General features: G+C 38.9%; 3 protein-coding genes across 5 annotated transcripts; 2 read left to right on the forward strand and 1 right to left on the reverse strand.

Annotated features, from left to right (window-relative positions):
- The first annotated feature begins 2,543 nt into the window (after nucleotides 1–2,543).
- On the forward strand, nucleotides 2,544–23,212 carry PYROXD1 (pyridine nucleotide-disulphide oxidoreductase domain 1). 2 transcript variants are annotated; one of them, XM_031597790.2, is made up of 12 exons: nucleotides 2,544–3,015; nucleotides 5,466–5,546; nucleotides 8,356–8,475; nucleotides 10,420–10,548; nucleotides 11,586–11,659; nucleotides 12,677–12,837; nucleotides 13,480–13,580; nucleotides 14,944–15,073; nucleotides 15,732–15,844; nucleotides 16,553–16,675; nucleotides 16,925–17,062; nucleotides 17,509–23,212. In XM_031597790.2, exons 1-12 carry the CDS (start codon nucleotides 2,935–2,937, stop codon nucleotides 17,755–17,757), a joined length of 1,500 nt encoding a protein of 499 aa, XP_031453650.1. In that variant the 5' UTR covers nucleotides 2,544–2,934; the 3' UTR covers nucleotides 17,758–23,212. The 2 variants fall into 2 exon arrangements, with proteins under 2 accessions (XP_031453650.1, XP_090002234.1); XM_090146108.1 differs by lacking the exon at nucleotides 2,544–3,015 and adding an exon at nucleotides 3,090–4,041.
- RECQL (RecQ like helicase) lies at nucleotides 23,193–42,367 on the reverse strand. Of its 2 annotated transcripts, none has more exons than XM_031597787.2 (15): nucleotides 42,126–42,367; nucleotides 38,845–38,917; nucleotides 36,666–36,863; nucleotides 34,526–34,705; nucleotides 33,302–33,408; nucleotides 32,127–32,325; nucleotides 31,185–31,351; nucleotides 30,574–30,655; nucleotides 28,696–28,844; nucleotides 28,493–28,610; nucleotides 26,645–26,783; nucleotides 26,174–26,265; nucleotides 25,024–25,243; nucleotides 24,049–24,178; nucleotides 23,193–23,901 (listed from the first exon to the last, which is right to left on the reverse strand). In XM_031597787.2, the coding sequence occupies exons 2-15, from the start codon at nucleotides 38,858–38,860 to the stop codon at nucleotides 23,713–23,715; spliced, it is 1,986 nt and encodes a 661-aa protein (XP_031453647.2). In that variant the 5' UTR covers nucleotides 38,861–38,917; nucleotides 42,126–42,367; the 3' UTR covers nucleotides 23,193–23,712. The 2 variants fall into 2 exon arrangements, with proteins under 2 accessions (XP_031453647.2, XP_031453646.2); XM_031597786.2 differs by having other exon boundaries at nucleotides 42,116–42,367.
- A 134-nt stretch (nucleotides 42,368–42,501) lies between these two features.
- GOLT1B (golgi transport 1B) lies at nucleotides 42,502–55,838 on the forward strand. Its single transcript, XM_031597791.2, has 5 exons — nucleotides 42,502–42,691; nucleotides 46,533–46,624; nucleotides 48,306–48,484; nucleotides 50,975–51,056; nucleotides 52,433–55,838. Exons 1-5 carry the CDS (start codon nucleotides 42,667–42,669, stop codon nucleotides 52,469–52,471), a joined length of 417 nt encoding a protein of 138 aa, XP_031453651.1. The 5' UTR covers nucleotides 42,502–42,666; the 3' UTR covers nucleotides 52,472–55,838.
- Nucleotides 55,839–57,898: the final 2,060 nt, after the last annotated feature.

The raw sequence follows: 57,898 nt of genomic DNA on the forward strand, positions 1-57,898 counted from the left end.
ATGCAAAGTATTGCCAGCAGATTGAGGGAAGTAATCCTTCCCCTTCAGCACTGGTGAAACTGTATCTGGAGTCTTGCATCCAGTTTTGGGCACCCCAGCACAACAAAGACATGAACACTCTGGGAAGAGTCCGACAAAGGGCAATGAAGATGATTAAGGGGTGCATCTCATCCATAAAGGAAGGCTGAGAGATCTGGAACTTCAGCCAAAATAAGAGATGGCTCAGGGGAGATATCATGGATGTGTTAAATACCTGAAGGGAGAGCACAAGCTGGAATGCAGAAGATTGGCTTTGAACACCAGGAAACACTTCTGTGCTATGTGGGTGATGGAGCACTGGCGTAAGTTGTTCAGAGAGGCTGTGGAGTCATATCATTTGAGACCTTTAGAACCTGTCTGGACATGGTTCTGAACAACCTGCTCTCGGTTTCTGCTTTCTTGAGCAGCAGTTTGGATCAGATGGACACAGAGGTTCTTTCCAAGTGCAGCCACTCTTTGTGAAGACTTATGCAGTGACATGGGCACGTAATGGGTGCACAGTGACTCCTCAGAATATTAGGAGTCCTATTTTGATAAATAATGACACCTGCTTAATAGCAGTCATCTACTTGCATGGTCTTACATCCTCTGCTACTCCTCTTACACATATGCACTAAGAAGCTTGGCAAGAAGTCGCATGAATGCATTTGCAATATGCTACTGATACTAAAGACAAATTCATTGTATTCCCTATATAAATTCAATACTAACACATCTCAAAAAGTTTTCTGCGTTTAACTTACATGTTCTATCAGTTAGAAACTAAGGACTTGTTCACTAATTGTAAACAAATCTTTTCAGTCCTAATTTGCCTCATTGTCTGAAAATGGCTTTTTACATTTTTTCATGAACAGAAGCAATAACTTTTCTTAGTTTGCTCAAGCAAATGCTCTAAGTAAAATGAGTTATCTTGTCATTTATCGAAACTGGAAATGAAATCCTTGGAGGGTATTCTTTTACTTGGTGACGCAAGTCTGTCCAATTTTTTTTCTGCACTGTTTGGGTCAGGTCATTTATTCAAGTAATTCATAGTGGAATGGGATGTATTCAGAGAACAAAATCTAGTCTGTGACCAAAATGGTCAGCAATTGTCTGGGCTATGAAATTACCTCCAGTGCCACGTAAAAGTGTCTTTTTTAAAAAGACAAAATGAAAGTATTTGTAACTAACTACCATCAGGAAGTCACTGTTTGGAGGACTGATTGACATCCCGATAGAAACAGAATGCCTGAAAAGGCAGCAGCTTTGAAACAGTGTCACTTCTGTGGTGTACACAATTAGTAGTCTCGTCTTTTCTTCCAAGAGGGAAAAAAATAAGTATTGCAAACTTGTATTAAAATGAAAAACAGACTTATATGCTGAAAAGTCCAAGATAAACTGGATTGTATAAGCTTGAATTCATTCTAAGTAAATTATATACAACAATTGGCATTGCTGGCAGTTTACCTGACCAAAAATAAAAATAAAAAAAAAAATAGCAAAGAAAACCAAAGTCAACTGCTCTGATCTCCAGAGAGCAAACTGCAAGTTTACTCCCACCAGCCCCCTTCTAGCTGTCTCCTTTCTGAGCAGCAGTGGATGCCTGCAGAGGAAGCACCATATACTGCAGCACTGCTGCATGTTTGGACTGGTTGGCCTTCATCTGAGAGTCCTATATGGGGACATAAGTGTCTCAAAAATGTTAAATAGCTCTCTAACTGCTTGTTATGCTTTCTTTCCTATCCCTTAGAAATACATAGAATCAAAGAATCGCAGAATATTCTGAGTTGGAAGGGGCCCATAAGGATCATTGAGTCAACTCTGGCCTCCACAGGGGACCATTCAAAAGTCAGACCACGTGTCTGAGAGCACTGAGGTAATGTCCTGCTTTTGATATGCTACTGGAGGTAACCTACAAGAGAAAGAATCATAGAATCATAGAATTGCTCAGGTTGGAAAAGATCTTAAAGATCATCAAGTCCAACCACGATCTAGCCATAGCACCCTAACTCCAACAACCCTCTGCTAAATCATGTCCCTGAGCACCACATCCAAATGGTTTTTAAACACATCCAGGAATGGTGACTCAACCACCGCCCTGGGGAGCCTATTCCAGTGTTTCACAACCCTTTCTGTAAAGAAGTTTTCCCTGATATCCGAACTAAACTTACCCTGGCTCAACTTGAGGCCATTTCCCCTCGTCCTGTCACCTGTCACCAGTGAGAAGAGACCAACCCCGCTCTCGCTGTAAGCACCTCTGAGATATTGGAAGAGAGCAACAAGGTGTCCCCTCAGCCTCCTTTTCCCCAGACTGCACAGCCCCAGTTCCTTCAACCGGACTTCAGAAGCCCCACAGAATAGATTCAATTAATAAATATGACCTGTATTCACTCAAAGTCAGTACTGTGTTTCAATCAAGCCTATTTTAATAGCACAGTTCTTTCTAGCAGTTATAAGCTAATCAAGCAGTTCAGAAAGGCTTTAGAATGCCCTCTGAATTCCTTACTACACAACCACAAAACTCTTCCTAAATTAATGACTTTATCCCATTCAACCTCTCTCTGACAGTTACCAACAAAAATGTGAGACTTTGAAAAGAAATTCTCACACTTTCATCTTCCTGCTTTCTGGTTAAGAAATGAAGAGAGGCTTGGGTGTTTGTTCGTTTGTTTTGTTTTTTACTCTTTGTCTTAATTGCCCTCTACTCTCTATGATCCGCTGACAAAGTCCTTCAGAACCCGGACAAAAGCGGAAGCCAGAGCCGAGCTGCGCCACCTGAGGAAGTTTGGGTGCCATCGCACACCGTAGGCAGAGCGCCGCCGCCGCCGCCGCCGCCGCCGCCGCTGCCTTCCGTGTCTGGGCGAGGAAGCGGCAGAGCTTTTCCCCCTCCCTGGCGCTCTCGGGAGAGGCGGGAAAATGGCGGCAGCCTCCGGTGTCGCGCGGAGCCGCTTTGTGGTGGTGGGCGGAGGCATCGCCGGAGTTACCTGCGCCGAGAAGGTACGGGCTGTGAGGCCGCTGCCCGCCGGGCGCATGCGCGCCCCCCGCCGGCTGGCGGGCCGTGCGTTCCTTGCGGTCAGCGCCGAGAGGGGATTTGAGTCCGTGTTATATTCCAGGAGACTATCTGCCTGAAATAGAACTATATGTAGCTGCTATGGCCCCGTTTCACAATTAACGTTTATGATCTTTAAGATTGCTTTAAAAGAGATCAAAATTTCCTGATATTTTCTTCCACATCTCACAGCGAGTGCCTCTTTTTCATTGATACGTGTTTCCCGATCAGGTTCTTACACACTGACTGAGACTCGCTGCTTTTTCTCATTCTTCCCGCAGCAAGGAGATGGAACTTGATGATCTTTGAGGTCCTTTCCAACACAAACCGTTCTGTGATTCTATTTCCCAGCAGCACCGGAAACACAGTTGGAATGAGTATTAGCAGTCCAATAGCATGTGTTTTAATTCACGGAATCACGGAGTTGCAGGGGTTGGAAGGGATCTCTAGAGATCATCAGGTGCAACCCTGTGCTAAAACTCATCTCCACAGCAGGTTGCACAGGTAGGCACCCAGACAGGTGTTGAATATCTCCAGAGAAGGACACTCCACGGCCTCTCTGGGCAGCCTGTACTCCATCCCTCTGACAGTGAAGAAGCTACAACCCTGATGCTTTCTCATACAGACTTTTAGGACAATGTCCTCCTTCCAGGCAGTATTGCAAGGGTTAAGATTTAGTGCAAGTTTTCACTGAGTGCCACGTGTAATTCCATCCTCATGTACAGTGTTTTGTGTACATGTCTGGAAAGGGTCTTTTCAGAGAGCAGCACCTTCATAGCCATATTAGTGTATTCATTAACCCCATCAAAAACAGCCTTGTGTTCTGGAGGAGTTTCTGTGCTGTGCTCTACATGTGTAGCTGCTGGCATGCATGAAATAATAAATCAGGAACATTGAATACAGTCTTTCTCGGTCTTGAGACTAAGGGTAGAATTCCCTGGAATAAACACCTTGTCCACCATACTGCATTTTGGGTATGTACTTTGGGCTTCTCAAGCTGCTCTCCGAGAGCAACCATTGCTTCAGCTCTAACTTAAAAAAAATGCACAGTCAGGTAATTTTCAAGTACATTTAAAACAACCTGACTGAATACCTTTTTTCTTTTTTCTTTTTTAAGGTTAAATTTATTTTCTATGTCATGAAATGTTTCATGTTTCAACCTAATTTCAACCTTCCCTATTTAGTTGCAATGTTTCTTTCAGGTTTGTCATTTTCAGGTTTGTGTTTTTCTTTACACCCATGTCCATATGTTTGGATGAACTTAATATCTTATGTGGCAGATTTCTAGTACTTAAAAAGATAAAGGAGTGGAACAACCTCAAGAGGACTGAACGAACATTTCAAACCATTCAGTCTTAATAAAAAGAGAGGAATAAACATTAGAGTGTGTGTAAGTGGTACAAAGTATGTGATGTTGGTGTAAAAAAGTCTTAAATACATCTGATGGTTATTACCTGATCCCATGCTTTCTATGGCATTCTGTAGTTTTTGGAGACTTTATAAGGTACACCTGGGAGCAGCTGCAGGGGCACACTGTGCTGCTCTGTTGCATGAACATGTCAACCATTCTTCTCTTCTGTCAACATAAAGCATACAGCTACAATGGGTATGACATACATATTAGGGAGTCATGCTATAAAGTGTGTATTACATGACATTTTTCATATATTCTCATTAAATGCATTTGTACTTTATGCCACAAGTGTGGCTATGTGGATCTCCCTTAAACCAGCAACAAAGTCTTGGTACTTTGACCTTCAGGTTCTTCCCATCTGAAGTACCATCATAAATGCTCAGTTGCTCATGTATAAGACAGAACATGCTTCCTGGTGGTTTTTACAACCATCTTGTTCATCTGTAGGTTACTGCTGATAAGGAACCTGGGTTCTACTGTGGCTGAGCAATGCAGCACTTAAGGTGGAAATTCTTCAGTTGCTTGCAGCCTGTAAGAATCTTGTACTGCTTAACAGCATTCGGAAGATGATTCACTTATCAGTTTACTAAATTACATTTAAATTAACCAATAGGAATCAGTATTTCCTCTGTCAAAATGAAGTCTGTTAAAAATTGTAACAAAAATGCAGGGAATCTCCATAAATTGTGTGATCAGAGTCTTCCAACAGCCAGCCTTTAGAATACTGTGAAGATGTTCTTTTGAGTAGTCTTTCTTACAGTGGCTGCAGTTGTTAAATTTGTATGACATAAGTCTTGGCTTTCCCAATTTGATTAATTTCAGTTATTTCCTGTATTATTCTTCTATAGCCTTGAAAGAGTCTTTACCTGATCCAGATTTATGTAATATAGTAACATATGTTACTTTACTCCAGTAATTTTATAGTGTTTAATTCAAATTCTGTTGGTGACTACTTGCTCATCATATTTTCTCTTTCTTTACAAGCTGGCCATGGACTTCCCGTCAGAAGACATTTTTTTAGTGACAGCTTCTCCAGTTATAAAAGCTGTAACAAATTTCAAACAGGTAGGAAAGCTTTAATTTATGTTACATTAAGACATCTTCAGAAGTCTGTATTTGTACAGATAACTTTAGAGTCTAATCTTGAAAGTGATTATGACTGTGTGTTATTTTGTAGTGATTCATAAATGATTCATAATCATTACTAAGTACTCAATGAATATACTCACAATATTAGTAAATGACCAAAGATTAAATTGGGTATTTACATGATTTAAGCGTTTAATACATTTCTAGTGAAGCATCATTTCACTACTTTGCTAATGGGAATGCTCCATCTTAAACTCCAAAATGATATCTTTGGAATAAATTATTTAAGAAATTTAGTCTTGCTAGTGGATCTCAGATTCCCCACCGTTTTTATAGTAGTAGTATGTTAGAATCTCAGGCAGAATCAGGCTTCTGACATGTAACAGAAAAGGAATATCCTTCTGTGAAACAGTGCTCAATTTCATCTTCCAGTAACTGGTGATTCTTTGCTGCTACTTTTAAAAATAAAATAATTCCATACTCGAGTTCAGATTTCTGGCTTGTAGGTTCATTAGCCAGAGGTACTCAGACCTTACAAGGCACAGCTCCTTTTCCTGCCATTTGGGAATAGATTTTACAGTCAGTCATGGGAAGAGTTGTGCTTGGATTGCCCAGAATTCAGGATGCAAAGCTGCAAGCCACTTCAACTAGTCCATAGGAAGTTGGGTTTTACTACTCGGGGAAAGTTACCAGCCTTCTGCTTGTATTTGTGTTCATCACTGTTTTTCTGAGAAACGGTACATAATACAAATGTATCATAGCACAGGTATATCTTAGGACTAGTAAAAAAAAGGTTTTAATCCTTTTAGGTCTGCAGGTCTCAGAATCAGATCAAAATCATCATTTTCCTGATGTATTAATGTTTATATTCAAATTTCTGAAGGTGGAAAATAAGGCACAGAGATTTAAACAAAAGTTTTTGCTTTTAGTAGCTGTAACTTGCTGCCAGCATCTGAGGGCTCTTTGTGAGAATGCAAGGTAACACCCAACTAATGAATCTCAAACACAGATACAGATTGGGCAGAGAATGGCTTAAGAGCAGCCCTGGGGCGAAGGATGTGGGAGTGTCAGTTGATGAAAGATTCAACATGAATGTGTGCTTGCAGCCCAGAAGGCCAACCTTATCCTGGGTTGCATCAAAAGAAGAGTGATCTGCTGCTTGAGGGAGGGGATTCTGCCCGTCTACTCTGCTCTCATGAGACCCCACCTGAAGTACTGTGTCCAGTTCTGGGACCTCCAACACAAAAAGAACATAAAGCTGTCAGAGCGGGTTTAGAGGAGGGCTGTGAGGATGATCAGAGGGCTGGAGTACTTCCCTTATAAGGACAGGCTGAGAGAGCTGGGGCTTTTCAGCCTGGAAAAGAGAAGGCTCTGAGACACTTTATAGCAGCCTTTCATTACATGAAGGGGGCCTATAGAAAGCTGGGGAGGGACCTTTTATAAGGGCATGTAGCAACAGGATGAGGGAAAATGACTTTAAAATGGAAGAGAGTAGATTTAGATTAGATATTAGGAAAAAATTATTTACTATGAAGGTGGAGAGACTGGAACAAGTTACACACTGTGGTTGTGAATGCCCTCTCCCAGGAAATGTTAAAGGCCTGGCTGGATGGGGCTTTGAGCAACCTGGTCTAGAGGGAAGTGTCCCTGCCTATAGCAGGGGATTGGAACCAGATGATCTTAAAGGTTCCTTCCAACCCAAACCATTCTATGATTCTGAGTTTCAGAATGCTGACCCTGGTGGTCGTGGGTATCCAGGACAGACATTTACATATTGCAGAGAAGTGAAGTCTGTAATGCATATCAGCAGAAGTTTTGGCAAGTGAAGAGTAAGGGAATAACTAAACAGTGTTTGAAGGCAGCAGCATCTAAGTTTTGGACATGTATACCTTAAGTTCTCTTTGAATTGCAGAGGTGTCCAGTTCCTAGCTGTGCACCAGACTGTTTGAATACCCTACAAAGTAGAAGGCCTGAAGGTTCCTATGCAGCTGTTTCCTTCTGGAACAAACCTCAGTTCAACGTAACTTACTTGGGTGTTTTCCAAGTTGTTTGTTTGTTTGTTTTTTCACTAGTCTCTGAAATATCTGATAGTGACTACATATGTGCTGCTGAATAAATGTTCTGAGGAGATCTTGAATCTGTTTTGCATAAACATTCACCTTACACACCTTGCTTTTTGTTGGACAAAAGTAAGCACTTTTCCTGACATAAGGACCAAGTACCTGCAACATGAGGTTGAACTGCTAAATGTTAGAAGAAAATGTCACTGGGTACTTATTTTTTAAGAGGGGAAAAGCATAGATGGCCTTTTGTCTAGAATGAATGATTCTCTGTGCTATTTTGAACAAAGCATTCTTCATCCAGGGTACTTAAGAAAGATGCTTGTATGGGGGACCATGTAACATCACTGAGTTACTATGTGAGAGTTTTACCAAACAGGTCAACAGGGTCTTAGAAACACATCCAGTAGATTAAAAATGCAATGTTGCTAAGTCTAGTATTATATATATAGGAAATAAAACATTATAGCAGTTAATCAGGGTAAATAGCTTTAGAAATACAATTTGCTGTATTACTTTGATCTTTTACCAAGGACATGCACAAAAGCTTTTCATACATAAAAACATACTTTTGGCAGTGACACAGTAACATGATTCAAGACAATATGGGCTTTATATTGTGACTTCTTTATTAGAAATTTACTTAATACTTTTTTTTTTTTTTAATTCAGAAATTAAAATGGATAGATTATTCATATTTTTAAATCTCTTTCTGCTTCTTCCAGGTCTCAAAAACACTTGAGGAATTTGATGTAGAAGAGCAACCAAGTTCTCTATTAGAACAACGATATCCCAATATTAAAGTTATCCACTCTGCTGTAAAACAGTTGAAAAGTGATGAGCATGTAAGATAATGTTTTCTCTTTTTAACTTACACATGTTTTTGGAGGTAAAAAAAAAAACAAAAATCTGAGAAACCGTTGAATAATTTTGGCATGAAATTCTGTTCAGCAACATTCTGGTTATTAAAACATAATTTACTAAAAATTACAAAAGAACATCTCTGTAGTAGAAATGTAAAGTCACAGCCTGAACCCGTGTTTGAGCACCTGGTGGGAAGGCAGGGCCAACCCAGGGGAGCTCAGGTATATGCAGTGCACCTGAGTGACTGGAAGAGGTGGAGCCAGGATCCATCCCTTCCCAGACCTCATTTAAGGGTTGGAAGTGAAAGTAAGGGTCTCTTACTGGAGATCCCTGCCTGCTTGAGGCATCCCAAAGATAAGCAGCTTTTTTCCTTTGTTTTTGTGTCTACAATTGCTGCATTTGAGTTTGTCCTCATTTGCTGCAGCTGAAGACTGTCAGCCTGCTATTATCACTGTACTTTTCATCGCATTATAAACTCTTTCACTTAATCAGTTATTTATAGTGGTGTTCTAGTAGACTGTGGCTGCTTGTTAAAGGATTATAGATCAAAATTTAGTTGTTAATCAACAAACTATGCCCTTTTGATTTATATTTTCGATACCTTGGATTTGTGGCATTGAATACCTGGTTGGAACAGGAGGGAAAACAGTCAATTAAATCTATGTAGTTTATCAGTGTAGGTGTCAGAAAAGTTCTGTAACCCGTAACTGTGTGTCTTTGTGATTCCTGAATTACAACTTGTTGCTACAAAGGCCAAAATTTTAACAACTTTATGATGTATAAAAAACTAATTCTCAAAAGAAGCAGCATTTCTACCTTTCCTTTGTTCTTTTTAACAAAAGAAATGTTGCAAGCAGGAGCAATGTACAGTACATACATATCCTCTTTACTGTCCAAGTCAGCTTGATGTGCTTGCTTTATTATAACTCAATGATTATCAGAAATTCATGTGCTCATTTTAAGTTGCAGAGCTGTGACTTCAATTAGATTATAAGGCTGCTTATATTTCGACCCAAACTGTTGACTTGTAGCTTCACCACTACATGGTTTTAGTTTAGTCTAAGTGGATTCCAGTAGCTCATGTATATGGATTTTGAAGGATCTTTTTCCTCTGTTATCTGAAAATCTTTAAAACCTCCCTTTGTGTGAAACCACTGTAAACTATTTGGCTTCTAGTTTGGAAAGCATCAAACAGTACTTTAAATTTAATGTGGCTTTGTTGCAGAGTGATGTAGCTTGTTTAGCACCTACCCTTTGTCTTCAGCAAAGAACTAAATTTGCAATCTTTCTAAACTTTATTCTGGGTAGCACCTAGTTAATACAAGTCTGCAGTTACTGAAGGTAGGAGAAATCAAAGAGTTTAGTGTCAGTCTCCAATTGTGTGTGTAATTATTCATCTATTAAAAATCATAAAAGACCCAAACATGTGTTGGTGTCATAAAGCCATACTTATTGTTTCCTAATAAAAGGTCTGGATTGAACAGTGTTTTGCTCTTACCTTACTACTATCTAGAAGTGTTATGAATGGGATTCTTAATTGCTAATATAGAGTAGTGCACAGGTCTACATCTGTTGTTGGGGTGGGGGGACACTAACAGATAGAAAACTGATTCTTTCAACACAGATGGTAAGTACAGGGTGCCACCAAGAGGTAATATTTAGATTTCATCTGTTTTAAGTGTAAGTGTTCCATTTCATCAGTTATACCATATCACATATTTAGACCTGTAAATCTATGGTGAGCATAGCACAAATGAAATACCTCCTAATGAGAAAGGGAAAGCTTGCTTGTTTTTAAGAAGCCAGTGCAACCTTTTAATACCTGCAAAATACTGTGACATCAAGAGAAAAAGAATCCAGTGTTGTTTTATATGTCTCCATATTAGTTAATAAGTTATTTCTTTTTTCCTCTTAATTTTTAACAGAAAATTTTCACTGAAGATGGGAGAGAATATACGTATGAGAAACTTTGCCTGTGTGCTGGAGCAAAACCTAAATTAATTTTTGAAGGAAACCCATATGTATTAGGAATTCGGGATACTGACAGCGCACAGGTAAATGCACTTTGGACTTGTATGTGTGTAATATAATCATCTTTCTGATGGGAGTTGCTAAAAATGGTTGCAGGGTGAAATAGAGGAACATCAAATGCTGTTTATTATTTTATGTCCTCAAATACAATGTTTTCAGTAGCAGAAAAAGCCTTCAGAAACATTAAATAATTAGTGACTAAATCTGTTAAGATTATAAATGGTTCATACATTGTGTTTGTAACATAAGAGTCCAGAAAGAAAGGTGTTCTTTTGCCCTCTGGGCAGAAGCCAACCAGGCAGCCAGGAAGTAGGAACTTTCCTGAAAAGGTGCATCCAGTACATTGTGTGAAGGGCTGCTTCATACTGAGAAGCAACAGTGGGTGGACTTCTTTTGGTTGTACAGAAAAGAATTACTATTGTAATCCAGGATGTGGACTACAAGATGTTTTTGTGTGTTGCTATTTGTTTTGGATATTAAAACTTTACCTGAGGTTACAAAATGAAGAAGAGAACTAAAAATAGAAGTTGTATTGGCTTGTATTTCTTTTATTTCTCTCACCACTAAGATTGGATTTGGAGACTTATTTCTTTCTAAAGATTTATGGGAGCAAATAAAAATCGTTTCTCAGATTTTCTACAGATCGTTTATTTTGTTCCTGAATTCTAATCAGGAATTGTTACTTTCCTAAATGTCTGTATCTTTGCTCTCTTAATGTTGCAAAGATTACCTCGAAAATTATACAGACTGTGATAAAATTTGATTAAGAGATAATACAATGCTAATGGTCTCTGGGACATTAAGTTTTTGTGGATTCTATTATGGGTTCGGTTTGGCTTAAATGTAATTACTTTCTCCTTGCTCAGCTTGAGACTTATAATGCTGCAGAAATAATTTCATCCCTTAATGTGATAGAACTTCATGGGTTTCATTGGCTTCTTTAACAGTTTCTTAGCATAAGTTTATCAGTAGTTTGAGAAAATGAAACTAAAACCACTGAAAGTATCGGAAAGGATATATTTTATCAGTATTCCTTCAATTGTTTTCTTTTCTGACACAGGCTTTTCAGAAGAATTTGGCTCGAGCTGAGAGAATAGTAGTGGTTGGTAATGGTGGGATTGCACTTGAATTAGTGTAAGTCAACAACTAAGTTATAAATTTACATATGCAGATAAAATCTTTAATAGTTTGATGCTACAATCTTGTGTGCGTTAGTTTGTAAGAAGGTTGACTTATAAAATTATAGCTCTTAATTGGTTTTTCTACTAAATGCCTTAAGAATTGTTTTTCACCACATAGTGAAGGGTATTGTCAAACAAAATTCAGAAAATATGAGAAGCTTTGACTTTGTTTTATATGAAGAATATACAGCATTTTTCTAATTTGGCACCAACAGGTTTCTGTTTATGCTATTAACAGTGATAATTATGTTACAAAACTTCTCTACCTTCTAGAGATAGGAGACATAACAATGGAACAGCTGTTATTGCAGCCAGCGTGATTTAAGTTAGTAGAGCTTCTGAACTGTCTGATATGGCTTTTGTTATAAGGAAGATACTGAGCTGTGTGGTCATACAGTCTGATAGACTGTGAAACCATTTGTATTATACAATTATGTAGTCTTCCTTTGCATTGTAGGGAACTGGTTTTGGACAGAGACAAACTTGATGCTGGTTGGACTTGATGATCTTGAAGGTTTTCCAACCTACATGATGCTATGGTTCTGTAAATTGTCCTCTGCATTCCAGTCTGTGTTCCATCTGATAGCATCTTTGATGGACAGGAACAGTTCCAAATACCAGTTGTCAGCAGTGGGCAGTTTGGACAAAATGACTGCTTTTTTTTCATTGCGAGAAACAGGAAATACTAAGCATTATTACTACAAACTTGATCTACCTTTTTTACTCCTGCCATAACAACAGTTGAGCTTGTAGTCATGAGAAAGTAAAAGAAGAAAGGTGTGTCTTCTTTCTTTTGTGGCTTCCTCATGTAAATATATAAAAGCTGTAGTGAATTTGATAGGTTTAGAAGTCTTGTTCCTTATTTCTAGCTTCTGGAATAGAACTTTGCAGACTTCTTGTTGAGTTACTGAGAGTTATAGATCCTTTTTTGAGTACTCTCTGATTTTATCCATTGTTTAAATGCCCACAGGTATGAAATTGAAGGCTGTGAAGTAATCTGGGCTATCAAAGACAAAGCCATTGGAAACACTTTTTTTGATGCAGGAGCAGCTGAATTTCTTATTCCAAAACTGACTGCTGAAAAACAAGAGACTCCAATTGAATGTAAAAGAACCAAATATGCAATGGAAGGTATTGTGTTTCAGTCCCCTAGCACTTCAGCAGCATTTAATATTAAAAATAGCCCTGAAAATAGTTAATTTATCAGGCTATAAGTATGGTGTACTATTATAAGCTATTGCAGTCTGTCTAGCTCTTAAGAGCCCATGCTGATGCCTAGCAGTGGCATGGTTGTTTCAGAGGCAAGTGCAGTAATAAAAGGCATAACACTGAAAGTTGATAAATACTTGTTTGGTTGTGATTTAGGTATTATTTAGATATTGGGAGGAAGTTTTTCACACAGAGGGTGGTGACGCAGTGGAACAGGTTGCCCAAGGAGGCTGTGGATGCCCCATCCCTGGAGGCATTCAAGGCCAGGCTGGATGTGGCTCTGGGCAGCCTGGTCTGGTGGTTGGTGACCCTGCACATAGCAGGGGGTTGAAACAAGATGATCATTGTGGTCCTTTTCAACACAGGCCATTCTATGGTTCTATGATTTGTCTGCAAATTAATGATGTTTGGGACTTTGCCTTACCTTACCTTGTTTGTTACATGTTTCTCCCCCTCTTTTTGTAACCAGATCATATTTCTCTTGATTCATAAACGTTGGTCTGAATTCTGCAGGCAGTGTAGTATGTGTGCTAAATCTGATATTCTCCATCTCTCTGTCATCAGAAAGCGAGAAGAAAGAAAGGGCCACAGGAGCATCTGACAAACTGGGCAGTGCTTTGGGCCCTGACTGGCATGAAGGCCTACAGCTGAGAGGAACCAAAGAGGTATGTTTGTGTTTTTGTTTGCATTTGTTTAATTGTTGTTTTATGGTGATAGCATTACAGAACTTATGGTGATGAAATGTAACTTTTGGGATTATTAGGATGAGAAAAATGAAATGTGTTTGAACTGGTTCACTTATCAGAATTACAGAGAAAAATGTGTTAACAGAAATCAAATTGTTTTCTTTTACAAGAAGAAGGTGGCAAATCAGATCCACTGACATGGTTTCATCAATTTCCTATTCAGATTGAAATATAAATGATGGTTTGCACATCTCTCCAGGACTGGTATCAATCCTAGCATTAAACAGAAGCAGTAATACCTCCACTTTCTTACTTCTAGCTGCTTTAGATATATTTTCCTATGTGAAAAATAGGACAGTATAACTTGTACAGAGGTATAGGGTTATTATCTTTATCATAAATTATGATAGAAAGTGGAAGGACTTAAAATTCTGCAAGACAGTGTAAGGTAACTGTTATGTCATAGTCTGAACCACTGGTTGATCACCTGGAGAAAGGACTGGGTCAGCCCTGGGAGCACAGGTGAAAGCAATTCACCTGTGTGACTGGAAGGGGTGGAGCCTGGCTGCACCTCTCTGAGACCCCATGTAAGGGCTGACTGGGGGAGGATCTCTTCTTAAAGATTCCTCCCTTGTGGAGTTTTCCCTGTGATCCTAGATCTTCAGAGATAGGTGAGCACCTTTCCTTTTCTTTGTAACACCATTCCATTTACACCAGTCCCTTTGTTACGACACTCCTATATCGCCCTTCCACTGTGACCTTTTGATTGTAACAGAGAATTTTCTTTCTGTTTTATTAAGTTTTGTATTTCCCTCTTGTAATGCAAAAGCACCAGTACTTCTGTGTAAGGCTTTCTGATCCTGAATAAAGTATGCAGAGGCAAGCTAATATTCATCTATTTAATAGAGGTACTGACATCAATGGGGGACGGCTGGCCGATAGAGTGTCTGCCCTGGAGTTACTCCAGCAGATAACATCTCACCAGCAGGCTGCTACTGGTCACTTAACTCCCTTAGTACTGTGGCCATATATATAATAGCAGGAGACAATAAAGCACTGTGTATCAGAATGAACAGAAGGCAAGGAGACCTTTACAGCTGCACAGCAGTTTCTCACAAACACATTTCTTCTAGCTACATGCAGAAGGTAGAGGCAGATTACTTGCATTCCCAAGGTAACAGATTAGTCACCTGTTCAGGCTGTGGTCTGGCTGGCTAATATGCCATGTGATGGGATGGGATATATGGTGATTATTTTTTTGTTTAGTAACACCTTTGAATGAAAGTCTATTATTTGCTATAATATTGCTAATTAATTAAAAATTTTGACAATCTTTCCTTAGTTTTCTCATAAAATACATATTGAAATACTATGTGAAGTGAAGAAAATACACTCACAGCAAGAATTTATACAACTGCAACAGATTTCCTTGGCTTTTCCTAAGAAGGAGAAGAATGTAGAACCAGAGGAAGGTAGGTGTGACCAAGAAAAAAAAGTGGTGCCAGTGCTGATTAGGAAAGCATGTTGGAGCATGTTTGAGCTTGAATGCTTTGTTCTAAAGAAAATGCAGATTTGAAAGAACAGAGCTTTATTTCTCTAAATTGAATGGTGTTCTAGCAGTTTTCGTAGAACCATAGAATGGTTTGGGTTGGAAGGGACCTTTAAGATCACCTTGTTCTAACCCCCTGCTATAGTCAGGGACACCTCCCTCTAGACCAGGTTGCTCAAAGCCTCATCCAGCCTGGCCTTGAGTGCCCCATTTGTAGGAGTTGAGGTTTATTGGGCTATATTTACATTACAAAATGCTATGAAACAGACTTATTTTTCAACAGAGTCACCTAAATATTGTGTGTAAAATATTTGTTCCTGTGGTTTGATAAAGGATTTGATTCAGGAGAATTCAGAGAAAGCTGCTAGTGTGACTGGCTCAGCTCCAGATCTCATTTTTTTTGGTCCCAAATGAAATGAAAAGGTTTTATAGGTAATCTATATATTTGGAAAATATTTTTTCCTATCTAATCAACCAGATATCTCAAATTATTTTCTTTTCATTTCACATCCTATAATAAGACATTATTAAAATATCTTCTGTTGGTTATATTCTCAGGGCAAATTTTTCCCCTTTTTCAGTTCTGTGGCCTGTATATGTGGAATTAACTAATGGAAAAATTTATGGATGCAATTTCATTGTCAGTGCAACTGGAGTTGTGCCAAATGTGAAACCATTTCTTGATAGCAATAATGTAAGTATTTACCGATTTACTTCAAAGTTTGAGCTGTTTGGTTTTGGTGGGTTTTTTTCCTCCTTTATTTGTACAGGAAGATGAGTTCTTTCAAATGCTTTATGCTTCTCTTGATGTGAAATATTGATGTACAGCATTTCAAAATAAGGCCAGTATGCTGAATTCTGAAATGCAGTACTGATCTGTTCTTAAACATAGTGAGAAGAAAGCGTGGGTTGCTAAGAAATTCTACTTTTGCTAACTTTGTTATTGCTCATTTGAAGGGTTTGACAAGATTCAAGATAAGTTCAGCAGGGGGTTGGGTTGCATTATAATATGGCATGGTAATTTTGTATGTGTAAGTGATTGCAAAAAGTATTTTGTTCTGACACTCTTCAGGGAAATCTGTTTTATTCCCTTAAAAACAAAGTTGCCTTAAGATTGGGATGTTTGAATGTGTTTCTGCCTTTTAATCATTCTCTAATTGAGTGATGAGAGTGAATAGCCATAAGTTGTTTACACTGAATTAGCTTTTCTCTGTTGTTAAATGGAGTCCAGAATAGCATCTTGATGAGTATTAATCGCTGTCTTCAAATGATTAAGCAGAAATTTTAAAGGAGAGTCTGCCATGAAAAAGTAGCAAATGAGGTGGCCACCTAAGATGGATAAAAGAAATTACTCTGTTCAAATTACTGTTATTCTTCTGTGCTGATCTATGCAAATCCTTAGTTTGCTATAGGTGAAGATGGAGGCCTTAAAGTAGATAAACACATGCACACATCCCTGCCAGATATCTATGCAGCTGGGGATATCTGCACGGCGGCGTGGGAACCCAGCCCTGTGTGGCATCAGGTAAAACAAACGGTACAGTTGTGTGCTCAGTGGTAATCGACAAAGTAAAATACACAGTTACTTAGATGTGAGGAAAAGTGTTACTGAACAGGAAACCATTGAGTTAGTAGATAACTGTAGGCGTGCTGATAACAGATAACTTTATCTGTGTGGCTGAAAGCCAAGCTGTTCATCTTTTTGACTATGAAGAAAATACACGGTATGCTTTCATCGCACGCTGACACGTATTGTGTACCTTTTTGTTTTCAGATGAGACTGTGGACTCAGGCTAGGCAGATGGGATGGTATGCAGCAAAATGCATGGCAGCAGACTCTTCAGGAGAGTCTGTTGATCAGGATTTCTGCTTTGAATTGTTTGCTCATGTAACAAAATTCTTCAATTACAAGGTAAGTATACTCTATCTGTTTTCAATTACTGAGTAACACACATTGCTTGTTTATATTCAATTGCTAATGCTGAACAGATACTTTAATATTGATGAAACAGTGTTCTCTGTATAATTAGTTTAGATTTTCTCTGTTCATGCTGGCTGAATGCTGAAACTGAAAGGGACAAAGGTATCCGTTTTATTTCATTAAGATTCTGTTCATGAAGAAATTCAATACAATTCAGCAGGGGAATTAGCTCATATTGCTTTTAGCTTGTCATATTTCAAGGTGAAGGTTTTTAATTACACTGTGGCTCCCAGACCCAACGGGAGGCGGATTTTCTTTTTACTCTAGGGGCAAATCCCTGTTTACATTTTTCTTTTGAAGCTTAGAATGTTAATGGTGAAAACACTAGAAGCCACTGCAATGTTCTTATGAATCGTTTTTCTTTTTTCTTCTGCTAGGTGGTGGTTTTGGGAAAATTCAATGCTCAAGGCTTGGGTTTAGACCATGAACTAATGCTGAGATGTACCAAGGGACAAGAGTATGTTAAAGTGGTGATGCAGAATGGACGAATGATGGGAGCAGTGTTGATCGGTGAAACAGACTTAGAAGAAACTTTTGAGAACTTGATTTTAAATCAAATGGACCTTTCAGCTTATGGTGAAGATCTCCTGAATCCAGATATTGATATAGAAGATTATTTTGATTGAATGAAAACCAATTTCTATTTTGTATACAGTTTTAATACTGACTGATGTCTTATGAAATGTCTTCTGGGGTTTACCAGAAAACAGGGAGAAGTGCAATTCTTTATTAAGATCTTTGAGTTGATGTTGTCAAATTAGTGAAAGGCAAATAAGCTTAATCTGTGTAGAAATGCAGCAGCAAAAGCAAATTGATTAATGTTAGCAGTGATTTGATCTAGATTAGATGAGAATATGGAAGCAGGGCTATTGCATTCCCAAAAAGCAGGCTTTGCTGTGCTATTAAGATAGCACTGCATTCAGTTCAGGGTGGTCTTCACTGTTGGAAAGAACATAAATAAAGCACTACATAATACGTTTTAAATCCAGTGCCTTCCTACTGGGGGAAGAACCATGTGTAATGTTCTACAATCCATTCCACTTGCATCCTTCTGCTGCTAATAACTTCAAGTACTTGGCTCAGGTTCTAAGTCTGTTCCAGCTAACAGCACCATCACTTTCAAGCTGGCACTTAGAGCTCTTGCCATCTGCAGTGTAGTTTGCACATACAGAATAAACTGGATGCTTTATGTTTGTTTCAGCTATTGTGGTAAAGCTGAACTGATGCCATCCTGTGTGATTTTCAACAGGAGCAATGTGAAGCCGCTCCAAGGAAGGGTTGGCACAACACCACTGGTGGCTGTCACCTGCAGAGATCTTATCAGATCTGTGGAGCAGACTGCTGGATGTAGTTCATTAGGTAGATGGTACTGGGTGCCATTCTGACTGCTGGAAAGAGTGTGGCCCTATGCACAAAGCTGATACTGGAAGTTTTGCAGTCTCAATACTAGTTGTTTTACTGTGTGTTTTAAAGATTTTTCTTACACTTCTGTGTAATTTCTATTATGCTGATGGGGTTCAAGCAGACAACTGTTGCAGTCAGATAAAGAAGTCGTTCAGGAGGTTCTTTGTCCTCTCTACTTTCTGCCCTCTCCTTGCTTACAGTCATGCATGTTCGTTCCAAGAAGAAATTTTTGGAGGTAAGAAATTCAAATTTGACTTCTGATAACTAATAATAAGCCCCCTTTTTGCAACTTAATAGTATGTTTTAAGATATATTTTTTTATTTAAGTTATTTTAAATGTAAGTCTTGAGTCATAATACTGGATATATGTTTAGTTATGTAAGGCACGCTGTAGTTGTCATGATACATACGCACAGGTTTGCACATGTTACTTTCTTTCTTACTAGTAATAATAATTACACCAAGTGCCTCATTTCCTAGTGATAAAATCCAACTATTTAAGCTATTTCTTAATATTGTCTTTGTATTCTATAGCATCATTCATGGACACAAATTGTTTCATACTTGATTTTGATCTGCAGTTGAGAGTTACTATTTAGGGTTAATCTGGTAGTGTTTCTTTGTACAAAGTTGGCATTACATACTGGGACTTCTCCCAGAAAACCACTCTAATTATTTTGAAGAGAATGACTGTTTAATTAAATGAATTAATTCTATTTTTGGCAAAGCTTTTAATTAATTGATGCATGAAAACTCTAAGCTTTCAGTCACGGAATTCTATCAGAAAAAATAAAGGTGAAGAGCTTTATTTGAATAATACAGGGTATCTTTTGTGTGTGGAATTTTAAGTTGATACACAGCTGAGTGCCTACAAAAATGTAGCAGATCAAGTATTCAAACAGCTACGTGCCTAACTAGCTCTTGTAGTCAGTAGTAGCTGTGTCTTTCCCCCTGTGGTAGCACAGTTACATTTTTCTGAAAATACTGGTGTACATGTGCATCTAAGGAAGCCAACTCTTTCTATATTTAACTGTATGTGCAGTAGAAATACATATATTCTTCAGCTCCTCTGTGAGGGAAGCAAAAAGATCCTGTAGCTGAAAATTTCCTCAAGTCCATAGGGATTGCTGAGGAGAGATCGTGACCCATAACAGAATGCCACAGTTGAGCCAGGAGGGTCATACAGGTCATTGCATTCCCATGTTATGGCGAAGTTAGGCTTGAAAAGAAAAAAGCTTCCTTGCACTCAAATATATAACAAAGAAGGTAGAGTTAAGCAAATAGAACAATATTGACACACTTGAAATAATCAAATTCAGAAGATTGCTATATAAATACGCATCATTCAGGACTGAGGAAAGTAGAAAAGGAAAGAAGGCTTGTAGTAAGCCCACCTCTGCAGAAATAACTGAAGCTCTTAACATACCCCAACACTTGTCTGTGCTAAACAGCATCAGTTTTTTTTCTTCAAGAGCTATTTCATGTCTGTGAAACAATGCTAAGCTACAGGTTTTGCTTCTTGTTTGGAAAGGAGTATTACTTTCCTCATCTTCACTTAGTGTATGAAAATGAACCTTCCCCAAATTTATGGCAATTAGTCAGATGTAAATAGTAGTATAGCAAGAATGTTTTGTTTAACAGCAGCTCCTCCATGAGGCTTTGGTGAAATAGATTTAAATAATTTGTTAGGAAGCTGCACATCTTTATTTTCAGCTAATTTTACTAAGTAGGTGGCAAAGCGTTCACTGATAACAGTTTAAGGATAGGGTTTGTTTGGTAAGAAAGAGATTGCAAATGCTATGACTAGCTTTATAAGGAAACAGCTCTAAATGAGAAGTTAAGCTGAATGTTGTTTTTCAAACCAGATATTGCTGGTGGCAACAACGTACCTGTATGGAGACCACTTGCAATTGAAACCAGCAGAAAAACAGAAATTTGTGATCAAAGCTGTAAGCATGGTTCAGCCTAAGGCATAAAAGCTTGTGAAAGGCCAGCTGCTGTAGGTTTCCTTAAATACAGGTAAGAGGAGAATGGTCATTTGGCTCTAGGTTGAGTTCAGTCTCAAAAGAGTTGATTGAAGTAATATTCTGGTTATCGAATTTATCCAGCAGCAATTTGTAATCCTGATATTAGCGAGTCAGTGTAGAGGTCTGCTGTAAAAGTAAGGCTTTCTGTATATTGGCCTATGATGTCAGAGACAGATATTGGTGGTATGGTAGTAGAAGTTGAACCTTCCCCCCAGTATTCTGTTACATTTTGTTCCAGTGCGACAGATAGCAGCAGATGGAAGCATCTGACATGGAAGTGCATGTGAAGCCAAGGTGTGTCACTGAATTCCACCATGTGGAAAAAAAATTGGTATCCATTGACATCCATTGATGCTTTCTGAATGTCTACAGAGACCAAACAGGGCTGTGAACACAGGGAGGTGGTGGGTGGTGCATTTCAGCAGTGGCAACAGCAGGTCACAAGGGCTGGTGCAATTCTTCACAAGAATGGCATTCAGGCTCTTGTTCAGTGCTGGAAAAAATGAATAGCTAATTGTGGGGACTATGTTGAAAAATAGTGTTTTGTAACTGAGAATTCGCATTATCAAACAGTGTTAGTGTGCTGTTTGTATCTATCATGATTTGTATGAAAATAAACAGTAGGCATTACTTTTGGAGCACCCTACATACATTAGGTCAGTGTACATTTATGTTCTAGTTTAGGAGAAGGGGGAAATCTAGAACCTTTATTGAAAGAAAGGACTAAATTTCACTTGAAAAAAGCTGAGTGCCAAGGTTTACAACCTTGTGGGAGCATAGCGTTTACTTATTTACTTGCTCAGGTGAAGTCCTCCAGGTGTCTGAAAAAAAGGCAATGTCACACCCATTTTTAAGAAGGGGAGAAGAAAGGATGACCCAGGGAAATACCACCTGTTAGCTTCACCTCTGTCCCAGGGAAGATCATGGAACAGATCTTCCTGGAAACCATGTGAAGGCACATGGAGGAGATGGAGATTATATAGGATAATTAGCATGGCTTCACTAAGGGTAGGTCCTGCCTGACCACCCTTATGGCTTTTTCTGATGGCATAACTGAGTCAATGGACGAGTCATCTGGTGTCATCTGTCTGGGCTGTAGTAAGGCTTTTGACAAGGTCCTCCAAAACATCTTTCAACTTGGAAAGAATTTGATAGATGGACTATTTGATGGGTGAGGAACTGGTTCTGAAATTGTACCTAGAGCGTGGTGGTCAGTGGCTCAATGTCCAGATAGATGGAGATGAGTGGTGTCCTGCAGGGATCTGTGCTGAGGCTTCTTTTTAACATCTTCTCAGTGTCATCAACAGGGGCATCGAGTGCACCCTCAGCAAGTTTGTAGATGACACCAAGCTGTGGGGTACAGTTGATATGCCTGAGGGATGGGATGCCATTCTGAGAAACTCAAGCAGTAGGCCCAGGTAATCTTTTTTGAGGTTCAACAAATCCAATTATAAGCTGTTGCACCTGAGTTGTGGTAACCTCTGCCACCAGTACAAGCTGGGTGGTGTGAGGATAGAAACTTGGGGCTCTGGCAGATGGTGAGATGGGCATGAGCTAGCAATGTGCCCTTACAGCCCAGAAAGCCAGCTGTATCCTGGGCTGCATCATAAGAATCATGGCCAGCAGGGTGAGGGAAGCAATCCTGCCCCCCTGCACTGGTGAGACCTCAGCTGGAGTACTGTGTCCAGATGTGAAGATCTCATTACAGAAGAAACATAGACCTGTAGGGGTTTGTCCAGGAAGGGGCCACAAAAATAATCAAAGGGATGGAACCCCTCCCCTGTGAGGTGAGGCAGAAAGAGATGGGGCTATTCAGCCTGGAGAAGAGAAGGCTTGGGGGAGACTGACACTGAAAGGCCTCTAAAAGGGGATTATAAGAATAAAGGGGACGCTCTTTAGCAAGGTCTGTTGGAATAGGACAAGGGGAAATGGTTTCAAACTAAAAGAGGGGATTTAGATTAGATAAAATGAAGCTTTTTTTTTTCTCCACACAATTACAGTGGTGAGGGACTCAACAGGTTGTTTAGAGAGGTGGTGGATGTCCTTGCCCTGGAGACATTCAGGGTCAGGCTGGAACAGACTCTGAGCAACTTGACTGAGCTGGAGCATCTCTGTTCATTGCAGGGGAGTTGAACTACTTTAAAGGGTCCCTTCCAACTCAAACAATTCTGGATTCTATGATTCTACTTTTCAGTCATTATCTCTAAGTGAACATTCTAGGTTACCTGTTCACTGAAGCTTTTAAAACTTTGAAACAAGGCAGTAATCTTCCAATAAATACAGGGTGTAGTTCTTAAACAGTAGCTGCAGAATAAAGAGGAGCAGTACAATCCTTTTGATATGAAAGCTAGAGTTCTGGGTTCATTTTTAGACTCTTGTAAAAGAAACTGATGCAATATACTGAGTCCAGCAAAATGCTTCTAAGCTTTCTCGTAGCTTGGGAGATAATTAGATTTGTTCCACATTAAGAAGAGAAAAAGGCTAGATGGCATGGGAGTGTTGTCATCTTGCTGCTGCCTTTAACTATCTCATGGTAGAGCACAGAAGCAATGAGGCCCAGCTTGAGCACAGGAAGAGGTAGGACATGAGGCAAGAGACAAGTCACAATAGGAAAGAAAAACTCTAAGAAATTTCCATCTTTGTTTTTTATTTGTTGTTTTTGTGAGTTAGTAAAACACCAGAACAAGTGCTGAGAAGGATTGTGATACCTCCATCCTTGGGGAGAAATGAAACTCAGTAAGACGTAGCCCAGAGTACTGTTCTTAGAGAACTGATTTTGAGCAGTGAAGTTGCATTGGACAAGCTGGAAGTCCCCTTCCAACGTGTGTGATTCTGCAACGTTTACTACAGTAGTTACTATGAGCTACATTTTCTAAAGAGTTAAGAAAGGCAACATGATAAATACTTACATATTATAGCTGTTGCTGTATTGTAAGATACACACCCGTTATTGGATATCAAGCATTTTTCTCTTGACCAGAAGATTTTTGCTAGATTTGAGGATTTTAAGGATACTTGGTTCCCTATAACTTAAATTATTAAAAAAAAAAAATCAATAAAAAACTGTTACTAAAATACAAACTGAGCTTACATGCTGGACTGTCCATGGAGAAGTAAACATAATGAGATCCTAAATGCAGTTTGTGTTACTCAGTCAAGAACTACAGGTTGGTCATCTCCCCCTGCTTGAAGCTTAGGCTTCTTTGCTTTTAAGTTAGTTCCACAGTTATGCCGCTTACGTTCTTGCGACTTCTTCACCACTGAATCTTGGGTAGTCTTTGAAACCGTCTGAGCATTTTCACTGCTTCCTTCTGAATTTGAAGACTCAGATGGTTTGTTCTGTAAGTCATAAACAATCCTATTAAAATTATAACTATTTTCTTCTTTTCTAGTGTTCTCATACAAAAGAGATGATAGCATTTTAAATAAATTGAACAGATGCCAACCTCTTAAAATAAACTCTATGTAAAGTACAGATATAAATACCCTGTAAATGCTTTTCTTGCTGGTTGTCCCTTGTATTGTGATGATGTGTGCCTCATTTTTCAGCAGACCTGCTTTTGGTCCTATCTTCAGGTAGGATATTGTAGCAAATGCTGTGAAGCTGAAGTCTTCCCTAAGTAAATGAAATTGGTTTCATTTGAGAAGGTTGGAGACAAAGTCAGCATGCAGGGAAAAAATAAGACACGTATAGTAATTGTTCTGATTGATGTTCAAGGTGGCAGCAGCTTGATTCTGCTTCACTTAGCCAAGTAGATTGTCCTTAATCTGGTCAGCAGTTAACATAGTTTAGTTTGTGGACTTTCATACATACACAAACATGCTTTTCAATCTTTTGGAATAAATGCAGGAAAATAAAGAAAAAATACAATCACTCAGCTGCTTACCCTCTCCAGACTATAAAAACTTTCTGTGTAAGAGAATGCAAAAAAAAAAGTTATAAATAATGAGATTAAGTACCTGACTTCATGCATATTTCTGAAACTATATCAGAAGACAAAACATACACCACAGAAAGCCATGTTAAAGAAGCAGCACTTTTTCATTATGCTTTCTTAAAATTAAAGTGCCACTTTCCACATTAATCAGCCTATCCTATCTTGAATACTATGTGGTAACCCCACTTACTTTGCTTATCCATGGCATATAAATAAGACTGACTATAAATAGCAGATTTCTCCAATGCAAAGCTTCCTGCAGATCTAAAGGTTCCACTTACACAACTGCAGAAGCTCCCAGCTTTTTTTAAAATTGAGAGAGACGCAGTGTTTCAAATGTTCCTACAATTTCTGTTTTAACTTACTCAAATAGAAATACAGAATCCCCTGTTTGTTTTTTAAACACATTAAATGATTCTGAAGATGATAGAACATTCATTAATATTATATGGAAGCAACATGACAATAACAAAAAATGGCTATGATAATTGTAAGAGAAGAAAGTAAGTAATAATCTTCATACCTCAAATACTGCTGCAGCAGTAAATGGGCAATAATTCTCTCCAGTTCCTCTCGAGGGAGCTTTGGTGGGGTTACTTCAGCCACCCTGAGTTTTGATAAACCTTTTCCAGACCAAGCATCAATTAACTTCAGCGGAGTGAGCTTCTCACTCATGTTTTCTGCTTGCTCAAGTATCTTGATTAGATCCCTGCAGTATTCTGTGATATCCTTTTGCTCAAGTGCTACAAAAATCAATAGTATTTAAAATGCAAATCATTTATAGTTAGTTTCCATATGTAAAATAGGTACATATATATATATATATATATATATATAAAGTACTTCTATATAAAAAGATATCTATAAATACATGTATCTATGTGCCATATAATCCCAATGCTTTCAATGCTTTGTTTTTTGAAATGTAATTTTAAGCTAGCTACCCAATAGTGCTCAGAATGCTTGCTGGCAAAGCAATAAAAGAAATTAAGTACCAGAACTGCCTTCTACTGAAGCCATCCTCTTTTACCACACTGCAGGATTTGTTTCAGCTTCTCTACCAAGCTCCCATACATCTGGCCCGTATGGTCCCACTTTTAAACCCAACTTCCCTCCAAAGGAAAAGCATACTCCAAACACACACTGTGCTATTAGGGCTGACATTTAGGATTTTGCTACATTAGTGTGCTGAATTGTCATATGCACAGTTTTGGTACAGGCAGGACTCATGAGCATGCGGTACTGAAATCCTTAGAGATTTTACCAGACAAGTTGTAAAAGTGCAAGCTGTGCCTTCTCAGAGCCTAAGCGTGAACAGGTTGACAGGGAAGGAGCAGGAGAACTCCTGGAAATGCAGCTTTCACACCCCAAAGAAAACCCTTAAACAAAATAGGACCCAAACCGATCACCTCTATATCTCATATTCACTTCTGGAAGCAGATGAACTGCTAAGCCTGAAAGATATCTCAGGCAAAAAGCTGTACAATGATGTATCCTGCTAAATACTCCGTAATTTTAACAGAAAGTCAATGAAAACTGATTTCCATAACTGGGTAACAGGCAATATATCAAGCATACTTTACAGAAGTTGCTCACAGTCACTCTAAACTAGATTATTTTTTAAGCCCACCTTTTCCATGTGGTGTCTTTATTTGTAAAAACAAATTACTTACAGTTTTCTCTACAGCAGTTATCACACATTCTATTGCAATTTGCAGACTCCCATACTTCATCAAAATGACGGGCTATGAGCACCCGGCGGCACCTGAGAGAACAGAAGAGCAAAGAGAGGCTATAGAATACAAATTTATATGTAAGTGTTACAAATCATGGAAGTAGTGAAAAGAAATTATCCTGGTAAGCTTTTATCTCAAAGCAAGCATAAATAAGTGTCTCATGAAAATCAGAAGGTAAATACCACAACACGGTATTCTGTGTAAGTTACACTAAGAGAAGTAATTAGCTTTCACTAATACCAAAAACTACTCTGTAAACAGCATGGTTGAAGCAGGAGAATAAGTATGATTTGTAATTCCAATAGAATGAAATAAATCTTTTAATATAAGCTCATTCTACTGACCCCAACAAAGGTTGCTCTGAATGCTGTTTAAAAACAAAACGACCAAACAACTGAAGTAACTTACTTGTTCATATTCTGGCAGTAAGACACCATATCATACAGCTTCTCTTGCCCCACATTTTCCATCACTACCATTGTGCTGATTCTGAATATATCACCAAAACCATAATACAAGATGCAGTCAGCTTTTTGGTCATCCCTACCTGCAATACATTAAAACAAACAAAAGGTGTAGACTTTAAGCATAGTCCAATACAAATTCTATTCACACCTTCATTGGCTTTTGTAGCCTCATATAGACATTAACAGACTACTACGGTTACATCAGCCAATAGAACACAACAGTCGTTTATAGCTACGCAATCAAGCAAACTGAAAAGTCTGTGGAAGGAAGATTCTGACTCTTAACTATTAAAAATAACACTAATGTGATACAGAAATTGAATGTAATCACCATTTTCTCACCCTACATCTCTTGGAAAATCCTATCCAAATATATTCTGAAGCTTAATTCATACTCTATTAAAAGATACTGTGACCTTCAAATACCTTATTAGGTATTCATAATGAATTGAGAATTACAATTAAACAAAATATTCCATTTGAAACTAACTGTGACTTCTACAGCTGAACTCAGATAGTCTCTTTCTGTTGGCCACCTCTCCTGATGATGCGATGGGTACTCTCCTACTGTTTGTGAGATCCAAAGAGCAGAAAGGGTCTAAAGAACCTACACTTGATAAGAGGTTAACATAAAAAAAAAAAAAAAAGAGAGGAACTACTTCACTTGGGTAGCCAACTGGGAGGGAATGGATGCCCCATCCCTGGAACTATTCAAGACCAGATTGGATGGGGCCATGGGCAACCTGGTCTAGTATTAAATGGGGACATTGGTGGCCCTGCATGTGGCAGGGGGGTTGGAGATTCATGATCTTTGAGGTCCCTTCCAACCCCGGCCATTCTGTGATTCTGAGGGAAAAGGAAAGTTTCATAAACTAAGTGATATGTTGAGGCAAATGAGGAGCAGTAATTAATGAATCCCCCTCAGAAAAATCCCATTTAAATTAAGGAATGGAAAACATACAAAAGCCTGCTGTCATCACCCTAAGCTGGTAAAGACTGAAATAACTACTCAGCACCTGTAAGACCTCTGACTTAGCAGTATTTATAATTCATATTAACTCCTGCGCTATCTAGAATGAAACAGGTTCTAGTGTAAGCAGATACAAACTTTGATGGCTCTTATCTTTCAAGCCAGCAGACATGTTCAAGCATAGAGAGAGTTAAAATCTCAACCAACTGCCCTTTTGAGTCCTTAGGAAAAAAAAACACACAACTTTCCTCTACATACACTGAAATCTGTTTTTGAAAAAGAACATAAGCTAATAACTAAACAGGAAACAAACAAACCAAAAAGCACTTTTATAAAGCTATTCCAGCTATTTAATGCTGATGTACAGTGATTAATCCTTAAAATTCACTGCCCCAGGCCCCCTGTTCCACTTGTATTTCTGTGGCCAGCAAAATTCAGACAGAGATCACACATCATCTAGACAATCTGAGCAGATTACACATCCTAGTTGCTGTGCTAAGAAAGAAAAAAAACAACCCTGTACGACAAGTCTGATCAATGTCATGTTGTTCTGGTAAGCCACAGATGCCAGAAAAATCAAGTAACTCAAAACAATTCTGAGTAAAGGGCTGGACACTCAGCTATTTTTGCTACACTGCAGTACAGAGGCCTGAGATCCATGAACGTAGTTTTTATCTGCTTTACAACATCTTTATGGAGGGCATTCATACTTTGGAACTCAACTCAAAGACAAGATACTGCATGTAGGTCTGAAATGAATAATTTTATTAGCCAAACAGATGTTAATGGATGCTTTGCAAATGCTGTTTCCTACAGTACCTGCACGTCCACTCTCTTGGTAGTAATTCTCCATTGACTTGCTCATTGAATGATGAATAACAAACCTCACATCAGGTTTATCAATTCCCATGCCGAAAGCAACAGTAGCCACTACAACCTGAAATAAAGTTAAGAAACCATCAAGGTACCAAGTTACAATTTGTTTTAATGAGACAGAAATCTGTGAGAAATATCTGTTTAACCTGAATTTGATTTGCTGCCCATCCTTTATGAACTTTGGTCTTATATTTAGCATCCATGTTTGCATGGTAAGTTCCTGCCTTGATTCCTAGTTTCTGCAAACTTACAGTAACTTGCTCAGAGTCCTTCTGAGAAAAACAGTAAACAATTCCTGCATAAAAGAAAAGATGCCTTATTGTAATGCCATAAAAAAAAAGAAACCCAAAAAACACACCCTACAATCCCCAATGCTTAAGAAGAAAAAATTGTGAAAGTTTTGTTAATTTACAAATAACTAGTCAGTAAATAGTCTGTGTGCCTATTCAGTATGCAGTATTGGTAGCCATGGGAGGTATTTCAATGATCAATCTGAAAAAGACAGAATAGGTCAAAAGCAACACAGAAGTTCTCCTATCAAGCTGCTTAAATTTTGGAAAAAAAAATGGCTTACCTACCTTTTGGGGCTTTTTCCTACCGTATAGAAAAACAGTTCAACTTACAGCTTTAGCTTATAGACTAAAGAGGAAAAAAAGGATTCCAATCTGCATAATCATGGCAGTGATTACGATCAAGATAGACAATGCTTTTTAGTCCTTATGTGAAGTAGTCCTTTACTAAAGGGGCTCATTAAGTCTCCTATAGCATCCAACATCTCACCTGAGATTTCAGATAAATCAACTTCTTGTCAATCCGGACTAAATCTAAGATTATACACAAACTCATGCAGTTTTTAATCATCTTAGTACAATTCTGCATACAGGGAGCTGCCCTGTATACACAGATGCAAAGCTGTACATCAAGGACAAGCAAAGACTGCTGCTCCAGAAAAATGGGATCTGTTGCTCTTGTAATATAGCACTTTTGATTTGCAGTATACATGTAGGGTGCTCCAGAAGTAATTTCTCCTACTTATTTCCATGGAAACTACAACAGATATAAAGAGCACAATAACACTATTTGATAGGTCAAATTCTCAAATACAAAACACTATTTTTCAACATAGTCCTCACCATTAGCTGTGCATTTTCTCCAGTGTTGAACAAGAACCTGGATGCCGCACTCATAAAAGTGTGCACAGTCATTCAGAACGTGGTTTGTCTGTGTCACTGTCACCACTGCTGAAACACACCACCCACCACCTCCACTGTGCTCACATCCACTGTTTGGTCTCAATAAATGTTCAGCAAGCATTGACGAATGTCAACAGGTGCCATTTTTTCCACGTGGAGGAATTCAGTGCCTTTGCTTTATACATACTTCCAAGTCAGACACCATTCTGTCAGACTGCCCCTCTGCTGCCATCTGCTGTAAGGCAATAAAATGTAACAAGATACTGGTGGGAAGGTTCAACTTTAGCTGCCATACCACCAATGCCTCAGATGTCATGGGCAACGTAATAAAATAGGAGGCATTATTTCTGGAGCAGCCTTCATAATTTACTGAATGCAGAAAGTCCAGCTTTTACGGTTCTGCCTATATCACAAGCACAATTCACCATTCATCCATCCATCCTGGGCACTGAGTAATACATGAATCTTATGATCAAATACAAAGAAGAGCTGTTAAATTGTTAGTAAGTATATTAACACAGATAATACACTGAAAATGTAGGAATTAAATGCATAGAGAGAGCCTCTTTTCTGACTTGTTTTGCAGTCTTAAAAATTGGTATTATTCCTACCTGCGTAAGCACTGTTCTACATACATCAACACTGGATCTTCTGAAGTATTAAAACAGATATAAATTGTAAGAAAAATTAAACAGTATTGAATGGAACAAGTAATTACTCAAGGTACAAATCTTACTAAATTTGGAATTTCTCTGTAAGTTTAAGGATCACTTGAAACAATTCACGTAATGCTAAATGCTATTTATAATAGTACGGTTTTATATCATTTACCTGAAAGCCCTTTGTATCTTCCATTAATGATCTTAACAATGTCCTCAATGAAATCTTCATTATTTGAAGGTTTATGCCGAACCTCAAAAACATAATACATGCATGCCAGAGAATTCTTGAAGTTGGCAAGCAATCTGTTAAAACAATGCTTTTATCCCACTTCTCCAAGTACAGTAAATACTGTACTTTACAAGTCATTTAAGCAAAATGGCTACACTCTCATTACTAAGAGTCAGATTACATTTGAAAAGCCCACAGGATGAAAAGGAAAACTAAGAACCCAAGAAAAACAGTAAGTTACTGTCATACAATGCAGTACAACACACTAATTCACGCCTTGTGATGATAGGACATTTCCCAACAGATTGCAGCAGCCTGAGCCTGCTCGTCCACCCCTCCCCTGTATACAGTCCTATTTGCTAAGCCTTGCTCAGAAAGATCAGGGCAGCCTATGTTCCTATGCAAATGACAGTAGATTCAGATGAAGTCATTAAAGAGCACTGCCGCTCAGTTGCAGGCTAGCTATTATTAATGTGTAACTGACAATCTATCCTGAAATTCATCAGCTGTAACTTACAGAAGATAATATGGCTGTGATGCAGCAGACATACCTCATAGTAAAGATTAGGCCGGTTGAAAGACGCAGTAAAGGTAATGCATTTCTGAACATGTAAAATATTCTGAGCATCTTTTAAAACATGATTTGTAGCAGTTGCAGTTAATCCAATCAAAGGAGCAAGGGGAAACTGTCTTTTCAAGATGCCAAGGGATTTGTAGTCTGAGCAAGAATATAAAAAGAATATAAAAATATTATTACATTGCATTCAACAACATACAGATTACTTTGCAGGTGTTTTTAAAACCTGTTGGTTGGGTTTTGTTTTGTTTTTGTAAACACAGCTTCGCTAATAAACAAGTAATGTGGAATTTGGATAAACAGAACAGAGTACACTAATGAAAGATTTTAAAAGCACTTTACAGTCACATTCTTTCAATTGTAAAGAAACAATAGGTTAGTTTTCTACAATAAAATCTGAAACAATCTGAAGCAACTTTATCTTTCCTGAAAATCATGGACTTTCACCTCAAATTTCTTTATGAGCAATTAAAATGTATTTTATCAATTCCAAAGGCATTATCATCACCTACTATCTTAACAGATCACGAGACTTTGCATCCCAGACTGAGATCCTTTACCTCACCTAGAGTGCTAAAGACTGGTATACAAAACTGCACACTGTTCCTGTAGCAGAAGACTAGAGATGACTGCAAGGGCTTTATTAAAGATGATATCCAAAAACGGTTTCAATAGCAGTTTTTTCAGAATACCGAAAAGGACATTGAAATAGCTCCAACTTGAATGAATCTAGCTACTGGACAAGGATAGAGTCATTTATGAACAGAAGTTCTTGAGCTAACAGACATTCCTGTCATACCTAACTACGGAACTATTTACTTAACATATGAAGAAAGCACTTAATTTTATTTCAGGCCTAACTTATTATTTATTGATGCCTGAATAACCCTGCAAATTGGGTTTCTAAAGAGTATACCTGGCCTGAAGTCATGGCCCCACTGACTGCAACAGTGGACCTCATCTACAGCAATGCGAGCAAGACATCCTGCTTGATAAGCTTTCTCTAGCTTTGACATGAACATTTTGCTCTTTGCAATCTTCTCTGGGGTCACATAAAGGAGCTTCAGTTGTGAATTTCTGTCTAGCATCTGCGTATGAACCCACTTGACATGTTCCTGTTCAAAACAAAAGGAGAAATCAGGCGTGAGGAAACCAGGACAACACACTGAAGTCGTTTACTGCTAGGATTCTTAAGAGGTTATTGACAGTTCATAGGAGGTAACCAACAGACAGATAAACTGTATTTACACACAGTATTTACCACTACTGCAAGGCTTTGCAAAAGACCACAATATGTAAAACACTAAATTTTAATACTTGGAAATCTTTCACATAAGTCTGAAAAACAAAACTATTCAATTTTTGTTTTTGCTTTAGCATTTGTTGTCAGTATTTCCCCATTAAACTATAATGTATCAAGCAAGTCTGTGATACTACAAGTATAAAATAATTATTTATAAGCAACCAGTACTCCCAGCTGTAAGGTGTATTACTGTATTTTCAATATGTTATACCTGAAAACTGGCTGCAAGTCTGGCAAATAGCATCAGGTCACTAAGCTATCAAATCCATTGTCATGTGCAATTTAATGACCACGGCCTCCTGGCAGTCAGGAGAAAAAAAAAAAAAAAAAAAGAATCACTGCAAAAAGTAATTGACTAATAACAGACTGTGAAATAAAATACTTCTTGCCCTTGGTATTAAACATTTACCATCCCAAGGGAAGACAAAATGCTGAATGTGAAAGCCTGCTCTGCTTAAGAAGTCACTAGCAGACAAAATCACCTCCTCCAATCTTCTTTCATATCTAGAAATGCAGTAGACAGAAAAAAACACCAGCCAAGGTACTTCACACCCTTTAAATAGCCCCACGTAATCTACCTATTTCATGAAAGCTGTTGGTCTAAATGTGCCCTTGTTATTAAAACAAGAATGCTATAAATTCATTCATGTTACCCATACCACAGCACACAGCTCACAAGGTTCTGCTGATAGCATTAGCTGCTAAAACTGTGCCATTCAGTGTTCATAAATAACATAAACAGAGACAAGATGCAAGCTTGGGCATAAAATCTTCACAGATATACATACCTTACTGCTTGAAGCATTTAATAAAGTTGCAGAAATGCCAAGCTGTTCCAAAACCATGAGCTGATCTTCCATAAGTGATATCAAAGGACATATCACAAGTGTAAAACCTGTAATAATAAATTATCTGTGACATCTGAACCATTAAGTTTGCACGCTGTCACTTCTAATACTTTTTTTTTTTTTAAATAATGCATCAATCCTGTTCTGTTAGAACTTCCCAATTTGAGCTTAAACTTTATATACTTAGTAGCTGATTCCTCTCCTAGATGAGTGCAAGGTCACAGAGGGACATTTAATCAACTGACTATGACATGCATGTTGTCTTAAAATCTAGAACTAAGCTGTAAAAAGCAGAGTATAAGGACTAATATACAAAACAAAGCAAGTAAGATTCATAGGTGTGTAATGAGGTGACACATATCTAAGCATAACTAACAACGCTAGATACTGATAGGCTTGATCTTTGTAAATAAAGAAACTTCCATGCAGTCAGAGGCATTATTTTTTCCAAAAGAAGTTTAAAAACTATAGCTGGATACTTTTTTTTTTTTTTTAAACAAATGCACAAAGCCTCTCAAATAACCTGGAGCTAAAATACAGAAAAATAACAGTTATCGATATTTGAATAATTTATTATCTGTATATTAAATTAAAAGCTTAAGAAAAAAATATAGTGACAAACTTTTAAAAAACTTCTTCCAGTGTTTAAAAATATGAAGTAATGACAGGAATGTATGCAAATGATTTAACTCACATCTAAAAGGCTCATCTATTTGAAGGCTGCTATTGCTCCTTAAAAAAAAGAAAGAAAGAAAGAAAGAAAAAAGAACTACGCAAATATTTCTAGTAAATCTCTCTCTTATCTTTGCTCTTTTTTCTCTTGCTTAATGTCAGGTATCAGGGTATCAGGGGAGGGTCAGGTTGGATATTAGGAAAAATTTCTTCTCAGGAAGAGTGGTGATGCATTGGCACAGGCTGCCCAGGGAGGTGGTGGAGTCACCATCCCTGGAAGAGTTCAAGAGCCATGTAGATGTGGCACTGAGAGACGTGGTTAGAGGGCACAGTGGGGTTGGGCTGATGGCTGGACTAGATGATCTTTGCAGTCTTTTCCAACATTAATGATTCTATGATTAGACACCAATGCAACGTGCATTCTCCAAAGAACTTCATAAGGGGGAAGCTAAATTCAGTTGTTTATGTATGGCCCCTCCTCCTCAAACATACCATCAGAACAGACAGCTGGTAACTGATAACAAAGGCTCTTTCCACCACCTGTAGGCATGACAAGAAATATATCCTTTCCTGCCATTGTAGCATTCACTGTTTCAAGTTGCAAGGATCTAAACTTCTGGAGTTTAAACTTGTTTTGCAATGCAGTTTTTATCTTCTCATACCATGGAAAGTCTGTTAAGGACAAAAAAAAAAAAAAAAGCATTTTTACCCATTTTCTTAAACTATAGGAGTAACTTGCATATACAGTAACTAGAATAGAAATTGACACACTTTTTGATGCAAGAGCTTTCAAAGATTGAATAAGGGCACAAAAACCAAGTCTGTATAATCTAATTTCTAGTAGATTCTATTGAACCTATTAGTACCTTTGACAATCCTGTGTAAATGCAAACATGATCCACCTCCAGACTAAGGGCTTTCATTTACATACTAATGCTAAAAACTCACAAACAGATCAAGCACTTTAAAATGCTAACGATTAAGTCAATTGGTTAGTACAAAATTAAAGGGAAACAAGAAGCCCATCCTGAAAATAAATAAAAACAGACATGGAGTCCTATAGCAGCCTTACTACACGGTTGTCCAAATGCCTCCTTCATACAAATGCAGTCATTGCAAGTAAGATAATGAAGGCAGGTTTATCATTTGTTCCATATATTCCAGAGATAATAAGCTTTGGGACTTGAGGTAGCATTGCTTCCTAATTTACAGAGATCACAGCCAAGTCCCAGGGCTCTGTGAGAACAAGGAAAGCCTCCCATTGATTTCAATGGGCTCTACACTGAGAACAGATTTTGCTTTATTTCTTATTCAGTACATACAAATGCAGCACTTGATTGAAAAAAAAAAAAAGTTAAGTTTTAAAGCACAGGAGAAAAGACACCCAAAATACATCATTTTGTTCAATAGCACTGATCTGAAATTACACATCATCAGTTATAAAAGTGAGTTAAAGAGGAGGAAAATGATAGTAAAAAGATCTAATTGAATTTGCCAGTCATAACATGGTCCAAACCAACCAGCTATCCAGGTTTTCAATTAATGTTCACTAGGAAAACGGCACTTCCAAAAGAACAGCAGCCCTCACACCACCATGGGATATTTGCAACTTGAACTAAGCCTACAGTACTAACATTTTTTACAATATTTTAAGTCAGCATCTATCAAATTTGCATCATTAGGCAAGATAGTGGGGCTACATCACCCACACTAAAACCATTGGTGTCCTACCATTCAAGCAAGAAGAAACAGAGACAGTAAGAAGCAACTTTAAGAATGCAAGATTGTTATCAATAAAACCTGAAAATATCCAGAGTAATTATTTCCTATTTATTTTTTATCAAAAAATAAGCACTGCAACATATCCAGAATTACTCGTGGATTATTATTGCAAATACAATTAAGCTGTGACTTTGCATCAAGAAAAAAAAACAAAGTAGAACTTGTGGGTTGAGATAAAAACTATTTACTAAGAAGAAAAGGAATAGAAAAGGAGAATTATAATAGAAATGATAATAATGTAATACATATTTACGAAACAAGTGATTCACAAAACAACTGCTCACCATCTGCCAACAGCAGTGCAGCCAACCCCTGAACAGCAGCACCCCCACCCAGCCAACTTTCCTCAGTTTTATAATTTCCTCACATGATGTGGTATGGAATATCCCTTTGGTCAGCTGCCCTGATTCTGTCCCCTCCCAGCTCCTTGTGCAGCTTCAGCCCCCTTCCCTGGCAGGACAATATAAGAAGTGAAACCCCCTTGGCTGTTTATAGCACTGTTCAGCAACAGCTAAAACACTGGTGAGTTATCAACATTGTTTTTCTTCCAAAGACAAAACATAGCATCCTACCAGACATGGGAAAAAAAAAAAAAAAAACCAACAACTCTGACCCAGCTGAAACCAGGACAATAGTTAGAAAAGGCCATTTTTATAGACTAGAAAAACTCAGCCTAGAAGAACTCACATTAGTGTTAAATGCCCAGCAAAGTAAGCACAAAATTATCCTGTGTAAGATGGTAGGCCACCCAGCTGAACAAAATAGAATGAAACAATATCACTATCCAAACAGAACTCTGTACAAACACATTTTACCCCTACTAAATTAAATGAATAGAATATTTGCAAACCTGTTTTGTTCCATGCCTCAACTGAAGTTTCAGTCTCTTTACTTCCCCCTGCTGCTGACTCTCCTGAGGACTGCTTTATCAGCTTTTTTAATGTCGTCTTCTTTTGAATGAGTTCTTGCTGTTTATCCAGCAGCTCCTGAATCTGCATCTCCACTGCCTGCAGCTCATTTTCAATGGAAAGCAGCTCATCCTCTAGCACTGATGACAAAAACAAGGCAAAGGCAAAAATATTAATATGAATAATGTATTTCACATGTTGATTGAGAACAATCAAAATTAAACACAAACCAAGAGCATCTAAAGAAAAAGATAGCACTGGTAAGATTACAACATCTTAATTTTTGTATGTACCATGTAAAAATATGTCACAGTGCTTAATGAGGTATTGCATATATTAGTAGGTTGTATGAAAGCACTTACGTACTCTACATTGTCACCTCTGATACAGTGTATGAGATATGCAACACTGGCACTGACTATATTGATTAATAGAGAAAAAATACATCACAATCTTGTTTCTCAGAAGTGAAGTCTCTCTAGAGAAATACTTGCCATTGGTTTTTTTTCTGCAGATGTAGGTTGGGAAATGAAAAACAAATTGCATCTGCCTGATATTAAAGCTGAAAGAGTTACAACGAACACAAAAGGAGTACTCCAGCCAGTTACAATGTGAGCTCACTACTAAAACATTTTTAGTAGACTGCATTTACATGTAAGAATCAACTTTAACCTCAGCAAACAAAAGTCCTCTGAAGATGGAAATAGAAACATTAGCAGGAAGCTATGTTTCATGCACTCACATCTTATCTTTTGTGCAGATCCAGAGCATTTGCTAAATGTCAAGGTTTGAATGTGGAGGACAAAAGCTTTTTGTGAACACAAGCCATTCTTCAGATCTGAAAAGTGCTGAAGCAAACAGTCCCCAAATGCCTGACTTAGATTTGCCTCTATACATCCTTATGTGCCTCTATGTGAATTATAGCTTGTATCAGGAATGGTGTGGCGAGCAGCACTAGGGAAGTCATCCTGCCCCTGTACTTGGCACTGGTGAAGCCTCACTTTGAGTTCTCCATTCAGTTTTGGGCACCTCAGTACAGAAAGGACATCGAGATGCTGGAGCAGGTCCGAAGAAGGCCAACAAGGCTTGTGAAGGAGCAAGTGAAATAACTGGGGCTGTTCAGTCTGAAGAAAAGGAGGCTGAGGAGAGACCTTATTGCTCTCTTCCAATATCTGAAAGGTGCTTACAGCAAGAGTGAGGTTGGTCACTTCTCACTGGTGACAGGACGAGGGGAAATGGCCTCAAGTTGCGCCAGGGGAAGTTTAGTTTGGATATCAGGAAAAACTGCTTTACAGAAGGGGTTGTTAAGCACTGGAATAGGCTCCCCAGGGGGGTGGTTGAGTCACCATTCCTGCATGTGTTTAAAAACCATTTGGATGTGGTGCTCAGGGACACAATTTAGTGGAGGGTTATTAGAGTTAGGGTAGTATGGTTAGGTTGTGGTTGGACTTGATGATTTTCAAGGTCTTTTCCAACCTGAGCAATTATATGGGCTGTGGTCTATAACTCAACCCCATAAGATGGAAAAGTAATAACACAGTATGTCAATCATGTACCATCATTTTCAAGCCAGGCTAGAAAAGCATGAAAAATAGCTTTTTTTTTCTTCCAAAATACTAGGTTTGGTCCAAACATAGCAGATATGATAAATTGCTTAAGGAAGAAAAATGTTTCCCATTCAAAAAGCTACCTTCTTTACAAATGGCACAAAATGAAGATATTTGTCTTCCAAAAAGCCCACTGTTATTCAGCAGGAATGAGCTGAAAGTGTCTTATAATATTAAGCATATTTTCAATACACTGAAAGCCAAGTAATTTTCTTGAAAAATCAACTTCAATTTTAGTTTTTAATCTAAGAAACAAAAACATTATGCAGTTTAAAAACAAGAAACCAACAAAAAACACAAACATGGCAGGATGGTTGGAACAGATGATCTTGAAAGGTCCCTTCCCAAACCATTCTATTACTCTATGAAGACATCTTTTTCTTCAAATCTGAAGTATAACAACATAGAACTGATACTCTTTTCTGCATATAAATAACAATCAATAAATCAGGTGATCATGTCCGTTAACCAAAAGACAACAAAATGAACACACACAGTGCTAATTTTGGATTACCTTCCACAGCTGTCATCTCTAGAGAATACAGAGGGCTATCCTCAGGAGATTTTACTTAACCAAGTAACTGTCACTAAGAATAAAACAAAGAAGAAAAGTTTCATTAGTAATCCTTCTAAAGTTAGAACATATTTACTGCAAGCAATTTGTCAATATATGAGGTGCTAGTATAACAGGTTAAGCACTGGTACATTTAACCCAACTATAATAAACATCTCCAACTATATGACAACACACTTTTTCCCCTACTAAAGGTGTAGGGGACTTTGCATAGGTGTGAAGTTATAAACAGCTCTTAAGGTTACACAGAGCCTTAGGCTATAAAGATCTTCCAAATGGAATCAAAAGATTTTTGACCAAGACTTAAACTTTATGGAAGTCTTTCTCATCCCTTTAACAGATGCATGGTGTAATTTAGACAAGTCATTCACCCACATTAGAACTATCCTTATTTCAGTTCTGTTTGAAGACTACTTTACAGAAAGTCAGAACAAATTGCAGTGCATCCATTAGAAAAATACCCACAATAACACCTTGAGGAACTTACAGGAGGAAGTAGAAAGACAATTTGGTTCAGAGGAGAGAGATTAGATCATCAATGAGACAAACTAATTGCTGGCTTAACTTCTGAATGACACTCTTTGCTGTAGTATATGCTAGTAATATAAATCTGAAGAAGCTTAATATTCTCTAAACCTTGGGTAATTCTCAACGATTTATTGTATGTGCAGAAGTCAAATCTGAGGGAAGGTGAAACAGAAATCAGAAGACCTTCACTAAAGCTAATCCTAAAGCACGAGATATTTTACTCGGTTCCTACAAATAGAACAAAAATGTATTTAAAAAAAATATGCAAATAAAGGATTGAATTTGTCAGATGATGTTGTATTTTAGAAGAAGTTGAAGGTCCACGCTTCAGAGAGAAGCTGACAGCATAATTCAGCAGTGTGTCCACATCTCCTATAAAATCCAAGTCATACAATTCTCTCTCCATCACCTGCCACTTGCACAAAAGTATCTGGAAATGTTAGCTTCTTCCAAGCACAGAGCAAGGAGGGACATGCAGAAAATAAGTACGGAACTGACACACCATAAATGTAATATACTTCTATTCTCCAAAAATAAATGCAATCATCACAAACCGCTATGCTGATAGCTCATTAAGCATAAAACATTTTCTTATCAAAAGAGTGGGAAATGAATGAAAGTGACCTACGAAAGTAACCCCTTCTGCTGCTAAAGCTTTACAAGTCTTTAGTTCAGTTCCTGCCTCTAAAAGAAGCATTCAGTATACCTTATAATTGATTCTGTACCAACACTGCCAGCAAAGAACTCATTTGACTCTCAAATATGCAGCTCTTAAGACAATGAATAAAGACAAACTCATACCTCATAAGCGGACAAAACACAAGTGGAAGCATTCTACCCTGTAGGCAGTTGTACCCTACTGTAAAAACAGTAAAATTACTGCAATCATCCCATTATACCCTTTCTTAAGCAGCCCTCAGGACAGGAGAAAGGCTGCTAAGCGGCACGTTAGTGATGTGTGTCACTTGTGGCCCTGAAGATTTAAATCAGTGTCCCACTACTGGCAGCTTTCCTACCTCACCTTCTATGCAGCCTCAAATAAAAGCTCCTCAGTCCAACTCTAATGAGAGCAATGCTAACAGGCCGTGATCAAGGAAAGCATCCTTACAGTTACCTTGGGCTGCATCAAAAGAGGGGTGGCCAGCAGAGCAAGGGAGGGGATTGTTTGAACACTGAGCTGTACATGGAACAGGGATGGAGTAAAGCTTCTGTTGGGAATGGCACTGTGCATGAGATGGGGCTGTGCATGGATTGAGGCTCTACATGAGCCCCACGAGGCTGGGGGATGAGCATGGGGCCGAGCATGACTTTAGGGTATGGATAGCAATGGAAATGGAGATGGGGTTGTGTTGGAGCTAGGGATGGAAATAAGAACAGGACAGAGCTCCAATCCTCCCACCCACACATCCGCCAGAGTTAAGGATGGTGCCGGGGCTGCAGCCCCCAGAACCTGCTGTGCTCCATAGTGGGGCTCTGTCCCTTCTCCCCTTCCTTTGTACTCACAAAACCAATAAGAATCAAACAAAGACATGCATGTATTTTCTCATGCATACACATATAAGTACCCAGATGAGCTCTGTAAAGGGATCTCCTTATCACAGAAATAGCAGATCTGCTCTAAAAGATAATAATAATGATGTATTATAATACTATTAATAACAATATTATTATTAACTATAACAAAAAAAGATGGGAAGAAAACTGTTTCTCACTCAGCTTGCAGCTGCAGTGAATGTAGGGCTCGGGCACAGCAGTGGCATTTTTGGTGTGCTCTGGTCCAGTTTCTTGTTAGAGGGGAAAAGAATAAACCGTGTCTTTCAGAACTCATTCACCTCCCCGTACACCTCTTCTTTAAGTAAGAAATAAATTTAATTCACACCTGGTATATGCAATCACTGACAGAAATAGTGCAAGTCTGTGTTTGAGCATTGGATCCACCACGCTGGATCAATTGAGTTTGAGTCAATGAACCCTATGGGTCCCTTCCAACTCAGATATTCTAACATTCTATTACTGTTCTCCTCTACTCTGCCCTCATGAGGCCACATATGGAATACTGCATCGAGGCTCAGGGCCCCCAGCACAAGAAAGATGCAGAGCTGCTGGAACAGGTTCAGAGGAGACCATGAAGATGATGAGAGGGCTGGAGCACCTCTCCTATGAAGAAAAGCTGAGGGAGCTGGGCTTGTTCAGCCTGGAGAAAAGAAGACTGCGGGGTGACCTCATTGCAGCCTTTCAGTACCTAAAGGGAGCCTACAAACAGGATGGGAATTGACTCTTTACAAGGGTAGATAACAGCAGGACAAGGGGAAATGGTTTTAAGTTGAAGGAGGGAAGAATTAGGATGGGTGTCAGGGGGAAGTTCTTTACAGAGAGAGTGGTGAGGTGCTGAGGCTGCCCAGAGTGGACGTGCCATCCCTAAAGGTGTTCAAGGCCAGACTGGATGGGGCCCTGGGCAGCCTGAGCTGCTGGGCGGCAGCCCTGTTCGTGACAGGGGTTGGAACTGAGCGAGCTTTAACGGCCGTTCCAGCCCAAAGCACTCTGTGGTTACAAATACTAAGGGAATAAAACCCATAGTAACGCTTCTCCTTAGAGATAGCTCCGTCACTCAGCAATAAAACCCCAACACGTACGCCTACGACCTCTCACTGAGAGAAAAATAAGTAAATAAACAGAAAGATACCTGAACTCACAGGGAGAAGCACGCACCACCTGCGGGCAGAGCATTCCGCAGACCCTCGGGTGGCGCCCACCTCAGCGTAGCGAGTCCCGCACCTCCCGAGGCCCGTGACGGAACCGCAGCGACCACGCGCGCAACCTCTGGCCGCGCCTCGCTACGCCCCGCTCCCACGCGGCCGCACACACCCCACGCTGCCGCGCCCTCCCATCTGCCAGCCGGCTCCCAAGCTCCGCCCCTCCTCTGTCCCCTACTTCCGCTGCCGGCTCCCCTCAGCCAATCGTCTACAGCGAGACGAGCGCGAGTGTTACCACGTGCTGCCCTCTTCCCCAATCCGCGCCGACGTTACGAGCCTCCCGCTCGGCGGAACGAAAGCGGAGGGGCGGAGCCACTCGAACAAGGCGGCTGCTAATTGGGCGCCGCCCCGCCAATCGGCGCTGTCCTTTCAGCCGGCGGCGAGGCGAAGGGGGCTGCGTGTTTCCGGAAGACGTGGCCGTTGTCGCTCTGCCGCTGCCGTTCGGCTCTTTCTCCTTCCCCGTTGTTGCCCCGCTGCCACCATGATCTCCCTCTCGGACACGCAGAGTGAGCGCCGCGCCGCGCCCTCACCCCGTTGCTTCCCGGTGGGAGGGGAACGCGGGTCTCCCGCCGCGGAGGGGTGCCTGTCGGTAATCGCTGACGGGAGGGCTGGACGAGCCCGGTGAAGGGCCGCACGTGACGGACCCGGCCGCGCCCTTTGTTCGCGCTTCTCGCTTTCGGAGTGCGGGCGCGGGGCCGGGCGGGGCGGTGGGGGTCGCTGGGGAGGGTCCGGCTCAGACGGTGCGTACCGGCGGTAGGGGTGTGCGGACAGAGGGGGAGCTCAGCTGCCGCTGTCCCCATCGCCGTGCTTCGGGGGATGCTATGGATGCGCTCGTACCTTGCGGCAGCGGTGCTGGTGGGGCTCGTGGGGTAAAGCTGGAAGTGAGGGGGGTGTCAGCTTAGAATAGAGCTTGTCGCGGCCCGCCCAGCGTCTTCAGGTGGGCGTTGGTCGACAGCGCTGCTGCTGCCGGCGTGTGCTTTGGGATGCGAGGTGTTTCCCGGTGGTGGTGTCGCTACCTGACGGTAATGGCGAGAAGAGAATGAATGAAAGCTGAGTGGTACACAGAAGTGAGAATTGGCAGATGTCTGTTAAATCGTATGCATTAATCGTGGCATTAATGGTTTTGAGTAAATACGTGTCTGCGTCTTTACTGTTAACTTTGTTACTGAATGGAGTGTTTGCAGGTGGCATAGAAAGGGCTTTAAGGTGAGCAGCAGGAACTCAGTCTGAAGCAAACAAAGAACAGCTTGGACCTGACAGTAGTTTTGCTTTTCCTCACTAGGAACGGCTGGGATTAAAGATGCTGAAAGGGGAAATTAAAAGAAATCAGAGGGTTTGTAGACATTGAAACTGCAAAGAAAAGGAGAACGTCATTCTTTTATTTAAGTTAATGTATCATGCACGATACATTCTCAGTATAGTTATCATAAAAGGAAATGAGTTTTAAGTGTTGTAATGTTGCTTGAAGGAGGACAAGTGTGAAAGCTGTAGGGAAAAGAAGTTTAACTTGATAGCAGAGCACTGAAAACATTGGTGAGCCAACTGAGGCAAAGGGTGTAAATGGGCAGTAAAGTGAATTAGCAGCGCACAAGGTTAATGACTTTCTGAGAAATTCAGGTGCTATGCTCTGCTACTGGAATGGTTGTTAAATCCTAGGGCTAATTCTTAGGTATATAATGTGTTAAAGCCTTGTGGGCTTCGCTTTTGCCCATTCCCCTATTGTCCCATCCAAAGTATTCATTGGGAAAAAGAGATCTGTTCACTGTTTGTACTTGTCTTAGTTTCTTTTTGAGACATTGAGCTAACTCCTCCTCCTGCTGACTCTGTTGGCTTTGATTCAGAGCTGAGAGTAGTAGATAAAATGATGTGCAGTGTGAGGCTTTTGAATTTCACATTTTTCTAAGATATTTCTTCAGATGTTTTGACACTCGCTTCTGTTTGGGAAAATACATAATTGTAACACACAAAAAAAGTGCATCAACCTTTTTTCTTCTGGACTGCAATGCATACTTATTTTTGTAAAAAAGATAGAGGATGTGTAGTTTCCTCCCTTAACTTTCATAACCAGTCTATCTTAAAACTTAGTGTTTGCTAAGAGATTTTGATGCTTTGCTGCACTATTCATACAATTCATGGGGTTTTTGTAGGAACACTGAGAATGTGTTGATCCCCTCCCCTCTGCGAATTGCAGCTATTAAAGAAAAACTATCACATGGCTAGGATGTGTATCTGCATTTCTAGAGACTGAAAAAGTTGTATTTGAGTGATATATAGGCAGACTTTTATGGTATGGGAGAAAGCATTCTAACAATAGTTTATGCCCCTCATAAAACTTCCTTGCTTATTGTTTGCCAAGACTACAAAAGGACAAGGCCAGACACAGTTGACTTGGTGCTCTTCAGAGGAAAAAAAAAAAAAAAACAACCAACACAGTTCTGATGTGATTGGGTTGGTAACATTTACTTGAAATGAGTCCAGAACTACTACCCTCTGTTGCCAGTATCTCATCTGCTTTCAGCGTAACTTTGGGATGAGAATGGCGGGCGTTTTTTTTCCTGTGCTAACCAGAGAGTATGGTTGATTTCTAAAGAGAAACTGAACCCGCTGTGGCAGTAAGTGGTTACAAATGTTTTTCAAGTGAATACAGAAGTGTTAGAGCTGTAATTGCAGCAGCTGTTGGGAGTCAGCCTCTGTTTCTTGCTCGCACCCCACTTTGTGCTGTGTCTGAAGAAGGAATGAATACTCACTTCCCGTGGCAGCATATTTATCTTATTGGCAGCTGGTAATTCCTTTGGAATCCTGCCTCAGAGTGTTTTTTCTTTCCAGAATACAGATTGTTTTTGCTCTTCTAAAGTAAAGAGCACTAGAAGAAAGGGCAGACTACAATTCCTACGTTAGTTTCAGTCAGTTGATTCAGTGGAGATGCAATTTGCAATTCGTTGTTCATTGTGGTTCATTGTAAGAAGGTACAGTAAATGTCTGGTAGTAGTTTTAATACAGAGTAGTTAAAATGCTCATAGTAAAGCTTTAATGTGGCAGACTTAATACCATGAGTTAACACCATGTGGTCAGCAACCTTGCTGAAAGGAGAAGTTGGGGAATCTGAACGTTGCTGTAACAAATCTCTTTACTCTGAGCTGTTTGGGAATTTTTTGTTGTAAATTAAGCATCTGAAATGGACACTGTTATGCTCCTTCATTCCTGAGCTCTTCAAGCAAAGTTAAATGATCAAGTAGATCTGTGTTGCAGTCAAAAGAGCAAATAAAATACATTTAGATATCTCTTCCAGATTTAATTTGGCTAACAGTATCAGCGAAGGGCTTTTTGTTTGTTAGGCCACACAAAAATACTGACATCTTCAAAGTATACTGGCTTGCCAGCCTGCCTGTAGTAATAGTGCTGTTTTTGCTAGCTATGTGTTTATGTCCTGCAGATGTCTAAGTTCTCCAGTCATAAGCTGGTGAGTGCGCAGATAAACACCAAAGCTTTTACAACTAAGATTGCTCCTGTTCTGGTTATTTCTTGTATGCAGTCTGTGTGAGAGTCACAGGAAGGCCATAGACGTTTAATTTAAAAGGTGTGATGTACTTCTGTGTATGTTCTTCAAAATACCTCAGAGACTATTGTCAAATGGTAGTTTTAATCATAGCCTGACATTTCCAGACAAACAAATCTTCCATCCTGCTCTTGCCCATCCAATATTTCTTGAACAACCTTTACCGACAGGCAGAACTCAGAGATAGATACCATCTACGAGTTCTGTGAAAACTGACAGCTGGCAGGAGACCCAAGCTAATGTTTAACAGTCATCAGCATGTGTTACATGGAAGGAGCCTGCAGCATTAATCTGTGTTGTATTTAATCCGGAAGTTGGGAAAATGGGATTGCCATGCGTGTAATATGGAATGTGAGGTCTCAGGAGGACGAGGTACTTGCGTGTTTGCAATAAGCATTATGGGATAAGAGTTGCAAATAGAAAACAAGGTTTTATTATCTGTTCCCAAAATAATCCTTGCTAGCAGTAAATCAAAAGGGATGTTTGCCATATGTGTATATCCATACATGCTTTTGTTGCATTCAATTTCAGTACGTTGTTAAGTTGATTCTTTTTATGATAAGCAGTTCCCAAACATCTCTTTTTCTGGTATTGAAATAACTGCTTTATACAGGACTAGTTTTATTTGTAGTTCAGGGAAGTTTTTTAAGTAGTCATGAAATAGTCTAGGAGCTTGTCTACGAATTTAAACTTTCTATGTGTTGCACGTTCCAAGTTTGTATCAATTTCTAAGCGTGAGTTTTTCCTGTTACCATGTTATGTAATATACTTAATTTTATTTCTCCTTGCAGAGATCGGAATGGGTTTAACAGGTTTTGGAGTGTTTTTCCTTTTCTTTGGAATGATACTCTTCTTTGACAAAGCTCTTCTTGCTATTGGAAATGTAAGTGTGTACCTTTTGGTCTTAAATTCTGCTCTGCTTAAAATTAAGTATATAATATGTTAAAAATAAACGTAAAAAACAATATATTTTCAAATAGAAATTGGGTCATAAAAGGTACTGTGGTAACTTAGTGTAAAGGAAGAGTTATGCGCAGTGATCTGAGTGAATCATTTTCCCTGATTAACATTAGAGCAGCTCACATCAATCTTAATGTTGTACCTCCAGGTCAGGCCTGTGGTATATTGGTCTGACAAGCAGCAGCTTGTCCTACAGTTATGCTGATGCAAATAAGATTTCTAGATCAGCTATTATTACTAACACTTTTTTTTTATGATCTTGTAAGGTAACTGTGAAAGCTAGGTATCTATTTGGATAAGAATGCTGATGGTGTGTTCAGTGCATTATGTTAAATGCAGTTTTGCTGTGCCTTATTAGGATGGAGAGAAGCATGAGTTGCTGGTAATGGCTTAGGAGGGCAAATCACCACAACAGAAAGCTGAAATATCTTGAGTTTTTACCAAATTGAAGTTTTTGCTTAAGCAGGATAGAAAATAAATCCTAGGGCAGGTACATAAAATAACAAAGTAAAATAACATTGCATTTTCTAAATCTGATATTGCTGTGCCCCAGCTGTTCTCAGCTTTGCCAGCCAGACAGCACAGCTTGATAGAGATTTGTGTCCTCCTTTGATAACCAAAAGTCTGTGGTCACAATGGACCAGTGTCATTCTATGACAGCAGCATCAAATACTGAGGTTTGCTGGATGGAAACTCTGCAAATTTTCTTTGAATTTGGGTGCACACTGAAAGAGTACAGAAGAAAACAGTGCTTATGTTGTCTTTTTTCTAGGATAAGATGGAAATGCAAGATCCAGTTTGGGGAAAATAATGAGAATGTAGGTAGGAAGAGACAGTGAAAGGCAATGTGGTAACCAAAGATAACGCAAGAGAAGTTACTATATCATTAGAGGAAAGCTTAATTATAAAAGAGAAGACAAGGGGTAAAATGTGGTAAGGAAGTAGCTTCACGTTTGTGTTTTTTTTGTTTTTTTTACATGACATGAACTTGAATTTCATCTATTAGTTATGAGTAAAATCTAAGGTATAATCTCTTTCCAGAAAAGATGTTGCCCAGATGTATGCTTAAAGAATGAAGTAATGCTTTGCTGCTGAAGGATACTCAAAACAGTTTTAGCTAGGCTGCACTGCTGTGATGTTCAGCCTACACTGGAACTAGTGAATAGTAGTAGCCTGTTACACAGACAAAATTAAGGAAGATAGTTGATAATGCCCTTCAGCTTTTTTCTTGTTTTGCCTTTGCAATGATCAGCAGAAGCTATTAAAGATGACCTTTATGGGGTGCTTCTGTAGCATGTCTGTTCCCAGTTTTAGGAATCTTAGTTGTTAGTGGTACTAAACTTTAGTACTGACTGCAGGTAACAACTGTATTTATGTTACAGGAAAGACAGCTGTTGTCACCAGGTCTTCTGACATGATTATGCTTGTTAGAGACCACGAAGATAGACTCTTAAAATCACTAATAAGTTTTCTCAATCTTGATATTAAAATAAGTTGTGCAAAAATGCAGTCTAATGTTGTGAATTAATAATATGTGCTTGCATTCTAAACTTAGGAATGTATTTAGCTGTGTTCTTTATTTGGTTGGTTTTTGTCTTTTCTAGGTTTTATTTGTGGCTGGCTTGGCTTTTGTTATTGGTTTAGAAAGAACATTTAGATTCTTCTTCCAAAAACACAAAATGAAAGCAACGGGCTTTTTCCTGGGTGGTGTGCTCATAGTTCTGATTGGTTGGCCTTTAATAGGAATGATTCTTGAAATTTATGGGTTCTTCCTATTATTCAGGTAAGACTTGCTTCAAAATTGCTTTCTATGTTGATGTATTGAGGAGCACATGTACTTGTTTAGCGTACTGTATTACAACTGGGAAAACATTCTTTGAGTGTTCACTTTTGATAGATTTTTGTTTAAAGGTGTTGGGTTACATTTGCAAGAGGCAAAAAGGTTCCAAGACTCAAATTTGCTGATGTTGGTGAGGCAGATATCAAACTGACTTTTGGCAGTGTAGCTTATATCTAATCAAATAACTGTACAGCTTCAAAATATTTGGGAGATCAAATTGTGTTACAAGTGCCAAGTTTTAAGTATTTCCATATAAAAGAAAACTAAAATGCCTATATTGTCTTGGTTTGGTGGTTGAGTTGTTGGTCGTTCAGCTGTTTTGGTGGGGATTTTGTTCTTTGGATTAATAAATGAGGCACAATATGTGCTTAGAAACATTTTAGCCTCACAGTCTTCTGTTTGATTTCCATGGTAGCCTCGGTGAGGAGGTGGCTTCTATGATGTGTTGTTATACTTGTGCCCTGTTTGCAACGTATGAGATGCTGGTTACTGATGTCTGAAATGACTTAAACATTTGTTTCTCCTCTATGTAGATGCTGCATATTTTATAACATTACAACAGATATTTTGCATCTGTTACAACATGTCATTTAACTTTATAATTAATTGTAAGGGTGAAAGAACCTGGGTTGTTGCAACATACCATTTATTTCTGTGGTTGAAGTTGCATACTTCAGAAAACGAAGTAGAAAGTGTGTTAGTATAAGTAAGAAGGGAAGCTTTTTTTGGTTCCTGGACTTCTATTTTGAAGACAAAATTCCATCTAATACTTATTTATTTAACATAAGGCACACTGAATTTTCTACATCTTACCCTGGAAAGTGTCAACAGCTGATAAATAATTCTAAATGAATCTTTTAAACCTGTCTCTAAACAACTTTTTCTACTTCTTAATACTTGCTAAGATTTGTGTCTCATGTTACAGTGCTAGCAAGTTACTATTTCAAGCAAATCTCTTCGTTTTGCTTCAGATTTGTCAATATCAACTATAATTATGTTTTTTGGCAACTTTTTATGTGGCAGGTGCACTGTATTATACTTTATTCAGTCTCTTTATTTATTTATTTGTGTAGACAGTTCTCTTGTACAGTTGGACTTCTAGTATGAAGTCATCTTTCATACTCTAGAAGAGACCCCGTTGTCCACAAAGCAAAAGTTTTAGGTACTGGTAGCCAGAAACACTTAAACTGCTAATAATAATAGCAGAGATTTTTACTTAATACACGTTTAACTGCAGTGAGAGAGATGTAGCTGTGATTTTACTCTGGATTATATCTAGAATGTCAATCCCCTTATTTAGCGTACTGCCAGAAGTTTCCTATCAAAGGTTCAGTTCTTTGCCTTTACACATTCAAATTGCATTCCCTGGAGACAGCTATTACAATACAGTCTCTTTTATCATAGTCTAAACTGCTCTCAGAGCCTTGTTCAGATCAAAGATACCTGAAGTTCTTGTTAAAGATGCTATCTGAACTATAATGACTATTTTGCATTCTTGGTTACACCAATTATGTCTGTCTGTTAAAAGTGGTTTGTGTACCCTGCATCACAGTGTGTAAGTTCAGTGCAATGATTGGTCTTTAAAAAAAATAAAATAAATAGCCCAGGGAGTGCGGGAGTTGGGGGAACTTCCTGGTATTGATATGATCCACCAAATCGTTTTTACCAGCAAGAGGATGGTGAATAATGAAATTCCTCTGATCAGACATGACAGGTGGATTTACATGCCAGTCCTTATTCTATGCTGGGAAGTGTGTAGCCCAGCAAGAGAACCTAGACTGCCAGTACCAGCTGAATTGCTGCGGTTGACTTCAGACAGCTGAGATACTGCCACGGAAAATCCTTTTTCCTACTGCAGAGACAAACTGGCAGTGCAGGGGCTAAACCATGCCAGCTATAAAAGGCAGCAACTCCTGGCTCGTTATTTGAATTTCTGACATTACATGTATTTGTCAACTACGTGAGTGCACAAACATGTTGTGCTTAATTTTCTTTAGTCGATTAAACATTGCCATATCTGGTTTCAAAGGGGATTACTAGAATTACCTTTCCAGTGTTTTTACATTGGGCATAGGAAGATGAGTGATACTGCAAGAATGTATTTCCTATAAGGTTAAAAAAATGTTATCTCAATGTTTATAATAATTTTGAGAAAGTAAATGGGAACATCAGTTCTCTTGACTAAGTTGGGTATTCATCCCTTAGTTAATTCTTTGAACAGCTGATTCTGAGGGTTGCCAACTATGAGAAAAATGTTTACATCAATTTAAAATAATATTTCTTTGTTTTTTTTTCTTTGCTAAATGTCTGTTCATGTATTTGGTGAAGTAATTTTCAGCGAAGGAATTACAGGACTTGAATTTCCAGTTCTTCAGAGCAACATTAAAATAGTTTGTTTATAAAACTAATACAATATTTTTATCTAACCTAAAGGGGGTTCTTTCCTGTGGTGATTGGCTTTATTAGAAGAGTTCCAGTCCTTGGTTCTCTCTTGAATTTACCTGGTATAAGCTCGGTAAGTGTTTGGTGCTTAATGTAAAATGTAAGGCTTTTGCTGTTTTTCTTATTTCATTACTATTGCAGTAGCAGAAATGCATTGGAAGTAAATCAGATACAGCTTTTTAGAACAGTGAATTTGAGTGTATTACTGCATAGTTTCTGCACCATACAAATAACCCTTGTTCCCAGTGAGAGACTTTTAAATGTAAAAGAAACAACACTTTTGTAGAAGCTGCCCCTGCTTAAGCCTTGTAAAGGGGAAAGAGGCCTGGATTGTGACTCAGGATTGTGACTATGAATACTGGTTCCTGTCTCACTCCTGGCCTTAGGTGACCACAGATAGGCAAACCATGCCATTGTTCTGTGCCTCTTCTGCCTGTCAGATGAGAGAGGCATTTCTCTTCTTTGTGCAGTATCTGGATGTATCTAAGGAAATGGCCTGTAGTAACAAAGAGGTTTGCGCAGTGTTAATTTGCAGCTTGCATGGTGAATCCAGAAACTCTCATCATGCGTAATCATTCATCAAGTACAACATTTATTCAGGCCTGCTGTAACAGATTGATTCGTGGCTATTTACTAAGCTTTGTACTTCTTCAAATGCAGTTTTCTATTTTCTTAACTAAGTAGCCAAGGATATGAAGGCAATAAATGGGTGCCAGAAAGATGGTAATCTAGGTAGGGTATTTTGGTCAACTGCTTTTACTGTGATAATTTCTGTATGTATTTTAACACAAATGTTTTTAACCCTGGTTTTGAAAGCTACAGTTTTAATAGCTACTGCTTAAAAATTAATAGGGGACATAACTACGAGATATATCAGTCTGTATTTTAAAAATTAGTTTTCAAGATCATCTGTTCCAATTGTACAGCTTAGGCCATGTTCTGGCTCATCGTTCATGATCAATTGAATGTTTTACTTGTCAATTGATCTTGTCTACTCACATTTAATTTGATCATAATGGGGTTAAATCTTGTTTTAAAAAGATAATTGTTAATGTTTTATTCAAAGCCTACGTAGGCTCAGAAGAGAATCCACAGTAATGGTCAGTTGAAATATCTTACTTGGTCTACTAATGCATGTGTGGCTGATACCGCATTGTTTTGTTTTAATCATTAAGCTAGCAGTGGTATCTGTATTCTTCTATTTCCTTTTTCATTTTCTTGCATCTTCATGTTGCACTGTTAACGTCTTATATAAGAAAACATGTCATGTAGAAACACAATTGCAATGCAAGATTTTTAATTTCACAAATTTAAATCATGAAACCTTGGTGAGTACTACTCATTTTTCAGTCACATACCAACTGTGCAAACAGCAAGTTGCATTTGAGACTAATTAAATCATACATAAATGTATTGTAGCTTAAAACTACTTTTGTTTCTTTCTTACAGCTTGTAGATAAAGTTGGAGAAAGCAACAACATGGTATAATGACAAGAGGGCAGAAGACTGATTCTAAACTTATTGTATTATTTATAAAATCCTTTTGAAGAATACTCAGCACAAAGATTAAGTTGTGTAAAAAGGAAAGGCTTGTAACATTCTTTACATAACAGTTTAAATTAAATTGTATAGTCGACAATATACATTAGAAGCTTGGCAAGTATGCTTCTAGGAAAAGTAACTCCAGAGTTCAGGAAGTAAACTGAAGAGGTGAAAGTCATGGAATAACTCACATCACAACTGTTCAAGACTGTGTTTGTTGGTTTTGGAAAAGGTAATGAACCCTTCTGGATTTAAAGGTGCCTGTACTTTACCTCCTTATTGTGAAGGTGCAGTAGAGCAAACAGGCCTCCATTTCTAAGGTCACTCCAACTTATCCAACCTTCTTCTTGTTACCCTCAGAATGCAAAACAAACAAAAAAAAAAGCAAAGTACAGAAAACTTCTTGTGTAACAAGAGATGCACCTTTGCATGAAAGTTGAGATGACTATTCATCTCTAAGTATATTATGACTAAAAAGGAAATCCTGCACCCTTCTGTTGTATGCTTTTCTGTAAATATGTGATTGAAATAAAACATTAAGGTAATGTTTCAAAGCCAAATGTAAGTTGATTGTATTTGCCTTCCATTTTGGAATATGCTGAAGGTCAGTCTTCAGTAACTTCAGTTTTAAGTGTTGGTTCCAACATGTAGAGTTCAAGAGGGAACTCTAGAAACTGACTTACACTCCTTCCAGTTTGTTCTTCTTGAGTCATGTTATGTCTGCATCCAGGTGAGAATGTAGCCCCTTCACACTAATGTGAAAACTTCAAAACGTGTTTGGTTTAAAAAAAAAAAAAAAAAATGCACTTGGTTACGGTGCTGATATGAATCTTGTGAAATGTATCTTATCAAAATATGAACCTTTTGTTTTTAAATGGTTTGAAGCTAAGGTTTCTTTGTTTATTCTGGAACTACAAGTTGACGTTTATTTTTTACAGTAATAAAATGAAAACTTAAAACTCTGTGTATGTGAGTCTCTGGGGAGCAAATCTAGTAAATGGGCTAATTAACGATCAAGTGCCAATCTCAGTGTTACATAACTTGTTCCTTGGGTTATCTTCAAACCTTCAAGTAACTCAAAACTTGTATCTGTCATAACAACAACTTAGCTGTTGCCTGGAGTATATGTCCCCCGCTAATGGAAAGGTCACATTTCTGCTTCTCTTGGAATGTTAAACATTGTGTACTTTCAATAGATACAGCTATAGATAACTAACAAAAAGTGATCATTAAGAAAACTGTATTTGTGAAGGTTACAGGGTTTTCTGTTTTAATGTTCTTTTTCCCTTCAAATGTAATCCTAAAAACTTACTGAAATGCAATGATAGTATTTCAACTAGCTACGTAGTCTTTAAGGCCTAATGACTGATTTTATTCTTATGCAGTTAAAATTGGTATCTTTTCAAAATATCTTTTAAGAATTCTCAGATACTGTTTTGGAAGTTGCTACAAAGCTTTTTGTATAAGGCATGAGTGTTTTCTCATTGCAACTAAGTTAATGGCTGTGACCTAGTATTTCTAACTCCCATATTTAATTAGTTTCCTTCTCAAACAGGCACAAAATGATTCACTGGGGGGAAAAATGCCATGACAGTTAGAATGAACAGTATCTGAGAAGACACATCAGTGTTTTCTTGAATGTTTATATGAAAAAATTGACTATGTTTGCCTGATAGCATGTGTTACATATGGACTAAATATGACTTGTGGCTCCTACCTCAAGAGATGAACCAGTTTTAACTGTTCCTGCAGATCTGTTGTGTGTTAAATGACTAGAAATAACACTACAGCTGTTTAGCAAACTCATCATGTTTGCTTTGGTAGAGCAGTAGTGTCTGTACTGTGGGAATCAAGTGCTGTTTAAAGCAGTGTTCATCATTTACATTACAAGTCAGCTACCTGAAGATTTTTCTTGTCTTTTGAAAAGTAAGCTGATGGGACAAGTGGATTACACCACGTGACTGGAGCTCTAACTGAAAGCAAATAGCTTGGAAAGCTGAAGTTCTTTCATCGACAAGAAATCTGACGTCTTTCAGTGGTAATGAATGCATTACTGTATATTATCTTTTAGCCCTCTGGAACCGAGATGTAGGCAGTTCATCTTGCTCCTGTTTAATTCTTTGTTTTAAATGAAAAGTCATTTTTGTCAGTTTTGAACTGTTGTGAAATGCATCTGAGGGAACAAAAGGGTATGCTGAGTTTCACAGAGTCTTAATCCCTCAAGGTAATGTTGTCTTTAAGATGGTTTTGCTAAGGTAAATGTGGGTGGCAGCAATGGTCTGAACTACTTAGCCTTAAATGTTTCTGTTGTTAAAAAAAAAAAAAAAAAATCTCTAACAGAAACATATTTGGAACGTTTCTTCTTTTAAATGTAATTTATAATTGCTGCTTTAAAAAAAAATTGTAAGGGTGGATTTCATTCTGAGCAAATGGATACTGTAAATACACTTGTCATATCTTGAATAAATGGGTACCTTTTTCTATAATTTGTCTTTGTGTCTCTTTACACCTGAATGCTGAGAAAGCGTTTTGGCAAGTTTTCCTTTCCAAAGGTTAAGGACTATGTGCTTTTCTGTCTTATGGTGATTTTACTTTCATAGTGAATAGTCTTTGATTAATTTTAATTTAAAAGTTTGTCTCTTACAATAAGCATTCTTTTACATAAGTATCTGCCTCTTGCTTTTGTAGGCATCTTCCTGTACATAATAGGGTGCTGCTTGATCCCAAGGGCAATCCACTGACAATGCATAACTTCCAGGTGAATAGGACATTCTCAATTATAGTGTATGATGCTTTCCATTGCTTTGTTGCTCACTACTGTGTAATCCTGAGCATCTTGAACTTTAATACTTTGGTCAAAATCTGTTTCTGAAGACAAGAGCTACGACCGGAGTCACGATCTCAGCATGTTTTTCATGTTCTAGTTTCCAACATCACAATGTGAAAATCACAATTAGGTTGGAAACTTTGCTAAACTACCACATCCTCTTCATGCAAGAAACGAGGAAATAAGTGAAAGTTTAGGAGAAAAAAGACATGTCTAGAACTTAGAGCAGGTTCTGATCCCTCCATTTCAAGGACACAAGGATCTTTGCTGTATCCCAGAGAGTGGCCTGATAACAGACTTGTTATTCTGTTGGTGATGTGCAAGCTTGCATCGCACTGCTATGGATTTTCATAGAGAAAGTAGAACACCAAAGCAGGAATTTAAATTTGTTGTTGAGGTGTGTTTGTTCTAAGTACTAGGTAGTGCTCTAAAAACTTCTTTTGCCTGAAGTTGTAGCCTTTCTACTAGCTTTTGTAAAGTTGGTTATATCCAAAGAAATCCAAGGAGTTAATGCTTCCTGGTTTAAAAAAGAAAAAAAAAATCTGAGTACACCTAGTTGTATCTGCTAAACTGTGAGAGATATAATCTAAATCTGCGTATAGTTTATGGCCAGTTATTTCTGGGGAACTGTTGCCATTTATTAACCAAGAATACTTAGACATTGTTATTGCTCACAGTATGATACCGCTATTTTAAGAGACTGTCAGCAAGGTTATAAAAGGCATCTCTGCTTTAAAGTAATCAAAGTCTTGCCTTGCGATGTCTGCTGCAATCTCCTTGCCAAGTTTCAAGCTAATTTCAAGATATAGGCTATTTTAGCTGCCACTTTCTGGTTTGCTTAATTATAAAGCTGAAAAAGAGAAGTTCACAGAATTGCCAGGGTTGGAAGGGACCTCAAGGATCATGAATCTCCAACCCCCGCCACACGCAGGGCCACCAACCATTCCACCTAATGCTAGACCAGACTGCCCAGGGCCCCATCCAATCTGGCCTTGAACACCTCCAGGGATGGGGCATCCACAACCTCCCTGGGCAGCCTGTTCCAGTACCTCACCACTCTCTCTATAAAGAATTTCCCCCTGACATCCAACCTAAATCTCCCTTCCCTCAGCTTAAAACCATTTCCCCTTGTCCTACTGTCACTCACCCTTTCAAAGAGTTGATTTCCCTCCTGTTTGTAGGCTCCCTTTAGGTACTGAAAGGCTGCAATGAGGTCACCCCGCAGCCTTCTTTTCTCCAGGCTGAACAAGCCCAGCTCTTTCAGCCTGTCCTCATAGGGGAGGTGCTCCAGTCCCCTGATCATCTTTGTGGCCCTCCTCTGGACCCTCTCCAACAGCTCCCTGTCTTTTTTGTACTGGGGGCTCCAGACTTGGACGCAGTATTCCTGATGGGGCCTCACAAGAGCAGAGTAGAGGGGAACAATCACCTCCCTGTCCCTGCTGGCCACCCCTCTTTTGATGGAGCCTAGGATCCCGTTTGCCTTCTGAGCTGCAAGGGCACACTGCTGGCTCATGTTAAGTTTTTTGTCTATCAAGACCCCCAGGTCCTTCTCCACAGGGCTGCTCTCAAGGACCGCTCCTTCCAGTCTGTAGGGATGCCTATGATGACTGTAGGTTTCCCTGCAGTCCCTTTCGATATGTTGCTACCAGCCCTTGGTCTTCATCTCTCTGGCTGCTGTGTCCTGGCTTCCTTTGGCTATTACTTCTACTCTTCATGTTACCATTATCAGCTCTGACAGCACCAGTGTGTCGTTTCCAGTCTTTCTTAATAAACAGTTTTGGCTTTTGTGGCCCCCTATTGTTCTCAGCTTTACCCCTGTAGTATTGGTCTTGGCACATTAAAACATCTTTCAGAAAACTTGCAACTCGTGCTTAGTCTAATGCGGATTCTGAAGATACCGTAATCCTCCTCCAAGCAAATTTCAACACATTTTCAATATGCTAATGCATCCTCCTCAATTATGTGACAATTTGCAGGAAATAAAAATGACGGAAGTGATGCGGAGTAATTTAGTGTGAAATTCATGATGCCAAAGTCGGGATTTGTAAATAGATCTTGAGAAATATCTCCAAGATGCATGCGTGTGATAGAGCTGTCGTTAGCATCTAATTTACCTGCACGCCTGGAAGTCTGCTCGCTGAAAGCTGTGTACCTGCCACCCGGCAGCGGGGCCGCCAGGGGGAGCTGCGAGGAAGAGAAACATCGGGGAGCGCTTCCCAGAAGCCCTTCTTGGAAATTTTCGGTCAGGTTGTTTTCTACTTCTGCAGAGTCTCTGTAAATTTTAATTGAGACTGGTGAACTGCCTTGTAGTTTTAAACCACCAAATAAGTGTTGAACTTTTTACAGAGAGCCACTCACTGTGAAATGCGTGGAGCTGGCCTGCATTCAAAGCAGTCATGCTGAAATTCAAGGATGAATGAGGACAGTCAGCATTCAATTTGCGACAATGCAGTTGCCTGACCGTCTTCCTTTCTCCAGTCATTCAAAAGCTCTTCCCCTAAAATCAGGAAAAGCAAGATTTACTGTTTATACTGCTTTAGTGTAAA

This window comes from Phasianus colchicus, chromosome 1, assembly GCF_987193195.1.
Source record: "Phasianus colchicus chromosome 1, bPhaCol1.hap1.1, whole genome shotgun sequence".
Classification (NCBI taxonomy): domain Eukaryota; kingdom Metazoa; phylum Chordata; class Aves; order Galliformes; family Phasianidae; genus Phasianus; species Phasianus colchicus.

What these genes read in the sequence shown, in the direction of transcription:
- PYROXD1 (XM_031597790.2), top strand. Translation starts at nt 2,935, where the DNA reads ATGGCGGCAGCCTCCGGTGTCGCGCGGAGCCGCTTTGTGGTGGTGGGC. An exon ending in CTGTAACAAATTTCAAACAG is followed by an intron (nt 5,547 to 8,355) that starts GTAGGAAAGCTT and finishes TGCTTCTTCCAG; the next exon opens with GTCTCAAAAACACTTGAGGA. An exon ending in AGCTGAGAGGAACCAAAGAG is followed by an intron (nt 13,581 to 14,943) that starts GTATGTTTGTGT and finishes ATCTTTCCTTAG; the next exon opens with TTTTCTCATAAAATACATAT.
- RECQL (XM_031597787.2), bottom strand. An exon ending in ACCAGCTGTCTGTTCTGATG is followed by an intron (nt 33,409 to 34,525) that starts GTATGTTTGAGG and finishes TTATTATTACAG; the next exon opens with GTTTTACACTTGTGATATGT. An exon ending in CTGCTGCAGCAGTATTTGAG is followed by an intron (nt 24,179 to 25,023) that starts GTATGAAGATTA and finishes TCATTTACTTAG; the next exon opens with GGAAGACTTCAGCTTCACAG.
- GOLT1B (XM_031597791.2), top strand. Translation starts at nt 42,667, where the DNA reads ATGATCTCCCTCTCGGACACGCAGA. An exon ending in CTCCCTCTCGGACACGCAGA is followed by an intron (nt 42,692 to 46,532) that starts GTGAGCGCCGCG and finishes TTCTCCTTGCAG; the next exon opens with AGATCGGAATGGGTTTAACA. An exon ending in CTCTTCTTGCTATTGGAAAT is followed by an intron (nt 46,625 to 48,305) that starts GTAAGTGTGTAC and finishes TGTCTTTTCTAG; the next exon opens with GTTTTATTTGTGGCTGGCTT.